Source organism: Manis javanica, chromosome X, assembly GCF_040802235.1.
Source record: "Manis javanica isolate MJ-LG chromosome X, MJ_LKY, whole genome shotgun sequence".
NCBI classification, from domain to species: domain Eukaryota; kingdom Metazoa; phylum Chordata; class Mammalia; order Pholidota; family Manidae; genus Manis; species Manis javanica.
The window spans coordinates 66,061,742-66,133,830 of record NC_133174.1 but is presented as its reverse complement, the minus strand read 5'-3'; the positions used below and the strand labels follow the sequence as shown (position 1 = coordinate 66,133,830).

General features: G+C 38.2%; 1 protein-coding gene across 1 annotated transcript; it reads right to left on the bottom strand.

Annotated features, from left to right (window-relative positions):
• Positions 1 to 19,678: 19,678 nt before the first annotated feature.
• Positions 19,679 to 51,807, bottom strand: LOC108393686 (putative P2Y purinoceptor 10). Its single transcript, XM_037003988.2, has 2 exons — positions 51,709 to 51,807; positions 19,679 to 21,956 (listed from the first exon to the last, which is right to left on the bottom strand). Exon 2 carries the CDS (start codon positions 21,905 to 21,907, stop codon positions 20,921 to 20,923), a length of 987 nt encoding a protein of 328 aa, XP_036859883.1. The 5' UTR covers positions 21,908 to 21,956; positions 51,709 to 51,807; the 3' UTR covers positions 19,679 to 20,920.
• Between the last annotated feature and the right edge of the window lie 20,282 nt (positions 51,808 to 72,089).

Here is a 72,089-nt window from a genome sequence, read left to right as displayed (position 1 = left end):
TATATGATTCTAAGAATTGTTTCCATTACTTCTAGGTTGCCCAGATTGTTGACATATAGTTATTCTTAGTATCCAATTATGATGCTTTGAACTTTTGTGGTATCCATTGTAATGTCTCCTTTTATATTTATAACTTTGTTGATTTGGGTCCTCTCTCTTTTTCCCTATTTAGTCTAGCGAATTTCACTTTTTTTCTCAAAGAAACAAGTATTAGTTTGATTAATCTTTTCTATTTTTTTCTGTACTCTCATTTATTTCTTCTTTAATCTTTATCATTTTCTTTCTTGCCTAAATTTGGGCTCAGTTTCCTCTTTTTCTAGTTCCTTAGGTAGTTTATTTGGGATCTTTCTTCCTTCACAGTGTAATTATTTATTGCTATTCACTACCCTTTTAGAGTTGCTTTAGCTGCATCCCACAAACTTTGTTATGATGTTTCTATTTCCATCTCATTATAATTTTATATTTCCCCTTTAATTTCCTCTTTGATCCTTTGGTTGTTCAGGAGAGTGTTGCTTAACTTTCATGTGTTTATGAATTTTCCAGTTTTTGTCTTGTTATCGATTTCTAGTTTTATGCCATTGTCAGAGAAGATATTTGGTATGATTTCAATTTTCTTGAATTTAACGAGACTTGTTTTGTGGCCTGTATTTGTTTTGTGTATTCTGATTTTGATGGATAGAATGTTCTGTGTATGTTTTCCTTTGTAATTCTCTGCCTGGATGGTATATTCATTGTTGAGAGTGGAGTATTCAATCTCCAACTATTATTGTATTATTGCTTATTTCTCCTTTAGCCTTGTTAGTTTTTGTTTTATATATTTAAGTATAGTTTTTGCTTTATATATTTAGATTCTCTGATGTTGGACACCTAAATATTTTAAATTGTTATATTTTTGTGATATGTTGACCCATTTATTATTATATAATGACCATCTTTGATTATTTTTACAATTTTTCGTTTAAAGTTTATTTTGTATAACTACCTCTGCTTTTTTTAGATTACCATTAATTTTAAACGTCTTTTCCACCCCTTCATTCTCAGTGAGTGTGTCTTTAAGACTAAAATGAACCTGCTGTATGTAGCATATTGTTGGATCTTATTTTTTAATCCAGTCATCCATTATATGCTTTGAATCAAAGACCTTCCTTTATTTACATTTAAAGTAATTATTATTAGGTAAGGATTTACTGTTGTAATTCTATTCATTGTTTTCTGATGGTTTTGTGCATCTTTTGATCCTTACTTTGTATCCTTCTGCCTCTTTTTGCATTTTTGTATCTTTTGGTTTCAGAATCTTTGACTATTTTGTTGTTTCTCTTATGTGATTTCTACAGGATTTTCCTATATGGTTACTATGAGACATATAAAATACCTTAAATTTATAATACCCTATTATAACAACTTAAATTTAATAGAATTCATAAACAACATTTTTATTTCTCTTCCTCCTCACATTTTAGGCTATTACTGTTATAATTTACATGATTTTTAAATATTTTGGAACTATTAACACATTGTCTTAGTTATGGTTATTTTTACTACATTCTTTTTTTAAACTTTTGAATCAGTTTTCTAAGTGAATTATGCACCACTATTACCATACTGTGGAATCCAACTAGGTCTACATTTTAACCAGTACCAGTGAGACTTACTCTACCTTCTATGTCTTTATTATTTTAATTAGAATTCTTTTACTTCTACTCAAAGAACTCCTTCTAGCAATTCTTTTAGGCAGGTCTGGTGATAACACATTCCCTCAGCTTTTGTTTGAGAAAGTTTTTATCCCTCCATTTCTGAAGGAAAGCTTCACCAAGAGTAGAATTCTTAATAGACAGTTATTTTTTAATATATATATATTGAATGCAGCATACCATTCTCCCTTTGCCTGAAAACTTTTTGCTTAGAAATCTGCCAGTCTTATGACAGTTCCCTTGCATGTAAATTTTTTTCCCTTAAGGCTATTAAAATGCTTTCCTTGTCTTCAAATTTTGACAATTTAAGTATAATGTGTTTTGGTGTAATCCTATTTGGGTTCAAACTCTTTCAGCTCTTTTGGACCTCCTGTAACTTGATGTCCATTTCTCTCCTCAAGATTTGGGAGTTTTCAGCCATTTCTGCTTTAAATATACTTTATGTTCCTTTCTCTTTCTCTTCTGTTTCTGAAATCCCCATAATCTGAATACTGTTTATTCTCTGTGTGTTCCATAATTCCCATTGTCTTCCTTCACTATTTTTCTTTTATTTTTTGATATTTTTATTGAAGTATGGTTGATATACAAAATTATATTGGTTGCAAGTATGCAGTATAGTGATTTGACAGTTATATAGATTTTGAAATGCTCACCTCACCTATGGTAGTTACTATCTGTTAACATAGAAACGTTTTGGAGAACTATTGACTATATGCTCTATGCTGTATTTTTATAACTGGGAATAAGTTTATTATGACTAAGATTTTGTGCCTTTTTATACCATTCACCTAATTCACCTGCCCACCCCAAATCCTTCACCATGGTCTGCCCACCCAAATCACTTCTCAGTGTCTAAAAGTTTACTGCTGTTTTGATGCCATTTATAAGTGAAATATTTTGTCTTTATCCACCTGCCTTATTTCACTTAACATTATACTTTCTAGGTCCACCCATATTGTCACAAATAGCAGGATTTGTTTGCTTTTACATGGGTGAATAATACTCCATTGTGTATATGTACCACACATTCTTTATCCATACATAAATTGATAGAAACTGGTTGCTTCCATATCTTGGCTATTGTAAATGAAGTGGCAATAAACACGGGGGTGCATCTATCTTTTCAAATCAGAGATTTTATTTTCTTTAGGTAAATTCCTAGAAGTGAAGATACTGAGTCATATGGTATTTCTATTTTTAGTTTTTTGAGGGACCGCCATACTATTTTCCATAGTGGCTACACCAATTTACATTCCCACCAACAGTGCTGAAGGGTTCCCTTTTCTCCACATAATCACTAACACTTGTTATTTCTAATCTTTTGTATAGTGGTAACTCTGACTAGTATGAGGTGATATCTCATTGTGGTTTTGATTTGCATTTCCCTGATGATTAGTGATGTGGAGCATCTTTTCATGTTCCTATTGCCCATCTGTATGTCTTTGGAAAAATGTCTATTCTGATCTTCTGACCATTTTTGTAAATTGGATTATTTGTGTTTTTGGTGTTGAGGCTAATGAGTTCTTAATATATTTTGGATATTAACCCATTATAGGATATATCATTTATTAATATATTCTTCCATCCTATAGGTTGCCTTTTTTCTTGTTGATAGTGCCCTTTGGTGTACAGAGGCTTTTTAGTCTTATGTAGTCCCACTTATTTATTTTTCTTTTGTTCCCCTTGCTTGGGGAAACATGTCCAGAAAAGAATTACTCATGCTTGTGTTCAATAAATTTTTGATTATGTTTTCTTCTAAGAGATTTATGGTTTCTTGTCTTATATTTATGTCTTTAATTCATTTTGAATTTACTTTTGTGTATGGTGTTAGGGAGTAATCCAGTTTCATTCTTTTGCTTGTAGCTGTCCAGTTTTTCCAACACTATTTATTGAAAACAGTGTCTTTCCCCATTGTGTATTCTTTTCTCCTTTGTCATACATATATTAGTTGATCTTATATGTGTGGTTTCTTTCTAGGCTGTCTATTTTATTCCACTGATCTATTGGTTCTTGTACCAGTACCATAGTGTTTTGGTTACTGTAGCTTTGTAGTATAGCTTGATGTCAGGGATTGTGATACTCCCAGCTTTGTTCTTCTTTTTCAAGACTGCATTGACTATTCAGGGCATTTTATGTTTCTGTAGAAATTTTAGGATTATTTACTCTAGTTCATTGAAAATTGCCTTTGGTGTTTTGACAGGAATTGCAGTATATCTGTACATTGCTTAGGGCAAGATGGCCATTTTGACAATATTAAGACTATATTTTCAGGAATCGTTTCTATGGGTCACTGTTTTTCATTCTTTGTTTCTTTTACTGTGTAATTTCCAATGTCCTACTCTGCAGCTTGCTGATTCTTTATTTTGTACAATACAGTGTTCCTTGAAACTCTATGTTAAAGTCGTCAGTTCAAATATTATATTTTTCAACTGTAAGATTTCTGCTTTTTTTTTTTCTTGGTGGTTGATATTTCCTTGTCAAATTTCTCATTTTTTTCATTCATTGTTTTCCTAACTTTGTTTAGTTGTCTGTGTTTTCTTGTAGTTCACTAAATTTTCTTAAATAGATTATTCTGAATTCTTTGTCTGACAGTTCATAGATCTCCACTTCTTTAGGATCAGTGATTGGATGTTTATTAGTTTCCTTTGGTGATGTCATACTTACCTGAGCATTTATGATCCTTCATTACTTATATTGGTATATGTCTATTTGGGTAATCAGGCTGCTTTTTTAGACTTTACATATTTGCTTTGGCAGAGATAGTTTTTCAACACTCAGCTCAGTTTGGTTTTCTTGGTGTGTTTGCTTGTAATGTTCTTGGGCAGATGGGGTCTGCTGTTATGGTCTAATTTCAGGTGAAGCAACTGTTCATGCTCTGACGCCAGTGATGTTGGGTGTGCCATTGTGTGACAATGGCTGGATAAGATTGCTGCCTTGATTCTCTACCCAAAGAAGGCTATAAGATAGGATCCACAGTTGACTGGATTCTCTTGTCAGCCTTACTAGATAGTCAGGACTGGGTACTATGTTCAATAATACATGTAGCTATGAATTAGCTTCCTTGCCCTGGTAGGGAAGCAGGACAGGATCCAAAGCCTTTACACTTGGGACCCAAATCAAGCCACAATGTCCACTGAATTCTATGGTCAGGTGAGGCCACTGGGTTTGCTCTGAAGACATGGGAAACTACAGGCTGTGATATTTGTTCAAGTGGCACTACACACACAGGCATTGCATATTATGCAATTTACACATGATTTGATTACTTTCAATATTTGGTCAGGTTGAAGGCTTTATTCTGAAATTTTCATGGCTATACATTAGATTTATTGCACAGCATGACAGGAGAAGCAGTTCTAAAGCTGATAAAGCCCTGTTTTGTCTTAACTCAAGCCAACCGGCACCCTAAGTTTCCTGACTAAACAAGACCACTGTCTTTGCTCTGCAAACTATCAACTCTGGCCTGCCTGATTCTCAGCCCATGTCCCTGTGAACTACTCAGCTTCCAGTGGTCACTAGATTTTCTGATCAGATGCAGCCAGAGGGTACTTTCCATAATGGGTGGGGCTATATCACAGATCTTTTGACTGGAAGGGAGGGAGAGGAGCTTCTTCAGGCTTGTCAATTTCCCAAACAGTATCTCGAGTTGGGACAAACTGGGAGGTATGCTCAGCCTTGGTTATGAATTAATCCACCTTCCTGTGCATTGAATGGGAATGTTCCAACTGGTACTGGCTTTGCTTTGGGGGAGAGTAGTTCCTCCTGCCTGAGGCACTCCTCCCATCTCCCACTGGTCAGTAATTTTTACAAACATGGTCACCAGCTCTTTTGGTCAGATAGGGCAGGAAGACACAGCAGTGAAGGTGAGGCTGTGATTTGGCTCCTTGCATAGGCAAATTGAACTCTATTGCCAGCAAAAGTCCTGGCTTGAGGACCTAAATCAGGCAGATTTGCATCCCACTGAGTTCCCTGATTGGAGTATGATCCAGACTTTATTTTGCAGAGGAAAGCTGCTGGTTAGGATTACTACTTAGACACTACATGTTTGAACTTGGTTTGCCAAGACCTATGTGCTGATCTTTGCAAGCCCTTCGTCTCTTCCCCATCACAGATTCCCAGTGGCTGAGCCATGCAGATTCCCCTGCAATCCTCATGGTTCAAAATTAGTGTAGGAGCTCCCAGAAAGCAACTCACAATGCTGCGGTGGGGGCTAGTTGTCCCACTCTGGGTTTTCTATTCCCCCTGGAAGAACTGGAACCTCAGGGGAGACCTCTCTTATGGTACTGTACTGGCCTGGAGTAGGGACAATGTGGTCAATGTGTAGCCACTTCACTTACCCTTGTAATGTAGTTTGTCATGATCTGTGTGGTAGAGGAGTGTTATTTAGCCTCACCCCATGATCTAGGATTCTCTCAGTTCTGTCTCATTTTGGAATGGTTGTTAGTTGTTCTTCTAGTGAGAAGGAGCAAAGTCAGGAACAACCTATGCCACCATATTGGTGATGTCATTCTTACTATAAATTTTTTCTTTGTAGTTACTGTGAGACATAATAACAAATTATATTTATAACAGTCTACTTATTTAAGTATATTAATTTTGAATGCATTATAAAGCTCTACTCTTTTACTGTCTCCCAATGTTTTATGCTTTTGATTTCATATTTTACGTCTTGTTTATCCCTTAACTGATTACTGTAGTTAGTTATTTTATGACTTTTATTCTTTTAACCTTCATACTAGCTTTATAAGTGATTAATCTATTACCTTTACTATATATTTACCCTTATGAGTGAAATGTATACTTTTTTATGTTTTCTTATTACTAGGTTACTAGTTATTACCTTTTTTACAGTTTAAAAAATTCCCTTGATTTTACATTTATTGTAAGCATGATACAGTGGTAATGAACATCTTAATTTTCCTTATCTAGAAAACTATTTATCCTTCAATTCTGAAAAATAACTTTGCCAGGTAGAGTATTCTTGGTTAGAAGTATTGTTTGGTTTGGCTTTGTATATTCCAGAACTTTGATTATATTGTGCCATTCTCTTATAACCTGCAATATTTCCATTGAAAAATCTGCTAATGATCTTAGTGGTGATTCCTTGGTATTTGGAATTCCCTAAGGAATGCTTGTGTCCTAGATCAAGCTAGGGACATTTTCAACCAATATTTCAATTATTTCTTGAAATATGTTTCTGCCTCTTTCTTTCTTCTCCTTATGGGGTACCTATAATGTGCATATTAGTCAGCTTGGTGTTGTCCCACAAGTGTCTTAAGTTAGTTTCACCTTTTTCCTTTTCTTCTTTTTGCTGCTCTGATTAGGTGAATTCTACTACCTTGTCTCTGTTGAAACCCTTAAATGTATTTTTCAGTTTATTTTATGTATCCTTCAGGTCTATTACTTCTGTTTGGTACGTTGCTATATTTTATGTCTCTATTGAAATTCTCAGTGTGTTCATTCTTCTTCTGAGTTTGGTGAGCATTTTCATGACAATTACTTTGAACTCTTTATCAGGGAAATTGTCTCCATTTAACTAACTTTTTTTCTTAGGTTTTATCTAATTTTCTGTTTTGAACACATTTTACTTGACTCTTTGTTGCTTTCTTCATTTTACTTGACTTTATGTTACTTTCTGTGCATTAGATGAAAAAACAACCTCTCCCAGTCTTGAAGGGAAAGCCTTCTGTAGGAGATGAACCATATCATTCAACCCTGTTCTAGCTCTTAGCTGTCTCTCAAATGCTGGTGATTGTCCAAACAGCCTATTTTATTTTTAATCGTTCCTGGCATTTGATGGTATTAGGAGGCAGTTGTTTATTTTCCTCGGTTCTTGTCCCCACTGCAACAAAGAATTGAAGGGCAGAAATGCAGTAGTGAAGCACAGTAAACATTTTATTTGAAGTTATGCACTTAGAGAAAGAGAAAGTGTGGGTGTCCTCAGAGGGAAAGAGGTGACTTGAAAGGTTGAAAAGTTTTATTTAAAGTTGTTGGGAGGAATTCAGTTTGGAGACACAGGGAAGTCAGAGTACAAGGTGAGGAAGGATTTCATTAAAGCGAGAGTGTCAGGGAATGATAGAACAGAGTGATAGAGGAAGTTCATTTATTGCTACTCAGCATGGGGCACATTCCCTGCTAACACCTTAAGCCAGTGTCAACTGGCATCTAGTGCCTGCTTGGATCTGCATGGCATGGGAACTGAGTCCTTACACCCTAGGATTTGGGGGAAGCATTGAACACTGGATAGAGTGAGATTATGCTCTGTGAACTTCCTTGAGGCAAAGAAAGGATACTTTCAGGCAGGCTACTAAATAGCATGATTGTGCAGTTGCAGTTACATCTGGGTCACCCAGGTGAGAGTAATTTGAAATACCAGATCTGAGCTTTCAGCAGCCCCTCCCTACTCATCTGAATAGGACAGAAAGAGAGAACACTTGAGCTTAAATCCAGAGGATTAGAATGAAATAGCAAAATAACAAAGACACACTGGAAAAGCACAGAGACAAAAGTTATAAATTGAGCAGTGAGAAGTTTAATTAAGATGAAAATGTGCATACTCAGAGAAAGGGGAGTGTGGGAAACCTCAGAGAAGAGGTGTGCCAAAAGTTTTAAGTTTTATTTAAAGAGAAAGAAAGTGTGGATGACCTCAGAGAAGAGGTGCTTTGAAAGGTTTAGAAAAAGTGCATGTGTCCTCAAAGGAAATAAATGTTAAAAATTGGGGGTTCCCCCTTTTAAGGATTTTTCAGGAATGTGACAAAGGGCTAGGGGGTGTAGACTTGTCAAGGGGTATCAAGATGTTTACCTTTGATGAGAGACATTACATCTCTTCTCTTCTATTATCAGTCCTCCAGGTAATTCTTCAAAATTAACTTAACACAAGAAATTTACTGGTCTTTTCCTCCCCAGTACAGCTTCTTCCCTCTGGGAACATATCAATCAAGACCACCTGTCCTGCCACAAATGTGGGCTGAGTTATTGTCTGTTTGCTAAAGAGTATGTTAACAATCTTACTTCCTAACTTCCTGGATTTTAAAATGCAATCTTAAAGATGGATTAAATTTAAGATGGACTCTTTCCTGTTTTCACTCTGCTATTTATATCTGGACTTTTTTTCATAATAGGCAGGAAAAAATCGTGATGCTTGTCTCCTTTCCAGGTTGCAAAATACTAGATTAGAAGCCAAAGGAGGAAAAAATAGCACATAGGTGAAGTTAAAGAATAAGTTGGGCATTTAACAGTCTGTCTTACCAATGGGTTTCAGCCCTGGGCAAGTTTGCTATGGATTCAGTGTGACCAAAGAAACTGACAGCAAAACATTCATTGGGGTGAAAGGGTTATTACCCAGCTTCTTCTCCCAGTGGTAGGACGAGCACTAGCGTCTCTGCCTCTGCCCAGAGCACTGGGCTGAGCTCTATATATAGCACAATAATAGCTTATTGCCTAAAGTTGTGGAAGCAGCAGCCCAGCAACAGGCCAGTTACATCATCAGGTGGTTTAAGTTCAGTGAGGATCCTGGCCATAGGAACCCCAACTTCCTCACACTCCACCCCTCCAGGATTCTTGCCTTACAATCTACATGCTTTTAATCTTCTGCAATGGTACCTGTGCAAGAAAGCTGGTGCACTGTAACCAGATTCCATGATAGCAACAGAGGATAACAACAACTTAGAAATAATAAAAATTAAGATACAGCAATATTTTGATATAAAATTATAACAATCCTTGAGCCAGAGGAGGTTCCTAATAACAAAAATTATAATCATCCTCAAGTCAGAGGGAGTTCCCAATCCACAAAGACTTTAGGGGTGATAAGACACATGTTTTAATGACACCAACATAGGCAAATCTTGTCCATCAGGTAGGAGGCATGCAAGAGAGTGGTCCTATGATAGGACTGTAAAAGGAAGGGGGTCCCTTCTAGACCTAGTATACCACACTTTTACTCCTTTCCCTGTGGGGGTTACTGAAGGGTCTATATACAGTGCTACTGGAGGTGCATGCACTGGCCATAATGATAAAACAAAACTCCCCAGTAAGCTGCTCTTACCTTCTGGCTGTTCAGGAAATACTACTATAACATTTGGTGGCCACTCTGCTGTTATTCCAGGAATACACAGGAGGCCAGTTTCCAGGCCTTGACCCAAGGTGCCAGGAGAGCCAGCCATCATTGGTTCATGTGTCGAAAGGTCGAAGGCCATGTCCACTCAAAGGGGTCTCCCAGGTTCAGTGCAGTTGGTGCTGGCAGCAAGATGTTATTCTGGTGGCCGAACCTCGGCTTCAGGGTTTCTTCCTTGGTTTGTACTTGCAGTTGTATAGGGGAGGCAGCCATATATGGTAACACATCTATGGGGCTCAGAGCTCCCTTTTGGGGTCTCTCAAATGCTGTAGCACAGTCCATAAGCAGACTGACCATCCCCACAGACTATTAGTTCAGAATTTAACAAGCTATTGTGCCTCTCTATCATGCCTGCTGTGGTAGGATTGTATGGCACATGAAACTTCCACTTGATTACCAGCTGTTGTACCCATTCTTGCAGTGTATGTCCAGTAAAATGGGTGCCCTGATCACTCTCAATCACCTGTGGTCAGCCATAGGCAGCAAAGAGACACTCCAGGCCTCTTTTGGTTGTCTGCTGGTCTGCACAACAGTTAGGAAAAGCAACCAGAAGTCCAGTAGCTGTATCCACACAAGTCATCACATACCAATATCCTTCTGACACAGGTAGAGGCCCAACATAGTCTATCTGCCACCTGATGAGGGGTATAGGCCCCTTAGCTATTGTCCCATGTTGCTGTGGAACTCAGTGTAAGTCCCTTTTGGAGCACATAACACACTCCTGCTGGACTCTACTAACTTCTTCGAAGGTCAAAGGCTAGCCCCCTCCAATGGGCTACAGCCCACATTGTCTTTTGCCCTGCATGCAGCAAACGCTGATGTAGCCATTGGGCTACATCAGAGGCAAGCTTTCCTTCTAACCAATGTATCTGGGCCAATTTATCTGCCTCATCATTTCCTGGGGGTGCCAGTGGCAAATGAATTGTCACATGGTATACTGTAATTATTTTAGTCTGACCACAGGCCCATAAGTCTTGCCACAATTCTTGCCCCCAAAGGGGTCGGTAAACAACCAGCCAGTTGGCATGGTACAAGGTTGGTAGTTACAGGGCCAAGCCCCGATAGACAGCCCAGCTGTCAGTGCAGACAACTATAGGGGAGGGCTCCTGGCTGATCACAAGCCACACAGCCCACAACTCTGCCCATTGGCTGCTCTTCCCCTCACCATCTTCCATCCATATTGTCTCAGTCTTAGGAAGGAAAGCTATGGCCCTCCATTTCAGGGGCTGCCCACAGCTGGAGCCATCTGTGTACCATGCATCTTCGGGTATAAGGACTCTTCCCTCCCGATAAGGACTCTCTGCCACTAATGGTTCAAAAGTAAGTTCTTCCTGCTTTTCACTAGTATATGTCACCAGCTCCAACAAGCATTGGAGTTCTTCACTCAAGGGGCTACTAGAGAGGGCACAATGTGGCTGTAGGTAAGCATCCCACTTGGCTAGTGTGGGTGTTTGTGCCACACCACTCCTTGGCTTTTGGGTCCAGTCTCATACCCATCCCAAGATGGGATAGGTGGTTATTACCTTTATCAGGGCCATTCCAGTGATGGGTTCTGTAGCCAGCAAGGTGTGATATACAGCAGCCAGTTGTTTTCTATCTAAGTGTATCGTGTCTCTGCCCCTTTCCAGAGTTGTGAACAGAATCCAACAGGTTGGTGAGTTCATTGAAGCTGTTGCCAGAGACCCCAGCCATAACCATTTTCAGTGACATGAACATCCAGCTCACAGGGCCTTGATGGGTATATCACACTCAAGGCCTGCATGGCCTTGACTGCCCATTTTGCTGTAGTAAAGGCAGATGCACATGTTTCATCCCTGTCCCACATGATGCCCTTCCATACCAACCAGTATAAGGGCTTCAGAATTTGCGCCAAGTGCGGTATAAACACTCTCCAGTAGCCTAGAAGACCCAGAAACTCCTGTAGCAATGCTACAGTTGTGGGGGTAGGAAAGGCCTTGACTTTGTCTATAAGTGCTTCTGGTATAACTTTGGTCTTACCTGACCAGATGGCCTCCAAGAATTTAACAGACAAACCAGGTCCCTGAACCTTGGTGCTATTCACAGCCCATCCTTTCTCCTGTAAATGTTGCAGCAGTCTAGGTGGTGCACCTTCAAGATCTGAAAGAGAATAAGATGAGCATGACATCATCAATATGATGGTATGGCTGCACCGTTGGCAGTTTCTCCCATGTAGCCAAGTCCTGGGCTACAAGTCCATGATAGATAGTGGAGCTGTGGAGGTATCCCTGTGGGAGGACGGTGAAAGTTCATTGCTGTCCTTCTCACATGAGGGCAAACTGTTCCTGACTTTCCTGCTCAATGTCAATGGAAAAGAAGGCATTAGCAAGATCTACCACATAATATGTTCTTTGTTCATGGCTGAGTGTATCCATCAAGCCTGCAATAGAGGGAATAGTGGCATGCATAGGGGGTATAACTTTATTCAGTTCTCTGTAATCCACACTCATATGCCAGGAGCCATCTGACTTTTTAACTGGCCACACTGGCGAATTGAAAGGACTATGGGTGGGCTTTATAATGCCCACCTTTTCCAGCTCCTGGAGAGTTTCTGTAATCTCTTTAAGTCCTCCAGGCAGTTTGTATTGTTTGGTATTAGTCACCCATTGAGTCACAGCCAAAGCTATGGGCGGGTGCCTAGCATGTCCCCTCAGAACTGCCTTCACCACACATATTCTCAGTCTGAACTCACCTGCAGTGTTCTGCAACCATAGACCCTGCAGGATATCAATCCCCAAAATATACTCAAGAATAGGAGATACATACACAGTATATTCTTTTGTGGTTAGATGCCCTATTTCCAAAGGGATTTGGGCTTTTTTCACTCTGATAGCCATACCCCCATATCCATCTATGATAGTGGGGGTCCCAGGGAACTGCTCAAGGTTACCATGAATCAGTGAACATACAGCCTCTATGTCCACCAGAGCCAGGACATGTTGTATGTTCACTGGGGACCAATGGATAGCTATTTCAACATGTGGCCTCTGGTCCCCCCCCCCCCCGGTCCCTCAGGGCATAGACCTTAACTTTTCCCTCAGTCAAACCGTGTTCCCCAATTACCTTCCTGTGTGGGCTCAAGTGAGGTTGGCTCGTTGCCAGCAGGAAGTCTTGCAAACACACAGGCTGGAGTTATGGTTCTGTCTCTGACCTCTGCCTTTTGGTCTTAATGGCTGGAACTGCTACTCTGGTTTCAGCTGTTGCCATAGTTCCAATAAGATCCTATTGGACTTTCCATCTAATTTCCTTCCATCTGCTCCTGCCCGTATTAAATCAACCCACATCTGGGTCCTCATAACCTTCACAGGGCCCTGTAAATTCTTCTTGTGAGTAACAGTTCTTACTTCTTTCCCGATTCTCATTGCTTCTGCCTCTCCTACGTCTGCTACTGTACATGTCACCTTGCTTATGGGATGCCCTAAGTGAGGGGAAAGAATGGCCACTAGAGTCCCAAAGAGGGATGAAGAAGCTGTTTGAAGTATAATATTTCTCATCATAGTAGTGAAACTCTCTTCATCTGGGCTATAATTCTCTGGAGTATAGATGGCATTTCTCATGCCTAGCTCTCGTAGCACCTGTTGGAGTTCAGCATGTCTGCCATCTAACAGGAAAGGATGGCAGATCACCTGGATTGGGCCACACAGCAGGAAGTGCAGCCATAAGCCAATGGAGGAGGGAATGACTCCCTGGGGTCTGATGCACATTTTGTAATCGCTGCCTCAAGGCAGGCTGCACTGTCAGAGAAGACAGCTTTCCCATCTCTGATCCCGACAGAACAATTCCATCCACCCCTAAGTCCCACAGATGCAGGAGCCAAGCTGATATTGACTCTGAGGGCTTCTGCCTAAACCAGGAGCCCAAATCCACCAGCTCAGCCTGAGTATAGGGGCAGATCATAGAGTGCTCCCCGACCTGGGGAGAGGGCTGCTCCTCTCCTTGGTGAACTTTCAGCGGCTGGGTCTTTATTTTCTTTATAACCACTGGGCATGCTTTCAATACAGGAGGCACCAGTGCCTCTGACACCACCCCTTCATCCTTCCCCAGCTCCTCCGTTTCTGGGACTGATGGCACCTTTCTCTCCCCTTCCCCGAGTGCCTCCTCTGTTACAACCTTTACCTTTTCTACTGTGCCTCGCAGCAATGCTACCTCAGTCTTCAGAAGGTTTCTTACCTTCAGCTCAATGATTTGCAGCTGACGTTCTCATCTACCTCCACCTGTGCTTCCCTCAGGAGTTCGTCTTTTTCCTTGATGGCCTTGAGCTCCTTCAGAACTCCTGGCAGCGCTGCTGTCTCGTCTCCAATGCCACCATGCTGCCGGCGATCTCGTGCTGCCTTCTCCTGCATCAAGGCCATCTCCTTCCTCAGAGAATCCACAGAGGTTTGCAGCTCGCATTCTCGTGCCACCTGCTCCTGCGTCAATACCACTTCCCTCCTCAGGGCATTGACATAAGTCTGCAGGTCACGTTCTTGTGCCGCCTCTTGCATCAATGCCATTTCCCTCCTCAGGGAATCTACTGAAGTTTCCAGCTCACATTCTCACGCCACCTTTTTAAGCCTGTGAGAAGCAGCCAACCCACGGTCACCACTGTCTCATGGGTACTCTGATTATCACAGGATCCACTCACTCTACCAAGAGCCACCCCTACTGCCTCAGGTGTCACCTCCTCTTGCCTCCAGTCCTGGGGTGGGGCCCAGTCCTCTAGGAGGCAAGCCGCCTCAGACCACACACCCACTGGGGGATGATCCACTGTCTCCCCATTCACAGGGGCAGCCCGCTGAAGCACCCCTCCCATAAGGGCAGCCTGTCTTTTTCCTTGGTCAACACTGAACCTTGCCGACTTTTGCCAATTGTCTTGCCAATGGGTTTCAGCCCCAGGTAAGTTCACTATGGATTCAGTGTGACCAAAGAAATTGACAGCAAAACGTTCTTTGGGGTGAAAGGGTTTATTACCCGGCTTGTTCTCCCTGTGTTAGGTCAAGCACTAGCATCTCTGCCTCTGCCCGGAGCACTGGGCAGAGTTCTCTATATAGCGCAATAATATCTTATTGCCTAAAGGTGTGGAAGAGGCAGTTCAGCAACAGGCCAGTTACATCATCAGGTAGTTTATGTTCAGTGAGGATCCTGGCCATAGGAGCCTCAACTCCCCCACACTGGCTAAAGTAAATCTTACAATGGCATGATCTGACGCAATGAAGTCATAGGCTATGCTGGGATACTTTTCTTTATCTAGTGAATATCTTTATATTCCAAGTTACTCCTGGCCTTTGGAGCTTCAACTGATAAACTTATTAACTCTGTGAGTCTTTTCTGGATCTCTGGTTTTAACTGGTTAACTCTTTGAGTCCCTTCTAGTGGACTTGACTGGTCTCATTCTCTCTTCATCACACTCATATCTACTTTTCTGCTTAGCAATGGCATGCCAAGACCAGTGAGTGTCCCAAAGGGAAGGACCTCAATCAGCACCTACATTCATAGTGATTGGAAACCAGATGCTCATGCAGCAGTTTTTGAAAAGTGCAAATATGTACAGTCTTATGGGACCACAGGTGCAAGCCCTACTGAACACTAGAGCCAAACCATCTGGAGGTGTCCCCTGGGCAGCAGTTCACAAAAAATGTGCCTCCACATGAGTGTGTAGACTTCTTTCTGGAAGATACTGATAAATTGTACCAAGGTAGAGGGAGAGTGCAAAAACGGTGTCCTTCATCCTGCATTCCCTGTCAACATCTCCATAGTCCCTAGATGTGTGCCAGACCTGAAGCTTCCCCTAAGGTCAAAGCTATATGAAAAGCAAGTAGTCCCCTTTTAGAGAGTGGATAGGGATGTTTCACTCTGCTGTCTGTAGTTCCCTGGGTGTTGCAGCCTGCCAAGAACTGTCTCTTTGATTGTTATATGTGACCCAAGAATTTAAGAACCCTGGCCATAAGAGCCAGGGAAGGATTTATCCCCTGGGCAGTGATCACAAAAACCAAGGCACTGGACATAAAAACAAGGGCAACAGACACATATAAGAACTCCTCCTTGAGAGATGCTGGTCCTGTAGAGCATGGCAGAAGAAGAGTGTAAGCATAGTATTCATTTACTAAGGTCTGAGGAAAGGTTTACAGTTAGCTCTTCAATGTATGTTTAATTAGAACCCTGCTGCTCAAACTGCAGTTATGATAATAAGCTAATTAGACATCTTTCACAGGAATATTGAACTCTTGGGTCTGTTACCTCTTGATGTGCCCTCAGGGTTGTAGCTGCTTAAGAACTCTTTCTCCATTGATTATATCTCCAGGGGACCTGTGACTATATACTCTTCTGGCCACCAAAGTCAGTCATTGTAGAGGTATTTTCTGTCAGCAGTCTAAAAAACCAGGGCACTGAAGAAGTTTTAAGCTCCTTTCTGGAAGATCCCAGCTAGCTGGAGTGATTCAGAAGGAATGAGCAAAGATTACATCTTCCAGCCTCCATTCCCTGATTGCACCTCCATAGGCACCTATTAGTATACCAAACCAGAAGCCTGCTTCTCAGACCAAACTATCTGGAGAAACAAATTGGCCTCTTTATCAGAAAGACTTTGGGAGTGTTGCAGTCTGCTACCTGTGCAGTGCCCTAAGAGTGGTAGTCCACTACAAACTGTATCTCTGATGGTTACAGTCCCATAGGACCCATGATCACAAGCTCCCTGGCCTCCAAAGCCAGGTGATCAAGAAGCATACCCTTGGTGGCTGCCACAAAAATCAGGTTACCAGAAGTGAAAACAGGGTCACCAGACCTGTAGACACTCACCTCCAATAGATACTAGTACTTTGTAGTGCAGCAGAGGGAGAGCATGAAAATTGGGTTACCAACTGCAGCAAGGTAGAGGGAAAGTACAAAGATGATAACTATTAAAAAAAGAAAAGAAAAGGGAAAAGAAAAGTAAAATAAGAAAATAAAGAAAAAAGAAAAGAAAACAAAGGTAGTGCCCACTGAATTTAGCAGGGCAGATGGAGAGCAGAAAGATGGTGCCCATCAGCCTTCATCCCAGTGTATATTTCATTAGAGCCCTGCCTTTCAGACCAATGTTTTAAAATATGCAATGAGTCTCTTTCACATAAAACCTAGGAGCTTTTCAAAGAGCTTCTTCTGTGCTGGGTGCTGGGGTGGGTGAGTCTGCATGAGAGCTCTTTATAGAGCCATTTCTCAGTTTTCCACAGTCCCATGGGTCTTACGGAGCTGTGCCTCATTGGTCCTTAAATTCAGATGTTTTGGGGTCTTGTCATTCATGCACTGGTCTTAAAAGTTGGATTGTCCAATTTTGCCAAAGGTAGGAACCCTTTGATCTTCAAGTTGAAGCTCCAAATTTTGAGTCCCCTCCCAATTGTGTATTGCCATACCAGCAGTGGGGATTATGGTGAGATTATGTCTCAGCCTTTCCTACTCATTTTGATGTGGTTTCCCTTTCATATTCCAGTGTGAAGTGGTTGCTCTGCCTGTTTTTAAGTTTTTTCCCAGTGGAATTTTTCCATATACAGCTGTAGATTTGGTGTGTCCATAGAAGGAGGTGAGTTCAGGTTCTCCATATATTGCCATCTTGAACTGGAACCAGACCTCTAAGTTTTATAGCCTCATTACTAACTGCTTCTGTGTATATTTCTAGCCAAACCATAGTATTCAGTGGTCACCTCCCATTATTTTTCCTCATTCCACCCTTGGTTCAAAAGGGTTTTTAGTAAGAATGCTTACTCTTCTATATTTATCAACAACTTGAAAACGTTCCCATCATGCAAGACCCAGTTCAAATTTAATTTTTAAGGTCATGCAAATCTTTCCTCCTATTCTAGAAGATCAAGAAATTTTTCTAGTCTATTTTAATAGCTCCTGGAATTGTGTTACTCTCCTTTCTCCTTTTTACCCAATTTTAAATTCAGTTTCTATAAACCAATTATCCCCTTCCTACTTTATCAATTTTGTACAATAAAAATTATGCACATATAAATTACTTGGATCAAGGAATACCTATAAGGAAAATGGAAATCAATTTTTCAAATTGTGGTTAATGATTAAAAAACCAGGGGGCAAAAATAACTTAATTATTCACTGGTGGTGAATTTGGAATTTTGGGAGATTAATGAACTCTTTCAGAGCCTTAGAGTATAATAGTATATTTTCACTTGTAATTAGATATTGTATTTTAATGTACTTAGAGGCACAGTAGTAGTTCTAAAGAGTTAATAAGACATCCAAACTACTTACTACTTAAAAGAGGAATGTGGTTTTAAATTTCTATTATAAATACTAACTTTACTTTTGTGGTAGATTATATTCCTGGAAAATATGCAGAAGAATGAAAGGAGAAACTGATTTTCTTATAGAAACAATTTTATCACAGAGTAATTTTCAAATAAGAGCATGATAATTAATATTTTTATAGAATTGAGTATATACTTCATAGTGATAATGGATTTGCTCTCTGATAAATCTTTTATCTATACTCTGTGCTAGTATTTAAAGCTTTCTAAAGATAAACAGTATAACCAACCAATCATTTACTAACTGCATTCAAGGTCGTATAAATTGTTGCACAAAGTTATTTTACTCCTCAAAATCCCTTCCCTTTTTAACAAAACTGTCAGGTTAAAAAGGCTTTAATTAGGGTCATTAAATTCTGAATGTTCCCTAAGTGGATTTTGACAAGTGTCTTAGAGAGATTTGGGAGCAATGTAGAGGTTTTTTTTGGTGAATTTTTGAAAAGCTGATTCCAGGATACGTTTTGCTGCCCTCTTTATCTTACATCTTTTCCCTGTGATAAGCACAGGGAAAACTGTTCAAATCCATTGTAAAACCTTTGTATCTCTTGGACTCACTGATTTCTTCAGCTACCTCATATGATCAAGTATTACCACCTTTCCTCCTGGTATCTCAGCCTTTAAAATTCCAAACTAACCATTGCTTGCTTTGATGGTATCTTTTCCTATCTCACTACGATAGGGATTCCCGTGTCAAAAAAACAGCCAAAATACTCCAATTTAATTCTGACTCAATGAAAGGCACATAATTTAATTTGCCACCTAATCCACAAAACCTGTGTCTGAAGCGGTACTTCTTTTTTTAATGTAACACGTCTTGTTTATCTATTCCTCTATTGATGGACAAACTGATTGCTTCCATATCTTGGCTATTGTAAATAATGTGACAGTAAACATAGGGGTACATATATCTTTTCAAAACAGAGATTTTGTTTTCTTTGGGTAAATTCCTAGAGGTGGAGTTACTGAGTCATATGTTATTTCTATTTTTAGTTTTGTCAAAAACTTGAAAGCATAACTATTTAAAACTGAGGAGGTTCCTTTCTCCAAAAACATAAGAGGATGTGTAGTACCAAATGGGTTTCTTTCAAAATCATAACCTTAGAGTGGGGCTGGTCATGAAACTCTGAGGCCATGAAGTAATTCTGATAATGCTGCCATTAACTTTAAGCATATCTGGAAACCTTCATTAGGCAGTGCCCTTAGATACAGGTTAATTATGCATAAGAGTACCAGTCTTACTACTTTATAATTACAGATCACTCTACCTTCTTAGAAACATTGTTACTGTTAATTTTTTTTCTTCCTCTTCAACAGTAAGTCTGTTCAAATGTATGTTTTGAGGATTACCGCTTCTCTTCCCCTCCCTACACATGATGTTTTTACTATTTAAATTGCAGGCATAAGAGATGAAATTGATGGACTGAGTTTTATAAATGCCAACCTGAGAAGCTGAGGATTGTTTGTACTCATATACTCCATAATGGCTCTGAAATAATAGCTGTAACCTCTAGAAAAATGAAGATAAGGCTGACAGAAGGACACACTTTATTTCCATTCATTCATGGTGTAGTGATGTTTTCTCTTTATAATGCAATTCTATGAGCTCTGTTCACAGAGAATTTTCATAATAAATACAGATTTTCTCAGGGCAATGCAAAGTTTAAGAAGAAAAAGTTTGAGTAAGCTCCGACCCCTCAAAAAAAATATGAGTTTCACAGAATACTTACCTCTCAGCATTACAGCTTTCTTTCTTTCATCCACTTATGGGATTTGTATGACCAACATTAAGCATTATGTATATATTTTTGTGGCAAACAATGAACTACTAGAGTTTCCTATACACCTGATCATCAGGACACTTTAGAGCAATCTATCATTTTATGCATTGCAACCTGAGGTCTGACATGCCATTCCCACAGCCCACAAACTTTTCAGTCTCAGGAAAATTGTGTAGAAATGGTCTTTATCTCATGTGCCTTAGCTTTAGTTTATATTTTCACCATTCAAGTCAAGTTTAGTATTAACTTAATAAATGTAACAATGCAAATGGACTAACAAGCATATGTGGTATATATAGGACAAATTTGGCCTCAACACTGTTTATCCTCAGAAAAGTTATTTCACCTCTCTTAGATTCCATTTATTCATTTGTATTGGAAAGTTCCACAAGTTTATTAGAAAGACCAAATAAGATGCTGTATGTGAAAGTACTTAGGAAAGTTGTAATGCAGAATACAATAGGTATCCAACACATTTTTAGTGAATGAGCAAATTTCCATGCCCATTATTTAGTTATATACAGGTTTGTGGTCCTGATGTTTGTGCATACATTGTTTCAGTTTTCACTTTCCCTTGCCTGTACAGTTATCTCTTAGACAGACTGAACATTTTTACTATCATTCACAAATAAAAGGATTTATATGAAAGAGATTTACTTTTGCATTCTGGAAAAGATTCTTTTATTTATTGTATCTTATTAACAATATCATATTTAGTGAATAAATGTTTAAAATAAAATATTAGATTTCCATTTTGGTTGAAAATATTTGTAAAAACATGATCTATGTCTCTTAAATAAGAAAGCGCCTTCAATTTCAATGAGGAAACAAAGAAAGTTCATCTTCCCTTCCTCTCCCACATTAATCACACTTGGCCTCCATCTTCACACCCCTGTGACCACGAATATCACACAAGAAGACCTTTTTCCTGTTGTCCCTGAAGTTCAATGAAAGGAGTTGTCTGGTTGGTCATTCTGGCCCTTGAAAAAGCCAGGGAACATAGTTAAACATAATCACAATTGAAAAATTATTTTACTTTTAGCTAATCATTGACGAACCACTCTCCCTGCTCATAAGGCGGGAATGGGTCACAGAGCTGCCATGGTGGGATAGTTGGTCACGAAACTCTGAGGCCATGAAGTAATAGAGAATTGGATCCAAAAGACAGGAAAGACTTGCAAGGCATAGACAAAAAGGATGGAAATACAGTGTGCTTTGGACAATGGGACAACTGCTAATAATGGTTTCCTTTACCATAGTATAAAAAAAAAAGTTAATATGATAGGGAGTGAAGCAGATGAAGAAGACAGAGGCACACATGAAAACCATCCTGAGTGCTTTCTGCCTCTCATTGATTCCTTGGAAAGCCAGTGGTGGCTGCCTCAATGATATAGTAGTTTTCCAGGTACACCATGCAATGGTTATTACTGGAACCACAAATCCTGAGAGTTCAGCGATTGTAATCATTCCAACCAAAGCAACTGCATTCATTTTCTTATAACCAAGATCAGCAAAGCAGGACTCAGTGTTGTTGGCTAAGTCTGTGTTTCTTAGGATGGGAAATGGCAAACAGGCAGTCCCCACGACGATCCAAATGGCAGCACTGATGCCTACATCATATCTACGTTTCCAGTCTCTGGCCCTAAAGGGCTTCAGGAGGAAGAAGCACCTCTGAAGGCTGATGCACGTCAGGAAGCAAATGCTGGCATACATATTGAGATATTTCAGGTAGAAGCACAGCAGGCAAAGGGCCCTCTGGAAAGGCCAGTGGTGACTGATGTAATAGTAAATCCGGAGGGGTAAGGACAGCACGTGAGCAAGGTCAGCCACAGAGAGGTTGATCATGAAAATGATGGCTTTATTTTTCTTGCTGATGAAGCGACACAGAACCCACAAGGCTGCACTGTTGGCCAGAAGACCAGGAATGAATATGAGAATGTAGGTGGTTGCATACAGGGTGTACTGAAATGTCACACTGGTGACACTGCAGTTAGTCATAACATTGTTGGTACTGTTGCTACCCATCTTGAATATTTCAGTATATTCACCAAGGTAAGCCGTGAAGTTATGATCCCTGAACAAAGCAAAGAAAAAAAGAGTCTAATAGTTAATCAGTTCTTTAGCCAAAATCCGGATACCTTTTTCATACTTACAAGAGACAGAGTGTTAGAATTAGAAGGGACCTGTATACAGATGAATAAGGAGATACTCAAGGAAGATATACTACTGATCCAAGCTCACCCAGTGAATGATTTAGGGAACCATGGAATTATCCCCAAACTGCTCTCCCAAATTGTTTAAGTTATGTCTTACAAGCAAAGATGTCCAGAGATATTCAGTGTGTTGTTCTCAGCAGAACAGAAAATGTGTAGCATTGGAATCTGTTTTATTTTTCCATATTTAGTCTCTGAGTTTCAAAGACTGCTTTCTGGAGATAGACGTAGATCATTTTGCTCCTTAACTGTATTTTTAAAAAAATGATCCCTCTTTAATTTATTTTTTATGGAAGTATAGTTGTTATACAATATTATATTTGTTTCAAGAATAAAGCACAATGATTCCACAGTTACACACATTATTAAATACCTACCCCCACTAGTGAAGTTACTATATGTCAACACAGAAGGATGTTACAAAACCATTGATTATGTTCTCCATGTTGCACTTCCCTCTCCATGATCAACTTGTACTATGATTCAGATTTTGTGCCTCTTAAACCCCCTCACCCATCCTGCTTCACCTAATCTCTTTCCCATGGTAACCACCAGGCATTTCTCTGTGTCTATGGGTCTATGACTGTATTGTTCATTTTATTTTGTTTTGTTTTTAGATTCCACATATAAGTGGTATCATGTGGTATTTCTTTTTCTCCACCATATTTATTTCACTTAGCATAATGCCCTCTAGGTCCATCCATTTTGTCATAAATGGCAGGATTTCTTTCTTTTTGTGGCTGAATAGTATTCCATTGTGTATATGTACCACAGTTTCTTTTTCCATTCATCGACTGATGCATGCTTTGGTTGCTTCAATATCTTGGCTATTGTAAATAATGTGGCAATTAATATAGCGGTGCATCTATTCAAATCATAGATTTTGTTTTCTTTGGTTAAATTCCTAGAAGTTAAGATACTGAGTCACATGGTATTTCTATTTTTAGTTTTTTGAGGACCCTCCATACTGCTTTCAATAGTGGCTGTACCAATTTACATTCCCACCAACAGTGCTGGAGGGCTCCCTTCCCCCCATATCCCAGCCAACACTTGTTACTTCTTGTTTTGGGGGCAGTGGGCATTCTGACTCGTGTGAGGTGATATCTCATTGTGTTTTTGATATTCATTTTCTTGATGATTAGTAGTGTGGAGAATTTTTTCATGTATCTGTTGGTCATCTGTATGTCTTCTTTGGAAAAATGTCTGTCCAGGTCTTCTGCCTGTTTTTTGATTGTATTATTTATTTTTTGGTATTGAGTCATATGTGTTCTTTATGTATTTTGGATATTAACCCCTTATTGGATAAATTGAACTGAATAAAGAGCCCAAAAACAAACCCACGCATATATAGTCAATTAATATATGATAAAGGAGCCATGAATATACAATGAGGAAAGAGTGCTTCTTCAATAAATGGTGTTGGGAAAACTGGACAGCTACCTGCAAGAGAATGAAACTGGATTGCTGTCCAACTTCATATACAAAAGTAGACTAAAAAGTGGATTAAAGACCTATATATAAAACATGAGAACATAAAACTTTTAGAAGAAAACATAGGCAAAAACTCTTGAACATAATAAGCATGAACAATATTTTTCTGGATATGTCTTCTTGGGTAAGGGAAACAAAAGTGAAAATGCATCAAATTAAAAAGTTTCTGTGCAGCAAACCATCAACAAAACAAAAAGGCAACATATCGTATGGGAGAATATATTCCTAAAGTATTCTGTTTCTTTTGCATCCAATTATTTCCTGTCCCAAGCCTTGATTAAAGTGAATATTACTTACTCATTCCATCTAGCTTCACCTGTTAGGTCCCTTTGCTTCTCCTTCATCTGCCACCTTTCCCATTGAGTCCTGACTTCTTACTTTGACACTACAATACTTGGAAATTGCCCTTCATCCTTTGTCCTGTATTGCCAATAACTTAGCTCATTTTTAATGCCTTGGAAATGCTACTTCCTTATAATTATATCACAAGGGCTGGTAGTGCTTGTGGACTTTGTGTCTACTGGCTTAAGTCTCATTACAATTTTACATGAAAAATTTCATTATTATATGAATTTAGAAGCTGAACTAGAATACTTTCCCTTATGTGATCTGGAAGAGAAGAAACTAATTCTCCACCAAAGGGGATCTCTGTACTGGTGTGACATAATGAACATGGCAGATTATCTAACCCTCACAGTGAACATTGATTAGTACACCAACAAAAGAGGCTATCAAAATAATTTTCTTGGAAACAATTTAAGACTTAATACTTTATTTTTCATTTAAAAAGTCATCATAAGGAGAAAATATTTGGGGCTTTTTAAAACTTACTTCATGCTTTAGTGTAATTTTTATTTTGCATTATATACAATACATGGGGAATATAGAATAATCTTTAGGGCTTCTCATGGTCTGGCCATAGACTTATGCAGGCTGCCTGCAGAAAAGAATGTCAAGAGAGCAACAACTTGACTATTTTAACTTTGACTGTCTTGTAGAGGTTTATATTGGAGAAGACTTTTGAAAATCATTTAATTTAGCCCCCTTATAATATAGGTAGAAGAAATGGAATTTATTAAGGCCACAAAGCTACTAAATGGGACAAAGTGACCAATCTTTTTATATACATTTCTCTTCATTTTTTTTCTCCCAAAATCAAAATTTACAAACATAACTTCTGTCTGTACTTCAGGAGTGTTTATTGCATTTAGAGCTAGAAGTGGAAGAAGCAAAGTAGTGAGGATGTTCCTCAGGTGGAAAAAGGGTTTGTGTTATTGTTATTGTTATTTTGCTTTGTTTTATTTTCAGTAATTTTACCATAAAAAAGGATGACCTGATTTTAGATTCTTCTCATAAGTAAAATGACTTCCTATATAATTTTGAGTCCTACTCCAGGAAATAGAAATATCATAAAAGAACAAAACACCAAGGGATTAATTCACAGGTAAAAAAGAGACATTATGAACTACCATTAATTTAAAGAGTACTTGCATTTCTTCCCAGCTCTTTATATTTCATCCTTCCTACTTGATCTATCTGTGGTATGTCCTGAAGAGTCATTCATCTTACTTATACAGGTATGACTTAGAACAGTGTGTGAAGGGATGTTCACAGGTGAAAAAACAGGAAATAATTATCATGGTGTGACTTATTGTTAATGATGTACCCAGGAATCTGCAATGAAATTTTCACATGCATTGTCCAATTCAATTCACATAACCATCCTAAAACATAAGTACTATTGTTTTCATAGTGCAGATGAAGAAATGGGGGTTCAGAAAGATGAAGTTTACTAATGTAACAAAGCTAGAAAATGGTGTAGAAAGGATTTACTATCATGCCTGAATTGCTCCAAGGTCTATGCTATTTCCATTGCAGCATTTCCATCTCCCTGCTCAGGATGGACTATTTTATTAAGTATTAAGCATTCTTTTTTATTATGTAGTCAGTATTTCATATTCTATTGAATGGGGCTCATCATGACATCTGGAGGGTACATTATGGCAGAACCTTTCTAATCACACAGTAGGATCTTACGATCTTAAAACTTATGTATTCTAGTTAGGCCATCAAGATATAACTAAACACCTGTCCCCACACATGCTACACATCCCACTTCACCACTCACTTTGACTTCAGTATTGACACTGTTTCTACTATTACCTACTATACATGCAGAGGTTGTGAAAAAGGAAGTGAAGACATATCAAACGCATTACAATTCCAAGAACTAAGAGTAACTCACACCCACCCAAATCACACTTCCACTTTTGCACATTACTGTCATGGGCATTAGTTTCTGCTTCACTGCTGTAGAAATTTTCACTTACTAAAGGGGGTTGTTGTGTTCACACTTTTGTGTTAAATAATAGAGCCCTATTATGCCAGAACAACAACCTAAAGGTCAAGTTCACAACTTCTTTTTTATGTGTTCTTATGCCTCTGCAATTTACATTGTGAGTTTATAGATTTGCATTGCCTGTTATCCAAAACCTCTTCTCTTTATCAGACTGAAGGTAGGAAGAGTTCTCCAAATATGTTTGGTGACAATTAAATGTAAAATCTCCATGGAAGGGAGAGATTGGGATAATTTGTTTTCAGTAGGGAAGAAATATAAAGTCTCTCAGAGAAGCTTGATGGTGACAATCTGTGAGATGGCTGAAATGTAAGAAAGGAGAATAACCTAAGAATCCACTAACAGGAAAATGCTGAATAGAAGGAAAAAAGTCAGAATATGTTCCCTGTCTCTGTCTCTCACTTGGGCTCTGACTCTATTGTTGACTATTTCTGGTTGATTTGTGTTCCCTGTATTGCCAATCTCTCTCCCCTTCAATCTAGACATATCAGTCCCCCCCCCCCCCACTGTGCCAGAAAGAAGTGTGAGATTAGCGAATCACTCCTACACCTGAGCTCTCCTTCTCAGTCAGTGTCAGGACTCCTCACCCCAATACTCAAGCTGGAAACTAGAGATTCATCGAACCCCTATCACTACATTTTGCTCATATCCAATCAGAAATCACGTGATTCTCCCTCCTAAAAATCTCTCAAATCCATCTCTGTTACATCTACATTTCTCCTAATTCAGGCCACTGCAATAATTTCTCTTGACTATTGCAACATATGCGTTATTGGACTCCCTGACTCCAGTCTTGGCTCCTGAAGTCTATTTCCCATACTGTGTCTAACATTAACCTTAATTATAGCTACTGTTTATCGAGGGTTATCATTTATTTACAGGCTTGACACTTTTCACATATTATTACATTAATCCTCATGGCAATGCTGTCATTATTTCCATATTACAAATGAGGAAACTGAGATGAAGAGAAGTTAAATACAAATACATTGTGCCAAGGTCATAAAACTTGCATGGTATAGAGGTAGTGTATTAGAATTGGAAATCATGCTTGTCTCCATAGTCCCTTACCTTTGTCATGGCACTTATCACATTTACTGAAATTCTGTCAACATGTTTTTCTCTTTAGATTTACCACTCTTTGATTGTACAAACTATGTCATCTCTTGATCCTTTTAACCCCTTCCACATGTTATCATTCTTTGAAATACCATATCATTCTCCTGTCTAAGGTCCTCTGCTGGGTCTCTATTGTATTAAAGCCAGATTTCTAACTATGTCCTAAAGGTAATATATAATATGATTCCTGTGCTCTTCAACATCACCTCATGCATTCTCACCCTCATTCTATATGTTTCAACTACACTGAGATGCTTTCAGTTTATAGAACTAGCCAGAAGTTTTTCCTCACAAAATCCTTTTCACATGTTGCTCTCTCTGTCTGGAATTTTCTTCCAGATAGTCACAAGTCTGGCTCCTTTTAATCTCAGTTTGCAAGTCAGAGACTTTCACTACTAATATTATCTAGGTAATCTTACACATCATTATGTACTCTCACACTCTCTTCATTTTTCTCTTTGTAGATCACCACTTGTAATATAGATGTTTGTTTACTTGTTTATTAGTTATTTCACCCAATGTGCTGTTGGCTCCATTACTGCCACAAAAAGATCTGTTCTGTTAATTACCATAGAGCCAGGTATTAACTTGCTGCTTATAAGCACTCAAAGAAAATTGGATTGGATTGCATGCACAATAGTTTGAAGTCCATATTTTGAGGAACTAAGCAAAAATGTAAACCCTGATATGTCAAATAATGTATTTCTGCTGCCTGCTTTCCCTAGAATATTCTTTTCTGATTTGGGCTATCAACAATATTCCCTGCATCTTCTCTTTTCAACTAAGAAAAGTTATACCTGTAGAAGCTTGAGGAAAGAAAAAATAATCAATTTATAAATCACAGGAAATTGGGGAAAAGATTCTGGGAAGATGACAGGATAGGAGGTCACTGTGATAACATCCTCTCATCTACACACTGAGGCAACAATTGAATCTAATACAACTAACTCTGAAAATGACCTGGACACTGGCAGAACACACCTTCTACAGCAAAAGACAAATAGAAGGCCACATTGAGAAGGGTAAAGAGGACAGAGTCATGATCAGTCAGGATCCAAACCCTTTCCCCATCCTAACCCACAGGCAGGAGGGAGTGAGGTACAGAAAGGGGAAGGGATAAATTCCTACACCTGGCCTGCCTGGCCTTGGAGATTTGCAGTAGGAAGACAAGCTCTCATAATATCTGGCTTTCAAAACCAGATGGGCTTAACTGCAAAAGACCTGGAAGGTAAATCTCCTCTCTTGGAGGACAGGTTTGTTGTGTCAGTATGTCTGAAATCTGACACAGAAGCAGTAATTTGAAATACTGATTGATTAACTTTAGGACATGTGCCATAGGGGTGGAGGCCTGTGAGAGCTTCTTCTGGGGGAGAGGGCTGGCCGATGCCAGTTTTGTACCCTCCCTAAGCCAAACTGACCTGACACTTGTCGGAACCAGTTCTAACACTCCAACTACAATGCCAGCAACACTTGTTCTGCCTCAACATTCCCCTGTAGACTTGCGCCATCCAACATGCCCAGCCTGGCAGGCATTCCACCAAAGTGACTGCTGCCCTGGGGAGGGAATACCTATTCCAATGCACCAACACACTAGAAGTAGTCACATGGGCATTACTGACAGCAAGGCTGAGGGCTGGTTTCACCCACCAGTTAACTGGCAAGGGATATACTGGGACTTTTAGCCAGCTGCACCTGGAGTGAGCTTTGAAGCTAGTGCAACCATGGTAGTTTCATTGGCCTTTGCTGGCAGCCAGGCTGAGGGCTGGACCCACCAAACAGTGCACACACAGGGGCTGTGCCAATCCTTTTAGCCAGCTGCACCTGCAGTGACTTTCAGAGTAGGACATCTTCAGTATAACACTGGCTATTGCTGGCAGCCAGGCTGAGCACTGGCCCCACCTACCAGTACACTGGCAAGAGCTGTGCCAAGATTTCCATCCAGCTACACCTGGATTATGCCTTGCAAACTAGCGCAACCACAATAGTCTAATAAGTCACTATGACAGCCAGACAGAGGGCCAGATTTGTCCCCCAGCTAAATTACAACAGCTGTGGCTCAGACACAGCATGAATGTGCACACAGACCACACAGGGGACACTGCTGGAGTGCCTAGTTCTGGTGATCAGGGGGTATTTTGCATCAGGTCACCACAAGATGCCTACTACATAAAGCCATTACTTCTAAGACAAGGAGATAGCTGAACTTCTTACTATAAGAAACAAACATGAAGACAGTGACAAAATGAAGAGGCAGAAGAATATGTCCCATGTGAAAGATTAAGAAAAGTCACCAAAACATTGCTAAACAAAGTGGAAGGTAAGCAATTTACCTAATAAAAAATTGAAAATAATGGTTATAAAGATGGTCACTGGACTGGAGAAAAGAATCGATGAACTCAGGTAAGACTTCAACAAAGAGACAGAAAATATAAAAAAGAACCAGTCAGAGGAGAAGATTAGAATAACTGAAATGAAAAATACATTAGAGGGAATCAACAGCAGATTAGACTATGTGGAAGAAGAGTCAGAAATCTGAAAGACAGGGTAGTAGAAAGCAAATAAGTTTAAGAGGAAGAACAATTATTTCAAAAAATGAGATACTAAGAATCTCTGAGACAACTCAAAGAAAACAACATTCACGTAATAGGGGTGCCCCCTGAAGGAGAAGAAAGAGAGAAAGGGGCTGAAAACCTACATGAGGTACTAATAGATGGAAAAACCTCCCTACCTGGAAACAGACATCCAGGAAGCGGACAAGTCCATGTAGCACAGAGAGACTCAAACAGGATGAACCCAAGAAAGTCAACAAAAATACATATTAATTAAAATGTCAAAGATTAAAAGTAAAGAGAGAATCTTAAAAGCAGCAAAAGAAAAGCAGACTTTAAATACAAAGGAAAATTCCCTAAGGTTATCAGCTGATTTTTCAGCAGATACTTTGAAGGCCATAAGGGAGTGATAGGACATATCTGAAGCTCTGAAAGGAAAAAATCTACAGCTGAGAATAGTTTACCAGCAAGTTTATCATTCAGAATTGAAGACAAATAGTTTCCCAATAAACAAAAGTCAAAGGGGTTCATCACCATTAAATTGGCCTTATAAGAAATATGAAAGTATATTCTTTAAGTGGAAAAGAAAAAGCCGTAACTAGAAGAAAATCAGGAAAGGGAAAAATTTCACTGGTAAAAACAAACATACAGTAAAGGTAGCAGATCAATAACTTTTAAAGCTAATGTAAAGTTCAAAAGATAAAAATAGTAAAATCAATTAGAGAAAAATTAGTCAAAGGAAATATATATATAAATTATGGCATCATATACATAAAATATAGAGGGGAGAATAATAATAAAATAGTGCTTTTAGAGTGTGATATTAAGCAATCTAATCTATTTCTGTTTTTGTTTGTATCCATGTATTTTTTGATTTCCTCTTTGTTGACTCATGGGTGGGTTAGTAGCATGCTGTTTAGCCTCCACATGTTTGTATTTTTTCTACTTTTTTCATGTTATTGATTTTTATTGCATGCTCTTGTAGTCAGAAAAGTTGCTTGATAGAATTTCAATTTTCTTATATTTTTTGAGAACTGTTTCATGGCTTAGTGTGATCTCTTCTGGAGAATATCCCATGTGTACTTGAAAATAATATGTATTCTTCTGATTTATATATATTCATATACTGCTATACATGGACATCATGATAACCACAAACCAGCCATAATACATACAAAAAGTAGAGAGAAAGGAATCCAACCATAACACTCAAGAAATTCATCATATCTTATGGTAAGAGGACAAGAAAAGAGGAAAGGAACATAAAAGAACTACAAAAACAAGAAAGCAATTAACAAAAAGGAAACAAGTATATACCTGCCAACAATCACTTTAAATGTAAATGGACTGTGTTCCAATCAAAACATATAGGATGGCTGAATGGATAGCAAAGTAAGACCAACTTATATGCTGCCTACAAGACACACTAAAACACATACAGATTGAAAATGAAGGGGATGAAAGATAATTTGCAACTGGAAGCAAAAAAAAATCCGGACTAACCATACTTACATCAGAAAAAATAGAACTCAAAACAAAGAATTTAACAAGAGACAAAAAAGAGTAGTACATAATGATAAAGGGATAAATCCAACAAGAGGCTCTAACAATTGTAAATATCTATGGGCCCAACCTAAGAGCAGCTAATATATAAAGCAACCACAGACATAAAGGGAAAAATTGACAGTGATATAATAGCAGTAAGGGATTTTAATACCCCACTTACATAAAAGGATAAATCATCAAGACAGAAAATGAACAAGCAACCAGTGGTATTGAATGACACATTAGAACTTATATAGAGAGCATTCCATCCAAAATCAGCAGAATACACATTCTTTTCAAATACACATGAAACATTCTCCAGAATAGATCATGCTAGGCCAACAACTCTCAATAAATGTAAGAAGACTGAAATTATATCAAGCAACTTTTCTGACCACAGGAGCATGAAACTAAAAATCAGTAACAGGAAAAAGTGGAAAAAAACACAAAGATGTGGAGGCTAAACTAATCAACCAATGGGTCAACAAACAAATCATTTCAAAGAATGCATGGAGACAAACAAAAATAAATATAATCATTCAAAATCTGTGGGACATAGCAAAAGGAGTTCTAAGAGGGATGTTTATAGTGATAGAGGACTACCTCAGGAAGCAAGAACAGTCTCAAACTAAAAATATAAAAACTTACCAAAAAAGGAACTAGAAAAAGAAGAACAAAGCACAAAATTAGTAGGAGAGATAAATAAGTAAAATAAAGATTAAGAAAGCAAAAATATAGACTCACCAGGGCTCCTCACTGCCACCTGGAGAGATGATCATCCCTACTGGGCCTCTTCCTGCCTCTCCTACCCACTCCTCCTCCTAGTCCCCCTGCTGATCCCCTCCATCCACCTCTCCTAAGGCCTTTTCTTTTGGCTCCCTTCCCCCCTTCCTGTCCTTCTTTCCATCTCCCTCCTCCTGCCCTTCCTCCCACCCCTGCTCCCATTCTCCTCCTGGATTTCCTTTCAGCTGTTCCTCTAACCCTCCTCCCAACATCTCTTCTCATCTCCCTCTTGCATGATCTCTCCTCCCAACACTTCTTCCCTGCCTGCCGAAAAAAAAAAGCAAAAGAAGCAAATCAATGAAACTAAGCTGACTCTTTAAACAAAGATACAAAACTTAAAAACTGCCCCGAAGATTCATCAAGGGAAAAAGAGGACTCAAATGAAATCAGAAATGAAAAAGAAGTTACAACCAGAACCACAGAAATTCAAAGGATTATAAGAGAATTCTATGAAAATTATATGCTAACAAATTGGACAACCTACAGTAAATGAATAAATTCCTAGAAAAAATCATCTTCCAAGAATGAATCATGAAAGAAAAGAAAATCTGAGCAGATTGATTATTAGTAAGAAAACTGACTTGGTAGTCAGAAAACTACCAACAAACAAAAGTTCAGGACCAGATGTCTTTAAAAATGAATCTACCAAAGATTTAAACAAGAGCTAATACCTATCCCTTAACTATTCCAAAAAATTGAAGAGGAATGAATGCTTCCAAACTTAATCTGTAAGGCCAGCATTACTCTGATACCAAAACTTGACAAAGACACTAAAAAAGGAAAATTAAAGACCAATATCCTTAATGAACATATGCAAAAATACTCAATATAATTTTAGCAAAACAAATTCAACAGTACATTAAAAGGATTATTTAACATGACCAAGTAGGATTTATTCTAGGCATGCAAGGATGACTCAATGTCTGTGAATCAATGCCACACATCACACTAGCAAAAGGAAGGATAAAACAATATAGTCATCTCAATAGATGCTGAAAAAGCATTTGACAAAATTCAACACCCATTCATGATAAAAACTCCTAACAAAGTGGTTATAGAAGGAACATACCTCAACATAATAAAGGCCACATATGGCAAACCCACAGCCAAAATCATACTCAATTGTGAAAAGCTGAAAGCCTTTCTTCTAAGATCAGGAAGAAGACAAAGATGCCTACTCTCACTACTTTTATTCAACATAGTACTGGAAATCCCAGCCACAATTATAAGAATAAATTAATAAAAGGTAAACAAATTAATAAGGAAAAAGTAAAATTATCACTACTTATAGACATGATACTATATATAGAAAATGCTAAGGACTCTACCAAAATCTAGGAGAATTGATAAATTAATTCAGTAAAGCCACAGGATATAAAAATTAATATACAGAAATCAGTTACATTTCCATATACAAATAACAAAATAACAGAAAAAGAAATCAAGAAAACAATCCCATTTACAATTGCATCAAAAAGAATAAGATGCCTAGGAATAAATCTAATCACAGAGGTAAAAGACCTATACTCTGAAAATTATAAGACATGGATGGAAGAAACTGAAGATAACACAAATAAATGGAAAGATATTCCATACACATGTACAGGAAGTGTTGATATTGTCAAAATGACTATCCTGTCTGAAGCAATCTACAAACTTAATTTAATCCTTATCAAAGTACCAATGGTATTGTTCACAAAATGAGGGTAAATAACTTGAAATTTATATGAAGCCACAAAGACCCAAAATAAACAAAGCAATCCTGAGAAGGAAGAACAGAGCCGGAGTTATCACATACTATGATTTCAAACTATACTACAAATCTGTAGTAATCAAAACGGTAAGGTACTGATGAAAAAACAGACACATAGATCAATGGAACAAAACAGAGAGCCCAGGTAAAAACCTACGCTTGTATAGTTAATATAAGAAAAAGGAAGTAAGAATATAAAATGGCAAAAAGACATTTGGAAAACTGGACATCTAAATATTAAAGAAGGAAACAGGATCACTGTCTTACATCATACACAAAAACAAATTTGAATTGGATTAAAGATTTAAATTTAAGACATGAAACCACAAAACTCCTAGAAGAAAACATAGGCAGTATACTCTTTCACATCAGTTTTAGTAATTTTTTTTCTGGATGTCTCCCCAGGCAAAGGAAACATAAGGAAAAATAAACAAGTGGGAATGCATCAATTTAAAAATTCTGCACAGCAAAGAAAACAAAAAGGTAACCTACTGAAGGGCAGGATATGTTTGTAAGTGATATATCCCATAAGGGGTTAATACTGAAATATACAAAGAATTCATACAATTCAGCACACACACACAATGGACAGAAGGCCTGAATAGACATTTTGCCAAAGACATACAGATGGCTAACAGACACATGAAAAAGATGCTCCACATCGCTAATCATCAGTGAAATGCAAATCACAACCACAATGAGATACCACCTCATGCCGGAGTGGCTAATATCAAAAAGACAGAAAATGAGAAGTACTGGTGGGTATGTGAGAAAAGGGAACCTTGCACACTGTTGGTGGGAATGTAAACTGGTGCAGCCACTATGGAAAACAGTGTGGAGGTTACTCAATAAGCTAAAAATAAAAATATCATATGACCCAGTAATTACACTTCTTGGCATTTACCCCAAGAAAATGAAATCACTAATTTGAAAAGATATAATATGTATCCCTATGTTTATTACAGCATTATTTACAATGGCCAAGATACTAAAGAAATTTAAGTACCCTTTTATAGATAAATGGATAAATTAAGTGTACATATATACAATGGATTACTACTCAGTCATAAAAAAGAATGCAATATTTCCATTTGTGCCAACATGGATGGACCTAGAGGGTATTATCTCAAGTGAAATAAGCCAGACAGGAAAAGTCAAATGCCATATGATTTCATTTATATATGGAATCTAATAAAACAAATGAACAAAGAAAACAGACTCATAAACAGAAAACAGACTGGTGGTTGAAACGGGGGTGGCACTGTGGGGGATGGGTAAAATAGGGAAAGGGGATAAGGAAGTACAAACTTCCAATTATAAAATAAATTAATCGTACGGATAAAAGTGCAGCATAGCGAATACAGTAAATAATATCTTTATATAATGACAGATGGTCACTGCACTACTTGTGGTAAAATTTCAGTAATGTATATAACTGTCAAATTACTATATTGCATACCTATGACCAATATAATATTGTATATCACCTGTATTCAAGTAATTAAAAAAATATTATATGACTGAAGTCTTCAAAAAGTTTATAGTCATTTAGGAAAGAGATATAAAGATAACTAACCATAATAGATTATTTGAATGTGCCATGAAATAACAAATAAGTTTTTTTCTGGATGTCTCCCCAGGCAAAGGAAGTTGAAATGAATCTTGCACAATAGAGGAGGATTGGAAGCTCAACTTGAAGGATCAGTCCATTTTAAATAAGTTGTGGAGGTGGACAGAGTGTAGAAGAGGAATTAGAAAGGAGTTCCAGAGATAAACAAATGGCATTCAAATGTCCTGAGGTATAAAAATTAATGACCTATAGAAAGGAATAATAGGTGTTCTAGCCCAGCTGGAGAACAGGGAGAGATTATGGGGAAGGTGCAGTGGCATAAGAAAGTGGGAAAAGGTAGTGGAAGGGAAAAGTGACTGAAAAGGTAGATACAGCCAGATCATGGAGGGTTTTATGGAGATTCTGGCAAAAGATACATTACCATACTTGTGTTTTTTGAACAATAACTTTGGCAATAGTGTGGAAGATGAAATTTAAAAATGGGAAATCAGAGACAGCTGAGAGTTTGTAGAGTGACCAACTGTTCATATTTGTCTAGGACCGAGAGCTTCCTGACACATAGAATTTTCAGTACTATAACTATGATAGACCAGGGCAAACAGGATAGTTGGTCACCAGGGCAAACAGGATAGTTGGTCACCCTACTCTTGTAACAGTTGAAGTAATAAAAAATAAGCTCTGAACTTGGTATGGCAGGAATATTAGAATTCTAAGTAAAAGTCAAATTTGGAATTGACCACTTTTCTAGACTGGTTATCTGAAAATTCAAAGGTATTTTCATTTATAAAACATATGAAATGTAATAAAAATATCACAACTTTTCAGTTTTTGAAAGCCTTTTCAAATCAGCTGCTAACAGCATTCACCTTTCCTGACAGTCTGAGCCAATTCACCCTGTTTCAGGAATTTTCAAATTGGTACTCTCTCCCAAGTTTCATCAGTCCCTGACTCTTCAAATGGTTTTATTTCTTGAACAGTATAATTACTGAGCTTCACTATAAATTACACCATATTAGCTTCCACCATACATTTCTAGCGACCTTAAGTTTCCAAGTTTCTTCATTTCTCCTGGTCTGACCTGCCACCTTCCCTCATTTTACTTCCTTCCCTGCCCAGACTAGATTAAATGGTCAAATTAACTACTCTCACTCAAGAACCCCCAACTACCTTGTTCACCATTCTTCTGCTGTCCCAGCCTGGCAAGGCCTTAATTCCAGATGAAGTCCACAATTCATTTTCTTTTTTAACTGTCCAAATGGCTGAATGATCCTATTAAAAATACCATCATCCATTTGGAAGGCCAAAACTAGAAATATGATTTCCAGCCTAAGATTTTTTTCACCAGCCTTTTTTGCACACCCCTGATTAGTATCTTCTATTCCCACCCTCTCCATTTAGCATCTTCACAACTCCATTAGTGAAATTTCTTCTCCTCAGTTCTCTCATTCCCCAACTTTTCTTGTACTGGGTCTTACTTCTTAAATTACAGAGAAAATTGAGGTTATTGGGCAAGATGCAACTCAATTTTATCATTATTTCCTTCCAACACACATAGTATTATCTACAACTGCATCCATCATACTTCTCAACATTTCTCAACACAGCTGCCTTTCCTGTTGCTCAAGATGTTCTTAATCCATTCCATTTATCTCAGGATCCTCTACTCCTAGATCATCATGCTGTCGTACACTCTCAGATCTTTGTCATCAAGTCTCTCCAACCCCCAAAATAATCTCTTGTCTATGCATCTTATTCTAGCTCTTTGTCACTTTCTTTTCTTAAATAAACTCACAATAGTTTTTACACTGATTGCCTCCTTTTCCTCACTTTCTACTATTGTTCAATCCACTACAAGGTGGTGTGCATATCTTCACAACCTCACTTGAAACTGCTTTAGCAAAGGTGACAAGTGAGCATCAAGGTGATAAATCATGTAGGACTTCTCTTCTGCCCTGGACACAGTCTTACCACTTCCATCTTTTTGAAATACTCTGTTCTTTTGGCTTCTAAGCCACTCTGTCTTCTCTTTATTCTCTGTCAATTAATACTGAGTCTCATGGTCTTTTATGTCTGCAAATTTTTAAGTGTTTGTTTCCCTAGAACTACATTTCTCTTCTTATTCAGTATCTTCATGCTAAGGAATATCCACTTTCATATCCACAGGATATGGCTTCAATTACCATCCATATCCTTATGACTCTTATATCCCTTTGTTCAGGCCTGGCCTCTCTTCAGGTATTAAGCTTATATGTCCAACTTCCAGCCAAGATTTATCATTTGAATGTCTTCAGGGCATCTCAAAATTCATATGCCCAAAGCAAAAGTCATCCTGCTCCCTGACGTTGTACATGACCATCTATCCAGTTATAAGAGCCAGAATCCTTAGAATAATCTTAGACCGCTTCTTTCCTTTCATTGAATCAACCATGATTTCTTCATCTCCCTCTCTTTCTCTGGATTATTAAGCATTCATTAACTGACCAACCTTCCTCAAGGATTGCCTTCTTAAAAACTATTTTCTGCTGCCAAAATGATACATCAAAAATGCAAATCTAGTCTACCATGTCACCACAGGAATTGCTTTAACAATATGCTCATTGCCTTATATTAAATATTTCCATTTATGTATTTGTATTTCTAACTAAACTGTGAACATTTTAAAGGCAAAGGCCATCCCTTACTCATCTTGGAATCTCTAGAACTCAGCAGAATTACTGGCACATAGTCATTCAGTAAATATCTGAACAGATACCTGTCTTGTAACAACTCTTACATTGTTTAACTATTTGTGTACCTCTTCACACTGGACTGTGAGTTTTGTGAAGTTGGAAACCAAGCCCTAAATTTCTTTATCTCTCTTTCTCACTAAACCTAGAGCAAGGTTAAACATATAGTACTATGAAAGCTTTTCTTTAACTGGTGTTAAAAGGGATAAAGAGATACAAAATTCCAATTGTAATATAAATAAGTCATGGGGATTGAAAGTACAGCGTAAGGAATATAGTCAATAATATTGTAGTATCTTTGTATTGTGACAGATGATAATTACATTTATTGTGGTGAGTATTTCATAATGTACATAATTATTGAATCATTATACTATACACCTGAAACCAATTTCATATGGTATATTGAATATAATTCAATTAAAAATAAAATCTATTTAAACTATCTAGTAAAACCTCTCAATATATACATAAATCTTCATAAATATATACCTTTTATTTTAATGGCTTTCATGATAGTTTGACAGCTTTTTCAGAAAGCTGTGAAAGTGGCTAATGATTTTTATGTCTTTAAGGGAACCTACTTAAAAGGAAATTTTCTTCAATTCTGTAAAAAGTTAAATTATGTATCTCACTGAAAGCAAAAAGATAATTTATTCCATTGAGCTCTCTACTTAAACCTTTCTACTGAGTTATTCTACAATATTTTTAGTTCTCTTACAGCGTTAGTGATTATTGTCTTAATAATGAATAGATCAGGCCTAACGTCTTTATTCCTTTATAAACATATCATCAAAATAAATGAAATGTAAGTAAGTTAACCACAATTTTTGTTTTTTTTTTGAGAGGGCATCTCTCATATTTATTGATCAAATGGTTGTTAACAACAATAAAATTCTGTATAGGGGGGTCAATGCTCAATGCACAATAATTAATCCATCTCAAGCCTAATTCTTGTCAGTCTCCAATCTTCTGAAGCATAAACGAACAAGTTCTTACATGGTGAACGAATTCTTACATAGTGAATAAGTTCTTACATGGTGAACAGTACAAGGGCAGTCATCACAGAAACTTTCGGTTTTGATCATGCATTATGAACTATAAACAATCAGGTCAAATATGAATATTTGTTTGATTTTTATACTTGATTTATATGTGGATCCCACATTTCTCCCTTTATTATTATTATTATTTTTTTTTTTAAATAAAATGCTGAAGTGGTAAGTAGATGCAAAATAAAGGTAGAAAACATAGTTAAGTGTTGTAAGAGAGCAATTGTAGATGATCATGTGTGTGCCTGTAGACTATGTGCTAATCCGAGCTAGACAAGGAAATAGAACATCCACGGATGCAGAAGCTTTCTCTCAAAACAGGGGGGGGGGGTGAGATTCTAAGCTTCACCACTGTTGTTCCCCGATTTCTCACCTGATGGCCCCCCTGCGACTGTGCCTGTCTTAGATTGTTCCTCCCTTGAGGAATCTTACCCGTCTCTGGCTAACCAGTAATCTTCCGGGGCCATACAGGGAAATGTAAAGTTGGTAAGTGAGAGAGAAGCCATATTGTTTGAAAAGGAAGTTAATCACAATTTTTAAAAATTAATGTTAACTGAGACATGTAGGAATTAATCCCAAGGATTAATCCTCACTGATTTTGCATAACCAGCTCAGCTAACCAGGAACACACAGATAATAAAGGTCAAACAGTATTATAACATGTGAAAATGTCATATCCTCATGCTATACATTAGCCCCTGTGGTTACAAACCACCCACATGGAATGTGAGCAGAATTCCCAGTGCCTCCAAAACTACCCTTATAGAAGTAAATGCCTCTTGATTTTTTCCAATATTCAGTGCTCTGTCCAGGGTACACGATGGCTACACCAGAGGCAAAGACTATGGAGATGATTGCCTCTCCTCATGAAAGAGTGATGTGGTGACAGGAGCCAAACCCTAAAGGGAATGACCAGCACATAGTTCTAAGCTAATGCTCAGAGCAGAAAAATCAGCTACCATCTCTGAGCTAACAAGATTCACTTTCAGTGTGTGATTCTAAAGATGTTCCTAATAGTGTTTTGTGTCCAAAAAATGTTAAAAAGTTATGTCTAAAGCTCCATCAAACTTCTTTATCCCTGGACCTCATTTCAGAAAGATCAATATTGTACCTCTTTATTAAGGGCCCCACTGGACTCATATTTTTCTTCACAGGGTAACCCAATTTGATTTATTCTTCCTTTGTACTCTTACTAGACTTACAGAGTGCACTGTAAGAATGTAGTCTTTCTGAGGGAAGACTATCTTAGACTTTTATATTCTTCTCTTTGCTTAGCAGGCGATTAGGGCATGCAGTAGGGGCTCAGTTCATATGCATTGGTTTGAAAAGGTAAGAGGTATAAAGAATAGGCACATATTAGCAGAGCTTTAGGCAGTCTTACTTCTAATGTTTCTCCCATGAGCTATTTTCCCAAGCAACAGCCATTATCTTTCTCTCTGTTACTTAAGATGTGGTCAAGGCAAGGATAAGGTTATATAATAAATTAGGACACCTTAGAGCTCCAAGGCCTGCAGTCCCAGCTTTTTGTTTAAAATTCAGTGGGAATCCCATAAGCTCTAGTGAGAATTTCATTATTAAATACTTCACTTTACAGAAATAACCAGATTTTGTCTCAGAACACAAAGGTATATTAGATCTTTTAAATATGACTCAATGGTACTGAGCCCAAGAACTCAGTAGGTACCCAATAACATCTACCCAAGGTAGCTTCTTCTTCCAACAAACTATCTAAACACTGTGGTTTCACAAAGTACAGAAAAAGTATTTGGCATCAGAATTTGTAACAGAGTCCTGAGTCTCAGTGAAATTCCAAGTCAGGAATTTCCCACATACATCCTGTCAATCACTAGCTAAGCACTATTCATATGTTATCTCTAAACCTTGTAAGAACTCTGAGTGAATTGTTGTACCCCTGTGCAGATCAGAAAATGGAGGCTTAGGAAGGTTAAGTTTCTTTATCAAAGTCACAGCTATATGACTTCAGTTGTAATAAGGTCTTCCATGAGAAGAGAAAGTAAAAAATTATTCTTACCCAAACAACTTGTTGCACAGACAGATATTTTAAAAAGGCATTTTTGTGGATAAGACTTCTTCAAAGATTAAGAAGCTATTATTCTCTGTTATAGTTCTACCGCTTTCATAACTATGCATATGTGGCAAACGACTGCCCACCAGGTGTCAAGGTAAGGTTCTATCAAAACCAGTGATCTATAAACTTCTGACTATAAAATATATGTTATAGGGATGAAAAATATACAGAATAGGGAATATAATAAATGATATTATAACTTCATATGGTGACAGATGGTAAGTAGACTTATCGTGGGCATCATTTTATAATGTATAAAAATATCAAATCACTATGATGTACACCTGAAACTAACAGGATTTTGTATGCTAATTATACCTCAATAAAAAAACAGGGAACCTCATGGAGTTTTGCCTATAAAAACCTAAACGATAACAGATCAGTGGATAGAGTACTGAAATAATTTGTTTATAATATAGTGAGATGAATGTGACAAGACTTGCAGGATGGGGAAGACTCAAAAGCAGTAGAATATATTGAAGAGTACTACGTTTGGAGGTAATACACTTGGGTTCTAGTAATTATTCAAATTCTTACTCTTTTTGTTGCCTTCCTAAGCCTCTTGCCTTCTGTGGGCTTCATTTCCCTCATTACTAAACAAGACAATTTGAACTAGATCATCTTTAACTCCCTTTGAGTACTAACTTGTCATATCTTTATGGGCGTGGCCCCTTCTTAAACTCTACTCCTGATATCACTAGCACTGCCACTGCCATTATTAATGCAGCTACCACTATATCAACCCACCTGCTGATTTAGAATTTACAAAGTATTATCATATCTATAATTGCTGTTAATCACTATTAAATGTATATATTATGAGTAATCAAGTCAGAGAATATCATCCCCATCTTTCAGATCAGGAAACTGAGGTTCAAGGAAGTGACCTCACGTATTTGAAGATGTAAGGTTAACAAGTGGCAGAGTGAGGAGGGTGGAACTTAGGTTTCTGTCATCAAGGTGACTACTTTTTCTTTAGCACACTTCTAAAACACTTCGCCCCTCATTTCTTCCCTTCTTTTCACAACTCATCATTACATCACTAATATCACAAAGGGAGCATGTTTATTAAATTTGTTTCTCCTATTTTCTTTTAGGGGAAACAAAGGGAAATTAAATGGGTAAGCGTTGCTCATGGGGGTCCTTCCACTCTCTAGGGGACAACCTTTACAGGCCATTTGAGAACCTAACTTGCTTGCCTTATCTTTTTCATTTTTAACCATGAAAGTTTCACATGAATTAACAAGCCAGTCTGACCCCCATGACCATGGTGTACTTCAGTTAATCACTCACAACCACAGCCAAAGAAGAATAATGGGACATTGGAACTTTGCTGTATCTTGAATTAATTCAAATTAGCTTTAAATAACCTGGTTTGACTCAAGAACATGCAGATTTTTATATATTTTATAAGTCTAGATGTTTTTTCTCCAAATTAGAGGAAGGAAAATTTATTTTTATCCTTAAAATGAATTAAAGCAATTAGACTATTCACAGATTAATATCTTAAAGTTCAAATTGAACATCCATGCATGCATCATTATTGATTTTTAATCACTTAGGTAAGAGGCCTAATTAGATACCTTATTTGCAGTTGAGACAGCATTTTGAAGGTGGAAAGTATCATGTTTTTTAGGCAGACCTGGGGTCATATGTTGAATCGATTATCAGCTGGCTAACCTTAAAAAACTCACTTCATATCTCTGTATTTGTTTTCTCATTTGTAAAATTATGTTAATAGTGACATAGATCATTGTGAAGATTAAATGAAAAATGTATAAGAAAGTACATGTTTTCATGTTTGGTACATGGAACACAATAAATAAATATTAGTTCATTTTGAAAAGAGGATTAAAGATGGTGGCGTGAGAGGTGAGACAGAGACCTCCTCCAAAAACCACATATAATATGAAAATTTAATTAACACAACTAATCCTGAAAGAGCAACAGTAAAGAAGACTGCACCAGACTGGATAGACCTGGAGGAAAGAACAGACCTCACAAAACAGGGTAATGAACCTCTGAAAAGACAGGAAGCAAGCCTTTCCCCCACACCAGCTCACCTGTGGGAGGAAGAGAAACAGAGTGGGGAGGGAGTGGAGGCCTGGGACTACTGAACACCTTAGCCCTGGAGATCTGCTGTGGGAGCACAAACCTACATTGCATGGTGCTCTGGTGATTAGTGGAGTTGGAAAACTAAGATAGGCAGAACACCTGGAGAGACAGATTCCAGCTGCTTGTGAAAAACATTCACAAAAAAATACATATCCGGTTGATGTGTGTGGGCAGTCTGAGAGATTTCCTAACAGCGAGATAGGTGCTAAAGGGGCAAGGGTTGCACAGGGCTTACTGCTCAGGAGAAAGGACAGGTGGACAAAATTGTCCAGGTGCACTCTGCCCAGCAGGTTGGAAACTTTCAAAATCTTCAGGCGCTCCAACTCCCTGGCTGGTTAAGCAGCTCCAAGGCCCCCCACTGTGATACGCAGTCTGACGTGCCTTCCTCCAGGCCAGCCTGCACCTGGCTCACAAACCAGCAAACAGTGCCCTGGTGTCAGGCCAGCCAGAGGGAAGCCCTGCCTACAGCAGCTGAAAATGCAAAAGATAGAGTCTTACACCTATGTGTTCAGTCCACTGGTTCTGGCAGTGGAGACAGACATATCACCCAGGAAGCAGGAAACACCTCTTTCCTCCCCACAGGCACCAGCACCACTCCCATGTGATCCCTGACATCACTCCAGGGGCTGAGAAGCTCCAGAGAGTAGAGTTTCTGGGCACTAGAGGGTACCACACACAAAAATGAAACATCAAAGGAACCTGATTCAAAGCTAAATCTCACAACAACAAAGAGCATTGAGTGAGACTGAAATAATAAATATTTCTGAAAGAGATTTTAAAATAAAAATCATAAACATGCTCATGGAGGTACAGAAAAATATTAAAGGACTCAGGAACAAATTTAGGACAGAGATCCAATTTTTGAAAAACACAGTGGAGGGCATTAAAAGCAGATTGGATATGAAATCTTTATATGGTGGAGGAGATGATCAATGAAATAGAAACTAGGGAAGAGGTATACAAAGAAGCTGAGGCACAGAGAGAAAAAATGATCCTTAAGAATGAAAGAATACTGAGAGAACTGCATGACCAATCCAAATGGAACAATATTCATATTATAGTGGTACCAGAAGAAGAGAGAGAAAAGGGGAGAGAAAGTGTCTTTCAGGAAGTAATTGCTGAAAACTTCCCCAATCTGGGGAAGGAGATAGTCTCTCAGGCCATGGAGGTGCATGGTTCTCCCAACACAAGGGAAAGGAGGACAACACCAAGACATATAATAATTAAAATGGAAAAGATCAAGGATAAGGACATACTATTAAAAGCAGCCAGTGAGAGAAATAAGATCACATACAAAGGAAAACCCATCAGGCTACCATCAGACTTCTCAGCGGAAACCTTACAGGCCAGAAGGAAGTGGCATGATATATTTAATGCAACAAAGCAGAAGGGCTTAGAACCAAGAATACTTTGTCTGGCAAGATTATCATTTAAATTTGAAGGAGGGATTAAACAATTTCCAGATAAGCAAAACCTGAGAGAATTTAGCTCCCATGAACCATCTCTACAGTGCATTTTGGAGTGACTGCTATAGATGGAACTGTTCCTAAGGTTAAATAGCTGTCACTAGAGGTAATAAAAATGGACAAAGAGTACAGAATATGATACCTAATATATAAATAATGGAGGAGAAAGAAAAAAGGGATAAAAAGAACCTTTAGATTGTGCTGGAAATAGCATACTATGTGAGATAAGTAAGACTCTTAGACAGTAAGGAAGATATACTTGAACATTTGATAACCACGAATCTGAAGCCTGCAATGGCAATAAGTACATACCTGCCAATAATCACCCTAAATGTGAATGGACTAAATGGACCAAACAAAAGACATAGAGTCACTGAATAGATAAGTAAATAAGACCTAAACTATATGCTGCCTACAAAAGACTCACTTCAAACCTAAAGACATACACAGACTAAAAGTGAAGGGATGAAAAATATATTTCATGCAACTAATAGGGAGAAGAAAACAGGTGTCCCAGTACCTGTATCAGACAAAATAGTCTTCAAAACAAAGAAAATCATAAGAGACAAAGAAGGACATTACATAATGATAAAGGAGTCAGTCCAACAAGAGGGTATAACCATTGTAAACATCTATGCACCCAACTCAGGTGCACCTATATATGTGCAACAAATACTAACAGAATTAAAAGGGAAAATAGAATGCATTATAGGAGACTTCAACACTCTACTCATTCCAAAAGACAGATCAACCAGGCAGAAAATAAGTAAGGAGACAGAGGCATTGAACAGCACTGTAGAGCAGATGGACCTAACAGATATCTACAGAACTCCACACTCAAAAGCAGCAGGAAAGACATTCTTCTCAAGTGCACATTGGGCATATTCAACAGTAGGTCATATACTAGGCCACAGAAAGGGCCTCAGTAAATTCAAGATTGTAATTGGACCAACCAGCTTCTCAGGCCACAAAGGTATGAAACTTTAAATAAATTAAGCAAAGAAAATGAAAAAGCTTACAAACACATGGAGGCTTCACAACATGCTCCTAAATAATCAATGAGTCAATGACCAAATAAAAAACAGAGATCAAGCAATATATGGAGACAAATGACAACAATAATTCAACACTGCAAAATCTGTAGGATGCAGCAAAGGATGTGCTGAGGGAAGTATGTAATACAGGCCTACCTCAGGAAAGAAGAACAATCCCATATGAGCAGTCTAAACTCATTTAATGAAACTAGAAAAAGAAGAACAAATGAGGCCCAAAGTCTGTAGAAGGAGGGTTATAATAAAGATTAAAGCAGAAATAAATAACATCAAGATGAACAAAACAATAGAAAGAATCAATGAAAGCAGGAGCTGCTTCTTTGAGAAAATAAACAAAACAGATAAACCCCTAGCCAGACTGATCAAGAAACAAAGAGAGTCTACACACATAAATAGAATCAGAAATGAGAAAGGAAAAATCACTACAGACACCAAAGAAATACAAGGAATTATTAGAGAATACTATGAAAAATTATATGCTAACAAACTGGATAACCTAGAACAAGTGGACAACTTTCTAGAAAAATACAACTTTCCAAGGCTGACCCAGAAAGAAACAGAAAATCTGAACAGACCTATTACTAGCAACAAAATTGAATTGGTAATCAAAAAACAACCTAAGAACAAAACCCCTGAACCTGATGGCTTCACTGCTGAATTTTATCAAACATTTAGTGAAGACCTAATACCCATTCTCCTTAAAGTTTTCCAAAACATAGAAGAGGAGAGAACACTTCCAAACTCCTTCTATGAGGCCAGCATCACCCTAATACCAAAACCAGGCAAAGACACCACAAAAAAAGAAAATTACAGACTAATATCTCTGATGAACATAGATGCAAAAATACTCAACAAAATATTAGCAAGCTGAATTAAAAAATACATCAAAAAGATCATCCACCAAGATCAAGTAAGATTCATTCCAGGGATGCAAGGATGGTACAATATTAGAAAATCCATCAACATCATCCACCACATCAACAAAAAGAAGGACAAAAACCACATATTCATCTCCATAGAAACCGAAAAAGAATGTGACAAAATTCAATACCCATGCATGCTAAAAACTCTCAACAGAATGGGTACAGAGGGCAAATACCTCAACATAGTAAAGGCCATATATGACAATCCACCAGCCAACATCATACTTAACAGCAAGATGCCGAAAGCTTTTTGTTTAAGATCAAAAACAAGACAACGATGCCCACTCTCTCCACTTTTCTTCAACGTAGTTCTGGACATCTTTGCCATGGCAATCAGACAACAGAAAGAAATAAAAGGCATCCAGATTGGTAAAGAAGAATTTAAACTGTCACTTTTTGCAGATGACATGATATTGTTCATAAAAATACTAAAGAACCCACACCAAACAACTAGATCTAATATCTGAATTCAGCAATGTTGCAGGATACAAAATTAATACACAGAAATATATTGCATTCCTATACACTATTGGTGAACTAGCAGAAAGAGAAATCAGGAAAACAATTCCATTCGCAACTGCATCACAAAGAATAAAATACCTAGGAATAAACCTAACAAAGGAAATGAAATACGTATACTCTGAAAACTACAAAACGCTCATGAGAGAAATTAAAGAAGATACTAATAAATGGAAACACATCCCGTGCTCATGGATAGGAAGATTTACTATTGTTAAAATGGCCATCCTGCTTAAAACAATCTACAGATTCAATGCAATTTCTATCAAAATACCAATAGCATTCTTCAATGAAGTAGAGTAAATAGTTATAAAGTTTATATGGAACCACAAAAGACCCCCAAATAGCCAAAGCAAACCTGAGAAGGAAGAATAAAGTGTGGGGGGGAGGATTATGCTCCCCAACTTCAAGCTTTACTGCAAAGCCACAGTAATCAAGACGATTTGGTACTGGCTCAAGGACAGACGCATAGACCAATGGAACAGACTAGAGAACCCAGATATAAACCCAACCATATATGGTCAATCAATATGCAATAAAGAAGCCATGGACATACAATGGGGAAATGATAGCCTCTTCAACAACTGGTATTGGCAAAACTGGAAAACTACATGCAAGAGAATGAAATTGGATTATTTTCTATCCCCATACACAAAAATAAACTTGAAATGGATCAAAGACATGAATGTAAGTCATGAAACTATAAAATTCTTAGAAGACAACATAGGCAAAAATCTCCTGAATATAAACACGAGCAACTTTTTCTGAATGCATCTCCTCAAGCAAGGGAAACAAAAGGAAAAATGAACACATGGGAGTACATCAAACTTAAAAGCTTCTATACATCAAAGGATACCATCAACAGAACAAAAAGGCATCCTACAGTATGGGATAATGTATTTGTAAATAACATATCTGAGAAGGGGTTAACATGCAAAATATATAAAGAACTCAGACACCTCAACACCCAAAAAGCAAATAACCTGATTTAAAAATGGGTGGAGGATATGAACAGACAATTCTCTGAACAAGAAATTCAGATGGCCAACAGACTCATGAAAAGATGCTCCATATCACTAGTCATCAAAGAAATGCAAATTAAAACCACAATGAGATATCATCTCACACCAGTAAGGATCACCACCATCCAAAAGACAATCAACAACAAATGTTGGCGAGGATGTGGAGAAAGGGGAACCCTCCTACACTGTTGGTGACAATGTAAGCTAGTTCAACCATTGTGGAAAGCAATATGGAGGTTCCTCAAAAAACTAAAAATAGAAATACCATTTGACTTTGGAATTCCACTCCTAGAAATTTACCCAAAAAATGTAATTTATCAGATTCAAAAAAACATATGCACTCCTATGTTTATTGCAGCAGTATTTACAATAGCCAAGATATGGAAGTACCCTAAGTGTCCATCAGTAGATGAATGGATAAAGAAGAGGTGATACATATACACAATGGACTACTATTCAGCCATAAGAAGGAAACAAATCCTACCATTTGCAACAACATGGATGGAGCTGGAAGATATTATACTCAGTGAAATAAGCCATGTGGAGAAAGACAAATACCAAATGATTTCCCTCATTTGTGGAGTATAACAGTGAAGCAAAACTGAAGGAACAAAACTGCAACAGATTCACAGACTCCAAAAAGGGACTAGCAGTTACCAAAGGGGAGGGTGGGGGACGGAAGGTGGAGAGGAAGGGAGAAGGGGACTGTGGGGTATTATGATCAGCACACATGGTGTGGGGGGATTATGAGGAAGACAGTGTAGCACAGAGAAGGCAAATAGTGGCACTGTGGCATCTTACTATACTGTTGGGTAGTGACTGCAATGGGGTAATGGGGGGACACTATAACGTGGGTGAATGTATTCACCACATTGTTTTTTCAGGTGAAACCTTCATAAGCATGTATATCAATAATACCTTAAACATATATTAGTCCATTTCCTCTTGTACAGAGAGTTATCACCACAGGCCTTTGGCTGGTACTTTTCCGGGTTTAGAAAATCCCCCATAAAGTATGGTTGTGAGAGATAGCTGACAGGACTAAGACAACTCTTAAAGTGGAAGGGTGTTACTTGAAATAAAGAATATTCTTTATTATAGTAAATACATTGGAAATCAAAATCACTATCCCTCTAATACAAACTGCTGAAAGCACAGATCTACAATATCTTTTTGGCTGTTGGGCACAGTTTGGAAAATATCAATGTGATGTAGTAGGTTTTTCTAGGAGTCAAGGATCTGACTCCTAGAGAATTAAGTCCACAGTAACCTTTTAATGAGTTTGTATTTTTGTCAAAGGGAACCCTGATTTTAAGAAGTTGAGAAATTGAGTGACATTGTCATTCTGCAAATTGATCTTCAGAGTACTTTCACTTGTTTATTTGTTTTATCGTTAAAAAAAAGAAATTATTTACAAAACACTTGTCTGTGGCCTAAAAGTTGAAGCTTTCATGATAACATTGTTCTGAAAGAAATAAAATGGCCCTTGGCAAAGTATAATATGTTCCCTTTAAGATCTAATTTTAATTTCTGAAGATCCCCTATAATTAGATTTCCCTGCCATGGCCCCATTATTTATGACTACATGATATATAACAGCTACTTAGAAGCCTAGAATCAAATAATTGTATTGCTAAGAAGGAAACTAAAGACCACCAATTCCATGCTCTACACCATTATTTTAGGTGAGAATATTGAGACTAAGAGAAATAAAGCCACTTGTCCAAGGCTGCACATAGGGAGTCATTGTCAGAACTTGAGCTAGAACCAAGACTTTTTGACTCTCTGTGTAGATCCATCTACTTCATCACTCTGCCTGTGATACATTTGAACCACTACTAGATGAAAACTTTCCTAAAAAATATCCTACTGTGGAGTATAAGTAACCTTTTAAACCAAAAGTTTCAAGATAAACACAGATTCCCTGCAAATCATTGCCCTGAATGTTGGGTCTCTCTGAAATGGTGATTTCTCAACAGACAGATCTATGCTCTTTGATAAAGAAGTGACTAAGAGCTATAGGCGGCCCTGCCTCTTAGGATACCAACTGATGTACTTCAAATATAACTGGCCATGAAGAGCTGTCCAAAACCACCCAGAGGTATGCTCACCCATTTAAAGTCTTATTCCACCATTGCCAGGATTTGATCAGTCTGTACTTGAACTTAAAAACTTTCCTGATTGAGCCTAAAAAGAAACTGCTTCTGTCCAAAGGAGGACCTGTGTTCAAAAAGAAGCATTGCAAAGACAATTACCCTGAATGCATGACCTACTTCTCAGTATAGTTTAGGCCATTTCCCACCTCAGTATACCAGCATATTACCTAATTTCAAGATTAAATATTTTTACTGTGTCACAATAGCTAATAGATAAACTCCTCAATTAATAGAAATGGCAATGATTCCCTGCATCCATTTGAACTAAAATAAAAATGTTCCCACTTGCAAGATGCTTGGAGCTGAGGCTACTCCCCAAAAAAGTATAACAAAGCTTCTCATCATTTTATCCAGAATGATCCTGGTACCAACTGGCATGGTACAATCTATCTTCAAGGACTCCCCAACTGGAAGTCCTCTTTAGACTCAGTCATCTTGGCTCAGAACCAGAGAATAATGATAGCACCCAGAGTAATAAGAGCAATAATCACTGAAAAGATACATGCTTCTCTTGGATTCTGCTATCCAGTATGGCAGAACTTGGGTCAAAAATCAGCTTTCAAAGGATCAAGAATAATCTCTGAACAGACTCTGATATCAATTCACCAAAGTAATATGGGAAATTTTCTCCTTTCCTAACCTAAAAATCCAACATATTGTCTGGGAGATACAGGATTCTGTAGGGGTAAGAGAACATGATCTAGAAAACACAGGGTGACTTAACCTCTGCCACTAACTAGTTGGGTGATCTTAAGTGGCTTTACTTCACTGGCTCTCAGTTTGTGAAGAATTTAGATTTCTAAGAGCTTGTTCAACTCCAAAATCTATGACCTGACTTTTTCCTTCTCTCCTAAAAGAATATACCATCTGTAACTATCTGTGAAAGCTAAACTCACCAAAGCAAAGATATTTTACATAAAATTTTTCATTTATTATGTAACTAAATTATACAGAATAGGAATTCAAATCCTCTTTTTCTGGCTGAAAATGTCAAGTCCCAGTGAACCTCACCGAGCGCATTTTTTTTCCTTATCACTTTGTGTCGTCTTCCCTAGTTCGTGAAGAAATAGAGTCCTTGGCAAAGAATGAACTGCATCACAGACTGGTAATAATGGTGGGAACTGTTGGCATTAATCTTAATTTTGTACTCAAGTCAGACTAAAGGGAAATCACCATTGCTCCTGTTGTAAGAAATCTAAAATGAGAAACCACAAACCATTTTCAATTTAGACACTGGCCCTATATCTGCTTCTGTCCTGGATCCTCATGCCTCAACCAGTCCTCCTGCTTGGAATCACCAATTCCCAGATACTATGCTATAACTTACCTTGGAGCCTTGATGAGATTAGCACTCTTGTTTCTTTGCAGGGAGCTGGGTATGAAAAAGCCTAACTGTGTGGCACGGATCCTGCTGATAACTGACAAATTTGTTGTTGAAAGAGGAAGTTCAGTGCATTTGGTGTCTCACCACAGAAACCTTATTTGCACAAACAGAAGGTAAGTCCCTTGAGCAGATGACGCTGCTCGATTTATTTCATTGGTGCAGAGAAATGCAAAGAACAGGGAGCCAAAGGCTATTCAAAATCAAACAATGACTGGATACCAGCCTTCCTCATTGTTTCTCACCCTATCTCCTTCCACCGCAACCCACATGACTGTTTCATTAGATTCCAGTAGGCTCCATGGCAAGATAGGACTTTGAGGCAAAATCTGAAAAGAGTTTATCTGAACAGGAAAGTTATAACTCCTTCAAACCTGAGGGACAAAGGGTCAGGAAACCTCAAGAATAAAAGTCAGAATGACAGCTGTCAGACTACCTTTGCTTTAGCCATTCCCTCCATCTGCAGTGGCTTTCTCTCAACCTCTCAAGTCTCATAATTTAAGGTGTAATTTAGTTATTTTTGTTCACTTACTAGCCTCTTACTATACTGCAAACTGCTTGGGGCAAAGAATATCTGACTCATTTCTGTATACCTAACTACTACAGTAAAAGGCAATTTCACAAATGTTGAATGAATAAGTGAGGGAATGAATTTAAAAAATAGAAGTTCAAATAACATGAATAAATAAATGAACAGTGTTGATTACAGAGTCTTCCTCTAGTGTATTAAGATTTTGTTCTTTATGTATATTGTCTATGGGGCCTTTATCAGTATGTAAATAAAGATAATACACTTGAAGACTATAGAGTCAGCCAAGTCTGAGTCTAGTCCTGAGAAAAAGGGCTTGCAAAGTAAGCAGCACAAACTCTGTGGGCATGTAAGGAAACCAGATTCAGAGCCCAGAACCTGGAGCTACTAAGATCTTTCTTGGTAATATCCACAGCAAAGGAGAAAAAGAAAGCACTGCGGGTTAAGTCAAATAGCAGCATTTGGATTTATGGATAAAACCGATTAAAGAATGAAATGTATGACAGCATTTTTGTAGTAGGGCAATCTGGATCTGCAACATGCTTTCATAGAACCAGGCCCATTTAAGAACAAGACAGAGCCATGCCCAACACTCAGAGATCTCTAATACAAACTGCAAGGGCATCAAGAGATGGAAAATAAACACTTTCAGCACTAGAAACTAAGAGCTTGAAATGATTGATGGAAAATCCATGATTTGTGAGGACTGTCAAAGAAAAAGGGTACCCATCCTGGCTGAGGTATATTAAATGAAACATGTTTGACCTTGCAATTCACTTAACTCTAGTTTCATGTATTTATCCAGTTTCAATCTGTTGTTAATTTAGTTCTCTGACTTGGCATCCCTACTGAAAGGAGAATACACTGACAGGCAAACACATATTTCAGTCCATTTGGCAGTTCTGTTCCACATTATAAATTATGAAGTTGGCTTTCTGGTACAAATTCATCCCTTGTGAGTTTGGGCAGTATGAGGCTGTTTTCCTAGTGTATGATTCTTGTTCAAACAAAGAGGTTTGTAGGCTCATTGAACTGTAAATCCGTACTCTGAGACAGAGGGAGAAAAGGAACCCTGTCCTAACAATTAGCTATTATGGCTACCTCCCACCTTCTCTTCGTAGAAAACACCTTAACATTGATAAGAAGCAAGCCTGCCAGATTACCATATTTCTATCTTGCATGCAAGTATTTTCTCCAATCATTGGCCATAAAAGGGGAAGTAAAAGTAGTTCAAAAGTCAGTGATGTAGTTTAGGCAAAGAAAAATTAAATCCAGGTAAAGTTTTGAGTGTTAATTAAAAGGAGAAAAGCTGTTGACAAATCAAGAGAGCTGATAACTTATTAACAATTTTCAGTTAACTTTTTTAAGACTTCTCTTTGTTATAATTGATTATCTAGGAATCATTACATTTCAAACCAAGTAAAAAATATCTGGTATAAGAGTCTAATAAACAATACAGCTGACCCATTTTGCCCACAGTTCCAAATTCTTCCTTTTTTTTATGTGTCCCCTCAAAGATTACTTTTTGCATCTTATCTTCCCTAGGCTGGGGAAAGTTTATGAGTTGGTGCTTACAGATCTTCTCTAACAGGAACAATAGATTAAGAGAGATAGCTGTTGTTGAGGACATTATTCATAATAACATACTGTATTTTCTAGGAGAACCCAACAAACAGTATGACCTGATCTCAGTATTAGGAAGAACTGTATTTTTCCTAAGTAATTGGTTTGATTTGATTTTAATGGATACTGATAATTGTGTGCCATGTCTCTTTACAGTGTATGTTGAAACTCAGCCGGAACTAATTTATAGTCTACTTATAACAAGTTTGGAGATCTTTATGTCATGGGCTGTTTTTGATTATCGTCTTTAATGGCTCTATTTTTATGTTCTTGTCTATTTTATATTTATTCTTTTCCACCTACCATTCATTCCTATTTTCTTGCTTTAATATGCAACCTTTAAAATGACATTTAATCCTTCCTGGAACAATAGTGGAACAAAAAAAAAAAAAAAGAAAGAGTGAACTGTCACCTCAATTCCTTTGTTAGAATTAGTGAATATTAATTGTCTTAGATAAACTGTCTTCAGGAGCTTCCATATCAGATTCTATATCCACAGAATATCCCTAAACTTTTTTGGAATTAATCATTCAACAAGTACATAAAAAGCTACAACGATGAGCAACTGTGTTGGATGGTAAGTGGTAAGGTTGGGGCTCAGAAGAATAAAATATGCTCTCTATCCTACAAAAGTTCACAGTTTAAGTGGTAAGCTGGTCACTCATAAGTGAATTAGAAAAAATGGCATAATATATGGTGTAATATTAGATATATGAAAGTTAAGAAGGTGAGATCACTACCTACTGTGCCTGTCTGGGAAGGTTTGCTGGTCCTTGCTCAATAGGCAAGTTTGATTTAACCAGCATTCTCACTGGGTAGAACCTGTCCCACTGGGGGCATGCAAGGTTATTTTTGGTGGTACAAGGAATAGCTTTATAATAATTTTCACATTACACATTTGTCTTAAGACTTTAAATGTAATTAAAATTACCATTTCACATCTATAATTTCATGTATAATATTACTTAGAATGAGGCTAAAATAGGAAGCTAATTTTTTTAAGTATGATTAAACAAACACAAACACAAATAAAAGTATAGATGGTGAGCCGACATAACAAAAACTATGGAGAAAGTTTGAGCATCTGAAATCTGGCAAATACCAACACAAAGAGAAGGGAGAAGGCAAAGGATTCCAGGAAAAAGAAGGAATATTGCCAAGGATATGAATGAAGAGTAAACAAGTGTTAGTTGGGTGGTACATAGGACCAAATTTTGACTAAAACATAGGGCATGTTAGGGAACAGTGGGAAAAAAGTCTGAAGGGTAGAACCATACAAAGATTTTAAGTATAGAAGTCATAGGATACAGGAAGTCATGAAGGGTTTTAAGCAGAGCTGAGGGAAGGAGATAAACACTTTTACTGAGTACTTTTTATGTAATGGTCATCATTGTAGGAATATCATGTCAATGAATCCTCAGAAAACCATATACAGTAGGGCCTACTATCTCCTAGGATACTGATGAGTGAATTGAAGCACATAAAGGTTAATTAATTTCCCTACAGTTACACAAGTGGGATAGGCAAGATTCAGACCCACATCTGTCTGTCTCTAGAATCCAACCTATATTCTACCTCTCCATGAAAATTTTTGCTAAGAGGAAAGTATAAAGAATAGATTTGAGAAGGGAGTGAAGTAGGAGGTAGGGATCCCTATTGGAGGACATACCTATAATGAATTTAAGGTAATAAGAGCATGGATTAGGACAGTGGCAGTAAGAATGAAGATAAAATATAATTTCAAAAGAGTTATGTTTTGCAAACAAGCACTTAAAACTGTAGTCAGTTAAGTGAAAGAGGAAATGAATCTTCACAAGTAGGAATAAATCGATCTTTAAGGGGTTTAATTTTTGCATATTTTTCACTAAAATTTTTAAAGTCATACACTGAGTTATCTTTCTTCAGTGAGAAAAACATACTTTGTAGCTGAACTTCATTTTCCTGAAACACAGAAGTTTATTTTGGAGACAGGTATCAGTACAAGGCAAGTTCTTGAGACCTCCTGAAAATAGAATGGTTAGTCTCACAGGATGTGAATTTCTAAAGAAATGTACTCCAGAGAATTTCCAAAAAAAAAAAAAAGGCTTCCTTCAGTTAACTAAGTGGCTGGTGGGGTATGCATGTTGTGAATTAACATAAATGATGGGATTTCCCCAAATTCATGATGGTCTATTTGGTTTCTATATAGTCAAAGCCATGAACAATGTGCAAGAAGACAGGGATGTGACAACAGTATATCTTGTCTTAATTTCTTATTTTGGTATCCTGGCTATGAGACTTATTAACTACACATGTCACTAAGACTGACCTCAGGAAAATGGTGGAATAGATGAAGATTACATATGTGTCTCACACTTCCTTTGTTGGCCTTTTTGTTCAGCTTTCTCTCCAAGGATATTGTGCTGTTCCAGACCTCTGGGTTCTTGTCACAAAATAAGGTAATTTTAGCAGATTCTTAATGTTAAACCAAAAAGCATTTTTAAACTGAATGCTACAAATGCAAGATAATTGATTCCAAGTGTCTGGAATTTCATGCACTGACAAACAGCAAAGGACTCTTCAAATCAACATTCCTAAAATCAGCAATTAAAACCAATTTCTCAAATCAGCAATTCTCAAGCTTTTTGGTCTCAGACCCCTTTACACTCTTAATAATTATTTAGGACCCCAAAGAGCTTTTGTTTATATGGATTGTATCTATCAATATATATGATATTAGACATAGAAATTGATGTTTAAAAATATCAATTTATTAATCCATGTAAAAATAAATTCATATGGTAATATAAAAATAGTTTATGAGACATAATATACCAAAAAATAATAATAAGAATAACAATATTTTACATTTTTTGCAGACCTCTTTAATGTCTGGTTTAATTGAAGAATGCTTGATTCTCTTATCTGTTTTTTTCATTCAGTCTGTTATGATATATTAATTGTAATATAAGAGAAAAAACGAGTTTACATGGGTTATGTGGATGAAAAATGGAGGATCATTTAAATAACTTTTTCACATAAATGTACATATTCTTCATGGATACAACAACAAAGCTAGATAAGTAGTAGGTTTTTATGGGAAAATTGCAATGTGGATTATGAAAGTATATCAAGAAATTTTTCCTACTCTATTTCATTAAAATTCATTGATCTATCTTGTACTTTGAATGAGTCTTTCAGTCATGCATTGTTTGTAACTACATGCTTTGGTCTTTTGGGAAATATTGGTTCTTTACATCATGCAACTTTTGAAACAATTCAGTATACAGAATAAAAAATGCATCTTATTTGTTACTATCATGAAGGATTTCATTAGAAAAGTATCTAAGTAATAGGTGTCTGTTGAGCACATGGCTATGGGTTCAAGTTATCCAAAGCTCTAATTTTTACTTGAGAACTGAAATTTTAACATTGGTAACAAATACTTGCCATCGTTTTTCATTGAAGTAATATGTATTTCCATGAAATACCTGTCTGAGTAATCATAACTTTCTTTCAGTCCTTTCAAGTAAAACTGGTGTTCCATGAAAAAAATATCTAGTTAAGCAAGAGGCTTAAATAATGTTACAAGTGCTTTTATTTGAGAGAATCATAATACTTCAATATGCAGAAGTACCTTACATATATATAGTTCCCCTTTTGTCACAGAATATTATATATACACATAGTTGTGAAATAGTATGTATGTCAAGAAGTAATTTATATATATAGTTACCCTTTTCTAATGTCACAGAACATTAAAAAGATGAGTACTCAAGGATCAAGATAAAATCAACTTTTATTACAGTAGCCCCCCCCTTATCAGCAGTTTCACTTTCTGTGGTTTCAGTTACCCATGGTCAACTGCATTCTGGAAACATATGATCCTCTTAACGTTTTGTCTGAAAGTCAGTAGTAGCCTTATGCTATATCACAATGACTACATCATTCACCTCACTTCATCTCATCACAAAGGCACTTTATGATCTCACATAAACACAAGAAAGGTGAGTACAATACAGTAAGTTATTTTGGGGGAGAAAGAGACCATATTCACATAACTTTTATTATAGTATATTGTTATAGTTGTTCTATTTTATTATTAGCTATTATTGTTAATGTCTTACTTTGTTTAACTTATAAATTAAACTTTATCATAAGTATGTATGTATGTATAAGAAAAATCATAATAATACATATGGTATATACAGTTTTAGCCATCCACATGGGGTCTTGGACTGTATTCCCATGGACAAGTGGGGGACTACTGCCCTTCACCAAGGACATTCTTAAGCAAAACTGCTTTTTAAAATTTTTTTTTTATTAAGGTATGATTGATATACACTCTTATGAAGGTTTCACATGAAACAATGTGTTTACTACATTTACCCATATTATCAAATCCCCACCCATACCCCAATGCAGTCACTGTCCATCAGTGCAGCAAGATGCCAGAGATCCACTATGTCCCTTCTCTGTGATACTCTGTTCTCCCCGTGACCACCCACACCATGTGTACTAAACATAATACCCCTCAGTCCCCTTCTCCCTCCCTTCCCACCTTCCCTCCCACACCCCTCCCCTTTGGTAACCACTAGTTCATTCTTGGAGTCTCTGAGTCTGCTGCCATTTTGTTCCTTCAGTTTTGCTTCATTGTTATACTCCACAAATGAGGGAAATCATTTGGCATTTTTCTTTCTCCACCTGGCTTATTTCATTGAGCATAATGTCCTCCAGCTCCAACCATGTTGTTGCAAATGGTAGGATTTGTTTCCTTCTTATGGCTGAATAGTATTCCGTTGTATATATGTACCACATCTTCTTTATCCATTCATCTACTGATGGACACTTAGGTTGCTTCCATATCTTGGCTATTGTAAAAGGTGCTGTGATAAACATAGGGGTGCATATGTCTTTTTGAATCTGAGAAGTTGTATTCTTTGGGTATATTCCAAGGAGTGGGATTCCGGGGTCAAATGGTATTTCTATTTTTAGTTTTTTGAGGAACCTCCGTATTGACTTCCACAATGGTTGAACTAGCTTACATTCCCCAACAGCAGTGTAGGAGGGTTCCCCCTTCTCCACATTCTCATCAGCATTTGTTGTTATTAGTCTTTTTGATGTTGGCCATCTTTACTGGTGTGAGCTGATATCTCATGTGGTTTTAATTTGCATTAGTGATGTGGAGCATCTTTTCATGTGTCTGTTGGCCATCTGAATTTCTACTTTGGAGAACTGTCTCTTCATATCCTCTGCCCATTTGTTAATCATGTTATTTGCTTTTTGGGTGTTGAGGTGTGTAAGTTCTTTATATATTTTGGATATTAACCCCTTGTCGGATATGTCATTTACAAATATATTCTCCCATACTATAGGATGCCTTTTTGTTTTGTTGATGATGTCCTTTGCTGTACAAAAACTTTTAGTTTGATGTAGTCCCATGAGTTCATTTTTGCTTTTGTTTCCCTTTCTCGAGGAGATGGGTTCAGGAAGAAGTTGCTCATGCTTATATTCAGGAGATGGCAAAACTGCTTTTTATATTCATAAATATATGGCAGTGAAAAATACTAGTATAGTTTGATAAAACTACCTTGATTTGTATTAAGGCACCAGAAGTTTAAAACTCCATAGGTTTTGTAAATCAGGGCAAATTCCAGTACAATGAAAAAATTAAGAAATGTCTTAGTATTATTATAAAAGCAGTTTGACCTTGATGGCCTACTAAGAGTCTCAGGGTCTCCAGGGATCTGCATACCATACCTTGAGAAACTTTGTTTGATAGGTAAAATAATATTTCAAATCGTGTTTCATAGGTAACCACAAAAGGGATTGTTATAAATTTTCAGTCAAAATGTTGTAAGTAAAAAACTACAGACACAGTTACACAATCTTTAATGCTACAATTCTAATATTAACATGAACATGGTATTTTCTCTGTAGAGCATTTTTGGCTGTCTTCAAATGTATTTTTGGTATTCTCTTTGATTTCACTTTATTCATTTCAATTAAGAGCAGTTACAAATTACTTAATCTTAAGTGAGAATATGCTAATTCCAAAATACTGTGCTAAGTTATGCTTGGGTAGGTTCAATGATGAATAAGACAAGTCCTTACTGTTAAGGAATTTAAAGTATAATTTTGGAAGAGTGATATAATAAGTTATAAGAAATACATATTTGGTCATTCTTTTGACCAAATATATTTTCCCAGGGTGGGCAATATTTCCAGAATCTCTCACCTGGTCTTAGTGCATCTCCATATCAATAGGTGCTTTCCAGTGGGTGGAGAGAAGTAGTCCATCCCCATATCAAAAAGCAATTAGAACGGGGAGTGAGGGCATATCTGGACCAGAGATGTTGGGTGCGGCCCGTTTTCTGCAGCTGGGTCAAGAGAGACATGGGCCAGCAGAAGTGGGCAACTGCTTATAGCCAATAAATGTGTTTCTATCACCTTATTTCTTCCTTTGACTGATTTCAGTTTGAAAGGTAATTTGCCCTGGGCTGGGTACAGATTTTCCTCCCTGGAGTTACCTCTCATGGTAGTGGGCAGGACCTCTGAACCGAAAATATGTCTACAAGGATGTGACCCTTGGGCAGGCTCCCCTAGAAATAGTGGGGAGATGCCAAAAACTCACCCTGTGGATGGTGGGGAGGCCCCAGTGGCTGCAGTGGTAGAGGGTGCAGCTTCACCTGGGAGCCCACTGTCCATGGGGCTTCCACCTGGGGAGCCCCTAGTGGGAAATTGGTCTAGGGTAAAGCACCTCCTAAATGGGTTGGGCCTTCCCCAAGGGTAGAGACACTGGAAGGTGTGGAATTAGCCCTCTGTGATATAGAAGAATGCTTAGAGGCCCTGACTGGCCATGTAGCAGCCAGGATTGTGGGATATCTGCTTCTCAAGATAATGGAAAATATTACTGAGGAGAGAGAGAGACTTCAGCAGGAGAGAGACACACTTTAGCATCACTTGGAGGAGCTGGGTGATGACCTACGGGATACCCTTAAGAATGAGAGACAGTTATTGACAAAACAGGTCATGCTCCTGGAAGATACATGAAAAGTAAGGGAGGAGGCAGCAGGGGAATCCATGTTGTAGGAGGATTTTGGGGGAAGGGGAGGAACGAGTGGTGCCTTCATCCCCAGAGATGATAGAGGAGATGTCAGGAGAGAATGAGGGGGTGGGGATGAGGGCCAATCTGTTGCTAAGGCCACTGACTGAGGCAGAAGCCTCTCCCATATTAAAGGACCTCCCAGTTATAATTAAGAAAATAAAAATGCAACAATCATGGGATTCTCAGGAGAAGTCACCCCCACCCTAGGTTTTGGAGCACTCCCCACTCCTCCCCTATGTGCAGGATGAGCTGGTGAACATGGGCATCCATTTTCATCAGAGGCCACTGGTACATCTGTATACATGGCTTTTGCTATCCTGGGATATGGAGGTGGAAAAAATTATTATGTCTGGTTCTGAAATGGGTAGTCTGGCTTCTCTGATGACTCACCTTTCCCTCCGGCAGTGGTAGCAAAGTGCCCATCACACTTCAGGGAATCAGGAAATTCTGAGTTGGCAGTCAGCAGCCATCAGGCAGTTTGGCCTAATAGGGCTATTTACCATACTTACCCACAAGTTGGAAGACATATGCAGAACTCCAGCAGGTGTAATGGGAGCTGGGGATGAAAAATATCATCTATAACATGGAACCCCAGGGCCCCGATGAGAAGTTGTTCACCTTAGGAATGAGAAATATGGTGCTCTATGCAGCTACCCCATCTCTCTTTGGTTCTCTACTGACTATTCTTGCCCCTCACATAGGGCAACACATAAGTGAGGCTACTTGTAATTTAGCAGATATGGAGGAAGTTGAAAGAATAAAAGCACAGAAGGAAGTAAAGGCTAAAACTGAAAGGAGAAGTGCAAAGGGCCCCGTGAAGGTCTTGAGCACCAAGATGTGGGTTGATTTGATAAAGGTGGTGGTAGTGAAAGAAAAATGACAGCAGCCCAATAGGATCCTGTTAGAACTGTGGCACCAATTAAAGCCAGAGCAGCAGTTCCAGTCGCTGAGGTCCAGGACACAGAAGCTGGAGGCAAAGCCTCATGTGTGGCCTGTGTCCCTGCAAGACTTCCTGGAGGACAGTACTCAGGATCCACCTGAGCCCTCACCCCCACAGGAGGATGATTTGGCATTGCTGTTTGACTGGGGGAAGGTTAAGTCCCCCATCTTGGGGATGTGGTGGTGACCAGAGGCCACATGTAGAATTAGCAATTTATTGGTCCCCCATGAATGTGTGTTTCCTGGTGCTAGTAGACCCAGGAGCTGAATGTTCTCTGATTTATGACAACCGTGTGTTTTCCTGGGACCCCTGCTGTGAAAGATGGCTATGGGGGTAAGGCAATTAGAGTTAAGAAAGCCCAAATTCCATTAGGAATAGTTGTTTAACCCCAACGGAGAATACTGTGTACATTTCTTGCATCCCTGAATATATTTGGGGTTATATATTCTGCAGGGCCTGTGGTTACAGACCATTGAAGGTGAGTTCAGACTGAGGGTATGTGTGGTAAAGGCAGTTCTGAGGGGACATGCTCAGCACCCACCTTTGCAGGTGACAAATACTAAGCAGTGTAAATTGCCAGGGGAACACAAGGGAGTTGGAGAAACTCAACAGGAGTTCTAGAAGAGGGGCATCATAAAATCACACTCATAGTCCTTTTAATTCCTCAGGGTGGCCAGTGAAAAAGGTGGACAGCTCTTGGTGTATGACCAAGGATTACAAGAAATTGAATAATGTCACACCCCCTTTGCATGCTGCTGTCCTCTCTATAGCAGCCCTTATGGACACCTTCAGTCATGAAGGAGGGATGTATCATTATGTTGTGGACCTTGCTAATGCTTTCTTCTCTATTGACATAGCACAGGAAACTTAGAAACAGACTTCAATTGGGAAGGCTGGCAGTGGACTTTCACTGTCCTTCCACAGGGATACCTCTGCAGTCCCACCATTTGTGGGACTTTTAACCCAGGACTTTACCACATGGAAGAAACCACAATGGTGTGACTGTACCACTACACTGATGTTATACTCATTTCAGACTCTCTTGCAGATTTAGAATAAGCAGTTCCTAGACTGCTGCAACATCTACAGGAGAAAGGATGGGCTATGAACAGCACCAAGGTTCAGGGACCTGGTTTGTCTGTAAAGCTCTTGAGAGTTGTCTGGTAAGGTAAAACTAAAGTTATCCCAGAGGCAGTAATAGACAAGGTCCAGGCTTTCCCTGCCCCTACCACTGTGGCAGTATTACAAGATATTTTGAACCTTTGGGGCTACTGGAGATGGTTTATCCTGCACTTAGCACAATTTCTGAAGCCCTTATACTTGTTAGTATGAAAGAGCATCCGGTGGGATTGGGATGAAACATGTGCAGGTGTTTTACTGCTGTTAAGTGATTGGTCAAGGGCATACAGACTTTGAGTCTAAAGGACTCACAAAGGCCCTGTGAGCTAGATGTTCATGTAACCAAAGATGGTTATGAATGGGACTTTGGGAGCAGTTTGAATGTAGATGCCAAACTATTGGATTCTGGTCACTACTATGGAAAGGAGCAGAGGTCTGGTACAGCCTGAAAGAGAAGCAATTTGCTGCTGTGGACTATGCGTTGTTGGCTCTAGAGCCCATAACTGGAACAGCTCTGACCAAGGTAACAACTCCCTAAACCATTGCGGATCAGGAGCGAGACTGGACCCAAAGACCAGAGAGTGCCATAGCACAGATGCCTACACTGGACAAGTGGAGCATGTACAGCAGTGTAGCACCCTCTCCAATAGCCCCTTAATTGGATAACTGCAACACTTATTGGGGCCAGTCACGTATACCAATGGAAGGCATGAAGAACTTGCTTTTGAGCCATTGCTAGCTGAGGCACCCATGTATACAGATTTTAGGATCAGAGGTTCTGCTAACTACCACTAGATGTAACTCCAGGTGGAAATCCTGGGGCAAAACACATTTGAAACAAAAACCAGTCAAAGAGAGAAATAAAGTGGGGGAAACCTGTTTAACTGCTCACAAGCAGCCATCCACTTCTGCTCTCCTGTCTCTCTCATGACCTGGCTGGAGGACAGGGACCCCACCCAACCTCTCCAGTCCACATTTACCCTTGCTCACCCTTGTAATTACCTATTGATATGGAGATGGACAAGTCTCCACCCCTAGGAAACACCTATTTATATGGAGATGCACTAATGCCAGGCGAGAGATTCTGGAAATTTTGCAATTTTACCCACAATGTGACATTCTCAACATATAATTTGTAAAGCAACATAGTAGAGTTGTCTGAGTTTGAATCCTAGCCCTCCTAGTTACTAGCTGCGTGACCTTAGGCAAGTTTCTTAGTCTCTCTCAAACTATTTCTTCATCTAAAAGTAAGCACAAGTTAATGCATAGTATTTGACATAGTAAACATTTAACATATGTAATTATTTTTAATCTTCATGGGATCAGTAAAGCCACTGAAATGATCTTTAAATTTTTAGGTGTTTATGAAATTTTCTAGGAGAGAATTCAAAGTTTTCATTAGATTCTGAAAGAAACATGGGATCTTCAAGAAATGGTGTTATTGAGAATAATAAAATAGCTACTGGGTTAAATCCTTTGGATTATGCCCTTTTATAACATTAGCCTCTTGTGCATCACAACTCTTATCTCAATCCCTTCAATAAATACATGCCTAACATATAAAAATTGTTTTACATACATTATCTATAATCCTCACAGCAATCCTGCAAGATTATAATTTCCATTTTACTGATAAGGAAACTGAAGTTCAAAGAAGTCAATTAATATGCCCAAGGTTAAGTGACTGGAAAAGCTAGTTGAACTCTATAGGCTGGCTCAAAAGTTCTTTCAATAATATACTGCTAACTTTTTTCTTCCTCACTTGAAGAATCCAATTATCCCCATGCCAATCTTCTTTGCTCATTTCCCAAATAATATCTCTGAAATCTGGCATCTATCTCCTCACCTATACTAAAAATTGGTCTAAGAAAAGTTATCAAATGCTTCATAATCACCCATTCTGGTGGATCTTTCTTCATTACTGAAGCTTCTTGGACTCTCAAATTTGATATGGTTAGCCAGTTTTAAGACACCATAGATAAGAAAATACATCAGAGTTCAAACAGACATGGGCTCAAATATTTATTTTGCCACTTATTAGCCAACTTATCTTACATTATTTATCTGAGTATCAGTGACTTCATCTATGAAATGTAGATAATGTATTTATTTCTTAGGCTAATTCTGAGAATTTAATATAATTGCTTGTTTAAAGGGTCTTAACACAATCAAATTGTAGTAAATTCTAGTTGTCTTTCTCCACATTCCATGCAATGCCCACTTTGCTTTATTCATTATCCTGGCTTCCTTACCTTTTTAAACCTTTTTTAAGTCTATTTCTAGCTCCTCTTCCTCCTATAGGGTTTACATCTCTACATCTCAGTATTTTAGGCTTACCATTAGGCTTCTTTTATTCTTTACTCCTCAGTAATCTCATCAGAAATCAAAATCTGTACTCATAATAAACGCAAAGCTCAAGAACAGATTTAATAATTTAACAATACACTTGCAGCAGATATTCAATGTATCCAATACCTCCATAAATATGCTACTTTCCACGAATATACTCCTTGATTAATGTGAAATCCTTCAAGGTTTCCAGGTAAAAATTAAGGCAATCTTAGTTATAAGAAAGATAGTAGTGGTGCTGGGGTTCTTGTTAACGAAGCCAAAGAATGAGCTTCACAAACACTCCAGGTAGGAAAGCAAGGTACAGGCTTTTATTTAGAAATAAAGTGAGAAGAAAGAGCTCCTGGATCATGCCAGGAGGTGACAAGAGAGCCCGTAGTGATGTGTTGTCTAGGGGGTTTTATAGGCAGTTAAGGATTTTTCGAGAACATGAAAAAATTTAGGGACGCAGACTTGCATCACTTGCCCTGTCCTCAAGGTGGGCTGGGTCATAGTCTGTTTGCTAGGGCTGACAGCGGAGTCATGGGTTATGCTGATACCCTTGCAGAACAGTCAAACATTCCAGGCCAAGTTGCTCCTGGCCTTTTTACCTTTAAATGATCTCACTGAAGATGTCTATATCTTTACCTTAGAGAATTAGTGTGACCTTGACTTTGCATAATGCTTAGCACAGACTTTCAAGAGGGACTTCTTTGCCCATTGTTACATTGCTCTGACTGTAAATATTCTGCCCTGCTTTTCCCGGAGGCCCTCACCCTACTCTGACTACACCCACCGTCCCTGTCTCATTCCCCTTCTACAGATGGAGACCCTAACTGCTGCTAGGGAAAGGGGGCGATGACCGCTCTGGCTGCTTCATGCTGAAAAGGGGTGCAGTAAAGGGTGCAGTTAGGTATCCATCAGTGGTCAGGTGAGAGGGCCTCGGAAGATGGGCACTTCTATTCCAGGTTCCATTTCTATTACTATTTGCAGTTTTTGGCTTCTAGGCAAGATAGAACAAATTGTGTTATTAGGTTAAGTAGCAACATCTGGAGTTGAATTTTCCATTCTGGAGGGACAAACTTGATGAGATTAAGAATGCATGGTTGAATATGAGAACTAGAAATAGTAAAACTTTAATTGAAATGATAGGAGAAAACTAAAACCTCTGGAAAATCATAGCCAGATATTTTGAAGAAGCTAGAATTCTGGATCTAGTTTATGTCCCAATGACTAGTATTAAGATTTAGTATGGATAAGGCTGCATTATTGAAACAATACTTTTCTCTAAAATCACCCTCATTTTTATTAGAAGTAACCAGATTAAGAAAATAATTAACACTTGGCTTTATATTTGTATAAGTGCAGCAAGAAAAGCAATTGATTACATAGGCTCTTTTAAATGTGCTTTGCTGGAACTTTTTGTAAGGAATTTCAGATTGAACTTTTAAAGGCCTCTCAAGGCCAGAAAGCCAGGCCAGACTTGCCATCAGGTTTTGCCTGCAGTACCTGTAGATTTGGGCAAATTCCTCTCTTCTTGAGGTTCCCAAGACATTCCTGAGGTTCCTGCACCTGCCAGGAAGTGACCTTCCTTACTCACCTGGTAAGGCTGCTGGGAACCCTGTAAGCAAGGTACCAGGCCAGTTCTTCCAAGGGCCTTTGTTGGTTTTATAAAGTCAACCTTAGTTTATTAAACCTGTTCATATCTGAGTTTATGCATGTGCCTCTCAGATATGACATTCCAGTCAAAGCCTTGGTAGCATAACCAGTGTTTTTAATTGGTCCTCTTACAAGGAAAGCATGTTCCTATTGAACTTATACAAATAAACATATTGCCATGAAATATAAAAATAGTCACTGAGAGTTTTTAAATTCTGGAGCAATCAGGTAGAGGGAAAGATAAGTTTTAATTATGCTTATAAAGATTAGTCATTTAATAAACTGTTTTCAGCTTAAGAAAAAAAGCTTAAAACACTTTATCAGCAACATTTGAAACAAAAAGCCACAAAATCATCTTCCTTAGTTTACTTAATCCTATGTAACCAATACCTGTTCTGCTGAAATCTAGTTCTTTACTAGCTTAGGAGTAATAAAACAGTGGCTATAAATGACAAGAGACTTACAAATGACAATGTTTAAAGATCTGATGAGAGCTTACTGTGAGACAGTAGACATAAGGAAATTCGGATATTTCTGTAACACAAAACATTCAGTAACAAAGTTTAGCATCATTCCCTTTAACAGTGGTTTCCAGGTAATTAAGCAGGTAATTATATATCAGATAAATAAGCCAAATTAGCCAAATAATTTCTCCAATGAGAAAAAATTCCTCTGACATGTTCCAGGGGCCCTCTGGAAAATATTAGAGTTAACTAGAGGTAAAAAGTACCTTTTTGAATTTGACTTTGGGAAGTTGTCAGAAGAAAGTTTCTTTGGCACTTGCTTAAATAGGATTATAGGTTGCCATGAAGCAATACTTATCCATTTAACCAGAATGACAACAAAATACCTCAAAGGCAAATAAAGAAGGTTACACAGTTGTTAGCAAACTTTAGCTTTTAGTCCTATTAATATTAAGATCTAATTTTCTTAAATACTCCGACAACTAATTGAGACTTCAAGCATGAGAAACTGCTTTGATAAAACAATTAGAGAACCTTTTGCAATCTTTCAATATTAAGAGCAGACTAACGGTTAAGAAAACTTTGTCTTTTTAACTGAAAACAGAATTCTAATTTTGCTGTGCACTTGATACCGAGACTCATTTGCTTTAATTTTATATAGCATGACCGTATTAAATTATTCTACAAACTTTCTACAACCTTCTTTTTACATTTAGATTTCTCCCTCTAAATAAACAGCTGTACTTTAGAACGAAGTTACTTTCTTTTATCAAAAGACACATTCTTTAGCATGCAGAAATGTTTTCCTTATTACTTTAAGTAGTTTTAATTAGAACTTAAAACCATTAGGTATCTTAATTTTGAGTGAACACTGAGAAGCAAGCTATTATAAACTGTTACACTAGTATTCTTTGAATTGACAAATTTATGAACATTTTATAATTTCTGTAACCATGAGCTTTACAGCACAATATCTCACTAAGCACAAAGTATATCTTAGCAAAACTTTAAGGTTTTAGGTTATCACAAAGATTCTTAGGCTGTAGGTAGGTATACACACTGTAACACTCAATTATTAAGGTGTTCACTTGCCACACTTATTTAGTTCACTCATTCCTAACAACTATGCTGGATTACTTACAAAACCTTTACTGAATATTAGACAAAGTCAAGCCCCTAAGCATTTTATTCTTGAAAGATTTAGCAGATAACATCAACTTAAATCACTTTAGGTAAACTTAGGGAGCTGATAACCATAAGGACATGTCCATTTCAGTTCAACTTAAATTAGCATTAATGCTTAATATTTTCTATTAGAATTTTCTGGAAATTTTAGAATGCCCAATTTTCACAAGCGCTTGTCTTTAAATCAATTTTATTAATACCATCCAGAGGTAGAAAAATCTTTCATTTACACACTTAGACACACAAACACACAGATTGAGACATAATGACCACAGCAACACTTTTCATAAAAGAACATATACACAGACAGATAAACTAATACAGAGATTTGAGTTACTGATATCCAATTGCCTTTCCTTTTAGCTTATTCAACTAAAAGTATCTCAGTTTTCAAGAATACACTCTACAGGCAAGCAGTTTATATAACTTGGTTAAGGTTTAGAAGGCCCCAGACTAACAGGGCCAATGAAGGCTCTGAACTGACAGGGGCTGTGTGTGTCCAGGGGGATGGAAATGAAATGCAAGTACAATTCTAGCTCCAGTCATTTAAAGCCAGGCTGTATTGCAGAAGATAAATTTCTTCTGTTTCAGGGAGTCTAGTTTAAAAACCTCCCAATTTTTGAAGATAATGAACCCAATAAGTAGAATAGATTTCCACCAAAATAATTTAGAAAACGAATTCCATATTGTAGTAGTTCACAGGACTTTTGACTATTTTCCTTCCTTGCATTAAAATAAATTTTGCTGCATAACCTTATTATATTGTATACTTCTCTCCTGGGCCAAGCTTCTCCGTTAGAGAGTTTGTGAGGCTAGGCTTGTGTGCAGAAGATAAAGACCTTTTTCAGGGTCTGGGGATCAAATTTGCTCCCAGTTCTTTAGAATGCAAGCTAGAGGCATGTCTGGCTTTAAACTTGAAGAGGAAGCTCCCACCTGGAAGAGAGAAAGACAGGTGTGCGACACCTGGTTGGCCTTTCTCTGTGAGGGCGTCTCCTTGCCTTGGAGCCTGGGTGACAGTGGTCAATCACCTCCTCTGCCAGGTTTACTGGATTTAACCACTCCTTACCAGCGTGGCCTATATCTTGCCTTGATTCCCCTCTTGCCTTCCCACAAAGCAAGAGTTGCTTCAGAGACCTGGATCTAGTGGGAACCTCACCAGTATGCTCTTACTTTATGCCTCTGGGGGTCCTGATCCAGACCCTAGTTTCTCTGCACAGGCTTCTCTGCACACTCAGGCTGCAAATAAGGAAATGCCTAGCCCCACAAAGACTCCCTCCAAGGAAGAGAGATCAATAGAAGAGAGCCATGGCTAGAATTTAAACAGGGCCATTTACATGTACAGTTATGGAGGGGGGTGTCTATACTCAAGCACTAATTTCTGCCACTGCCTGGGATTTGGCCAGTCACCCATGATAACAAATCTGATCTGTGAAACAAGAGGTTGGGGGGTTATCTGCGACTCTCGCATAGGCAGCAGCCTAGCTGGAGGTTCACTCAGTGCCACGGGATCAATCGGCTGGAGCCAAGATCCAAGGACCACTGTCTACTAGTCCAGTTTGCCCTCAGAGTCTGCAGATTAGAATAGAAAAGTAGGAAATCGGCTCAGCCACTCCCGGACATTCCCTTCCATCCGGAGGCGGGGGATCAAAGAGTGGCAGACACCGGGAAACCTTTCACCTGAGACTTAAGACTGGTAGCTGATGCTAATCATCTTTTAAGTGGCTAACGGGTGTCCAGATACATTTTTATGAGATAAAAAGTACAGTATTTAGTCAGGAATAAGAGCAAAGCATGGATCTCCTACCTTGCATTGGTGAGCATCGGGTTCCATGAGATTGATGAAGTTAGGAGAGAGTTAAGAACACCCCCTGCCTCACTGAGGCCAGGGCGGCCTGAAGAAGCAGGCTGGAAGTCAGAGACAGAGAAAGAGATACTCTTCACAGATACCCAGGTGGACTGTCGGGGTCTGATTCCAGACACGCGGACCTTTGAGAAGCCGCTGAAGTGCAGCCTCAGCCTAGACTCTCGCAGTTGCCTATGGCTTTTCTCAGTCCCTTGCATCCAAGGAGATGCCTTTGAAAGGGAATCCTGGCCTCCACTAAGCTGACTTTCCCAACTCCCAAGGGAGATGGGGATCCACTGAGGGGGACGCAGGGGAACCTGTCTCTTGAGACTTAGAGATCGGCAGCCAGGCTAGTCCCATTTAAGTGACTGACAAACGCCCGATTTTGTGTGCCATAGACGGCTTCCTTCTATAAGGACAGTGAAAGCAAAGGCAGGCTTGGATGCCAATACTCACCTCCGAAGTTATCCTGGACAAGCCCCCAGAGATGATGCCGAGGTTCTTGTTCACGAAACCAAAGACTGAGCTTCACAAACACTCAAGGTAGGAGAGCAAGGTACAGGCTTTTATTTAGAAACAAAGTGAGAGGGAAGAGCTCCTGGCTCACACAGGAGGGGACAAGAGAGCCCGTAGTGGTGTGTTGTCTAGGGGATTTTATAGGCAGCTGAGGATTTTTCGAGAACATGAAAAAACTTAGGGGTGTGGATTTGCATCACCTACCCTGTCCTCGAGGTGGGCTGGGTCATAGTCTGTTTGTTAGGGCTGACAGTGGAGTCACAGGTTATGCTGACACCCTTGCAGAACAGTCAAACATTCCAGGCCAAGTTGATCCTGGCCTTTTTACCTTTAAATGATCTCACTGAAGATGTCTATATCTTTACCGTAGAGAATTAGTGTGACCTTGACTTTGCATAATGCTTAGCACAGACTTTCAGTAGGGTCTTTTTTGCCCACTGTTACATTGCTCTTACTGTAAATATTCTACCCTGCTTTTCCCAGAGGCCCTCGCCCTACTCTGACTACACCCACCATCCCTGTCTCAGTATGAGGGCCTAAGACTGTCCTTTGAGAATAACATTCTGCTTCATACTGCAGTATAAATAGACCTAGCCAAGTCACTAAAATGCTGCAGAAATTATATTTTAAAATGGAAATTCTGAAGATAAAAAGTACAATTAATAAAAATTTTAAAATCACTAGACAGGCTCAGAAGTAGATCTAAACTGGCAGAAAAAAATGAATAAGTAAAATTGAAGATAGACTTATAGAGACTATACAGTCTGAAGAACAGAGACAGTAAAAGGAGACTGAATGAATGGAGCCTCAGAAAAATATGGGATGTTATTAAGTTCATGGCACACAATGAGAGTGCCAGAAACAAAGAAGAAAGAGAAGGGAGCAAAAGCATTTTCAAAGAAATCATTGCTGAAAATGTCCTAAACTAGATGAAAAACATTAATCTATGCATTTAGTAAGTTCAGTGAACTAACAACAACAGATTCAAAATGGAATAAGGACCATTGAAAGTGCTCTACTTCATCAAAAGCAAT

Excerpts from the sequence above, each read along its gene's own strand:
- LOC108393686 (XM_037003988.2), bottom strand. The coding sequence starts at position 21,907 with ATGGGTAGCAACAGTACCAACAATGTTATGACTAACTGCAGTGTCACC.